Source organism: Vulpes lagopus, chromosome 10, assembly GCF_018345385.1.
Source record: "Vulpes lagopus strain Blue_001 chromosome 10, ASM1834538v1, whole genome shotgun sequence".
Lineage (NCBI taxonomy): Eukaryota > Metazoa > Chordata > Mammalia > Carnivora > Canidae > Vulpes > Vulpes lagopus.
The window spans coordinates 77,469,391-77,538,822 of record NC_054833.1 but is presented as its reverse complement, the minus strand read 5'-3'; the positions used below and the strand labels follow the sequence as shown (position 1 = coordinate 77,538,822).

The window sequence follows — 69,432 nt, the reverse complement described above, 5'->3', positions numbered from 1 at the left end:
GGGTTCCCCAGTGCTCAGTGGTCTGCAGAGCTAGTTAATTAAAAGCCATCTTGCAATTATAGAAAATGGCAAAGCAGCAGCTTGATCAGATATTCTCTGTGGAATTCTATTTCGTTCCCTACATTTTTGCCCAAAACGTCTGTTTTTGTACTCAAGCCCATTCTCTCTCCCCTGAAATCCTGATGCCTGAATCCAAAGGCTCAATCAGCACTTGGATGTCTACCATACATTTCAAAGTTAATGTGTCCAAAATGAACTCCTGATTTTCGACCCCATCCAAGCTCCTTTCCTAATCTTCTCCATCTAGCAACATGTTATTTCAAATCTCCAAATCATCTGTGACTATTTTTCTTATACCTCTCATCCATGCCACCAGTAAATCTCATCATCTGTATCTCTGCATCTCCAGAACCACCTGAGGTTCTCATCATCTTCAAAGTGACTACCTTTTCCCAAATACCATCATCTTTGCCTGGACTGTTTCAAAAGCTTTTAACTGATCTCTCTGCTCCCACTCCTGTCCACATATATTAATTAGTATGTGTGTGTATGTGTGTGTGTGTATATATATATATATATACACACACACATATACATGAAATTGTATATCTATGTGTGTGTATATACATACACACACACACACACACACACACATATGTTTGGTTACTCCGACTGAGACCCAAATAAACAGTGGCTTAAACAAGACAGGAGTTTCTCACTCATGTAGCAATCTAGGTGGAAGCAGTCCAGGACTGTGTGGCAGCCCCACAGCGTCAGGCTCTTTTTTTTTTTGTGGCCTCACCTTCTGTAGGGTATTTCCTTTGCTCATGTAACCCAACATTGCTCACTACCCTGTCTGCCTACTGCTCAGTTGGGAGGAAGAAATGGAGAAGAGCAAGGCACACTCGCCCCTTTTCTAACTGCAAGGACCACAAATTATGCCCACTTCCGTTTATACACATTGTTCAGAATATAGTCAAATAGCCACGCCAGCTACCTGGGCAGCAGGCACCAGAGACTGTTTTGCTCAGCCAGTTGTCCAGCTAAAAATCAGGCTCTGTTGCTACAGAAAGAAGGTTGATGGATCTTGGCATGTCTGTCATACACATACCCTTATGGTCTGCTTTCCCTATAGCAGCCAAAGTGAACACCATAAAGCAGCCATCAGGGCATGTCACTCAGTAAATGACATGATGCTACTCAATAAATATTTGTAGTGCCTCACTTATTAAATCCCAATAAGACCTGGGATCATAGTCGGTACTAGCTAGAAGGAATCTCAGATAATTTTCAGGACAATGGTTTTCAGAATTATTTTAGGCAAAACAAGGAAATTATAATATATATATATAATTATATATATTATATTATATTATATACATATATATATATATATATATAGTCTCCTAAGAAAGCTTGTATGTAAAATGGATAAATGTCAGCTTCCCTGATTGTAATCAAGGGCAGCCAGGGATCCCTTCACTTTCTCTTTCATATCTCAGCCCAAACCAGGGCCAGATCCAGACTGACATCCCCAAAGCTCTGTGGACCACAGTTCGAAAACTGATTCTAGCAGAGCGCCTTCATTCCCCAGGTGGGAAAACTGAGGCCCAGAGAACAGCAGGACTGCCTCTTACTGAGTGTCTTCTTCGTGTGTGGCCCTGGGGTAAGGGTCTCACACACCAGAGCCAACTTTCCCAAGGCCTCACTGCGAGTGAGTGACAGCTGAGGCTGGCCCCAGGGCTGCTGGTTTCCAGAGTGATGAGATCCGGCCTGCAGAGGAAAGCCTGCCTCAGGACTGGCTGCTGTCCCTGTGGCGAGGGGCACTTGTGCCGGCCAGAGAACATTCCAGAAGATTGATTCCTGCAGTAACCAAATGCCCTCACTTAAAACACCACGTACTGTGCCCATGTTTCAGTACCTCCAAATTGGCAATGAGGTTTTTTTTCTTTCTGTGGGGAGAGGTAGAGAGAAAGGAGCACTGAGGAGCCCTTCATTTGAACTAAACTAGCTCCGACAAGTCTTTTATCGACTTGGGTGATAATATCTACTCTGGACAGCTGCTGTAAAGATCAGGAGGAGATGAGGTCTGCAGACAGCAGTGGAGACGAGCAAGGAGCTGTTTCTGCAGTGTGGACAACACGCTATGCCGCACTCCTGTCCCCCAAGGAGCTCACCAGCTGGGCCGGAGATGGGAGAGAAAGGGAGCCAAGAATCCCAGGTGTATGGTGTACGTGCTACGGGGGGTCCAGAGCTAAGGCAGCCAGAGAGGTGACAGGGACAGGCCCACCAGCGACAGAAGAGTGAGAACCTGGAGGTTCAAAGGAAGCTCAGAAAAACCTGCACATGGTGTAGGACTGGACTTCTTAAATGTGAACAGATATTGGGATCACTTGGGGATCTTGCGAAGAAGCAAATTTTGTCTGGGAGGCTTGGAGCTGGGCCTGAGATCCCCTCTTTTTAAAAAGATGTCCAGGTGAGACGGAAGCTGCTGGTCCTGGCAACACTTTAACACAGGTATGGATGGTTAAAAGAGACCCCATTAGTGCAAGAGTCAGACCAGCTCAAATCCCAGGCTCTCCTCCACCATCTACCACCCGTGGACCTCGGGCAGGGCCTCCAGCTTTTTACCTTATACGTGGGCACAATATTACCAACTTTGTGCCCAGACCTCCCACATCCAGAATTCACTGCTCCTCCCCAAGTGGGACAGGAGACTGGGCACTCCTGGTGTGGAACAGGTCCCCTGAGAGGGAGGAAGTGATACTCTCACCCTCTCTCTGCTCCTTCTCCACCTGCCCCCGATGCCACTCTTTTCCTCCTACTGCTCGTTTCTTCTCTTTCATCACCCTCGGTTGACTTTTCTGAGAAACAGGGATAATACTTGCCTCTCGGGTTTGTTGAGAGGATTTAGTGAGCTATCCCGTCTTCTTAGGAGCAATTAATTAGACCCTGCCTCCAGCCACCCAACCGCCCTGCCCCTCTCCCAGCCTAGGGTTTGTCCTGTGCTATCACAGGATCCCAGAGTCACCCGCTAAAAGAGGGACCTTCTCATTCCTTCCTGTCTTAGAAGTGGGCAGCCTCATGGGATCCAAACAAACACCCGGAGAGGAGCCAATCCTCTGTAGGAGCAAGATACAGCCAGAGCCCGCTTCCTGCCTGCGAAGTGAGTGCTCACGTGTCTCAGATCCTTATCTCTGTGCCAGCTGGGTAGCACACTCCCCTCTCCAGTGTCTGTCCATCTCTGTGATGGGTGTCATCACTTCCCCTTGGCAGGTGCGGAAGAGGCTGACAAGTGGTGAGATTTAAACCCAGACCCTGGAGATCTTATCTGTTTTAGAGATGAACTTTTTGTCTCAGAGGATGCATTATGTCCTGTGATTTGGGGCTACTTACTGATGTGCTTACATGTTTTGCCCGAGACAGGAACAATGTAAAAGTCTGGAGACAAACTGGGGCTTCGGAGGACAGATTGTGCTTTGAATCTCAGTCCTGAACTGGGGACCTTGGTCTAAATGACCTCATCTATAAAAGAGAAAAACACAATTCCTACCTCCTAGGATTGCTGGGAGTATTAAATGTGTCCCTGTACCTATTCCACGGGCTAGCAGATAATAAGCACCTAAACAAATCTCAACCATTATTAATAATACAATTGACTCCACGGTCACTCTACTACTTCCTTGGTTTGTAATCTTGGATAAGTCACTTAGCCATTATGAACCTTGGCTTCCTCTCCTATAAAATGGGCATGATACCTACCTCTGTCTCCCTTTGTGAGGATTGAATTATCTAACCTGGGTGACAGGATCCAGCATGATGTTTGATGCAACGTAGCCGATCCGGGGAAACTTCCTTGCTGATGCCTGGTGCTTCCTTCCTGTGAAGGAAACAAGTGAATGTAGCCTCTAGACTCTGGGTCTCTCTCCCTTTTTGCAGTCCATCTGCATCTGGGGAGATGGGTGATTTCTCTCCTGATAAATTTGGGAGAGTAGCAGGGCATGCTCAGTTCAGCTCCGCCGGTCGTGGGGGCAAGTCTGCCCACAGAGAGTACACACTCTGCTGTGACTCTCCTTCCCCGCTCCCGACTGCCCCGATTGCCCCCTTACCTTGGTGGGCATCTGCCTACAGCCACGGTTCCCTGGCTGACTCATCTGGCACTCAAACCGAGCTACATCTTTCAACAGAGCATCTACCACTACTAAAGGTGTTATTTCATCTTAAGACAAAAAACAAATGTCCCCCAGCAGGTATCTTGCAGGCAGTTGGGTTCATTCATTCATTCATTCATTCATTTATACATTCATCTGGTCCAACCACCTGCTCCACATATAAGGTACCTGAAAGCCAAGGAGATGAGAGAATTTTCTTGGATTCATACACCAAGTTGCTTAAATTTGAGAGTTCTTTTTTTTTTTTTTCCATTTACCTCTGATAGTGGACTCGGTTTTCTGGATTTTGCCGTCACCCCAAATAGTTAAGTTTTCAAAAGATTGAGCATGTGAATGCCAGTTAAGAAACTGCCCAGAAGTCCCCCAATTCCTGGTTGCGGCCTTTCTCTGTGACTTCCCAGAGACTCCACCCTTGTCACGCCTGTGGAACTCAGGCCAAGCTTTCTTGTCTTGGCTTTGCTGCTGCTGCCAGAGCTTAGTCTCTTTCCCCACAGCAAATGGGCTAGTGCGGTTGTGGGTGTGTTACGATGTGTATCTAAATAATGACAGGCCGGAACTTTGGAAAAGCAAAAGGCTCGGTGAATTATTGTTATTAGCCCTTCTTCAGAAGTCCAAGGAAAGGGATGCTATCTCAACGGAGAAGTGTGGGCTGGGCCAGGAAGATGGTCAGAGATGGGGAGGCAAACCCTGAGGAAGAGTTATTCAACAAGTGCCAACTCTGACCTTTCTCTACTGTGTAGCTTGTGAAGTGATGTAACATCCACTGGGCACTGGACCCCCACAGCTATGCTTTGAAGCACATGAGCATGTGTTTTTATTCCTCAACTTTACAGAGCAAGATCCTGAAAATCAGAGATATTAACGACTTCCCCAAATGCCATACCCAACAATTCACAGAGCAGAATTCAAACCTACATCTTCTGATTTTTAATCTTGGGCACTTCTCTCTAGGGCAGTGGGTTCCAAACATCAGACCAAGGCTGTCTCAATAGGAATCTCTTGGGGAGTTTTAGAAATAGTGATTTCTCAAGTCCACCCTGAAAAGCTTCTGAATCAATAGATTTTTGAAGCCCCTGAATCCGTATATTTATCAAATACCTGTCTTAGTCGGATTGAGTCACTGTAACAAAATACCATCGAATGCTTGGCTTAAACAGACATGTGTTTCTTACAGTTCTTGAAGCTGAAAATCCAGGATCAAGGTGCCAGCAGATTCAGTTCCTGGAGTGGGCCTGCTTCCTGGCTTGCAGATATGGCCTTTCCTTGTGCATGGAGGGAGAGGGAGAGAGAGCTCTGTTTTCCTCCTTGTAAAGGGCACTAATCCCATCATGATGATCCCATCCTCATGACTTCATCTAAACCAAATTACCTCCCAAGGGCCTGACCTCCATAGACCACCACATTGCAGGGTAGGGTTTTAATATGAATTTGGGAGTTGGAGCACAAATAACCCGTTACAGTGCTCTATAAAGTCTCCTGTACCATGAGGGTGTTAAGTAAGCCCTTACTGCGAGTACATATGCATATATGCTGCACTTGATCTGAGAACTCTGCAAGGGGCAAAATTATAATGAGCAATTGTCTTGTCTATGTGTGGGGAGGTACCCACCTGTGCCCTTTCCAGAGAAGGTTTGTTGATACCGTTTGTAAAAGGCTTTTCCCATCAGCCACCATGGTTTTTGCCTTCCCTTTGTGAGAAGGCAGTTGTTTTCTGGTTCTGGTCCCCTGGGCAGCAGCACATTTGGTCTGCTGCTCCTGCAACACGTGTGTGATACTGAAAGTGCAGTCCTTGTGCAAGTCTGTGTCCAGCTGTGGGGAGCAGGAGAGGGTAAGGAGAGCCAGGTCTGGGTGTGGAAGCTAAGCAAGAACCCTGGCTGGCCAAAGAGATGTGTGGGCACAGTGATCAAGCCTGTGTGCACTCCAGCTCCAGTGCCCACTGGCGTGGCTAAAGCTCAGGGTTGGGATGGTACAATCAGAGACCCAGAGAGAGAAACCTTTAAGCCAAAGAAGTGCATGGAGGAGCAGGCAAGGGCAGGAGCCCAGGGTTTATTTCAGAGAAGGCAGTGTGTGTGTATACAGGGTCCAGTGTCGAAGGTGCAATGTGCAGGGGGCCTTTGGTAAGTGTGTGGCTATGTCTTCTTCCCTTTGGGGATCAGCTCACCTGAGTCCCTGTTCTCTTGAATCTGAGGGAACACACCGGGAATGGTGATCCATAGTGGGGGGAAATTGGGAAGAAGACTCAGCTGGAAGCGGTTTAGGCCTCAGGCCTTCTATGGGAGAAGCTGTCAAGGGGCCAGGCTGTCTGTCACCATCCTCAGAGCTGCTAGAGTGACAGTCCTTTTTTTTTTTTTTTAAGATTTTATTCATTTATTCATGAGATACACACAGAGAGAGTGGGAGACACAGGCAGAGGAAGAAGCAGGCTCCCTGTGGGGAGGCCAATGTAGGACTCAATCCTGGGACTCCAGGATCATGCCCTGAGCTGAAGGCAGACGCTTAACCGCTGAGCCACCCAGGCATCTCATAGAGTGACAGTCCTTTAGGGGCAGAGACAGTTGAGCCCTCCAGGAGAGAGCGTGGCCTGCAGGGCCAGAGGTGGGATCAGTCCTGCCAGATCCAGGATCAGGAAGCCGTGACTGAGTGCCACCCCCAAGCCTGCCATCCTCCTCCATCAGTACAGTAGGGAACAAAATTGCCAATTTCTACACTTTTAGTCTTTTAGGTAAGATAAACACATAATAATCATAAAAATAAATAAGATACTTTAAAATTTGATAAACGTAAGAAGGAATAAAAAATAGATTATTAGAAATTTAAGCTACTTGATCTAGATAAGGTCAACAGGGAAATTTCCCACAATAAATGACACTTAAGGAGAGACCCAAAAGAATGAAATGGGTTAGCCAGGTCGAGAGGGAGGTGAGGCTGATCAAGGCAGAGAGAAGAGCACATGCCCATAGCCTGAGGTAGAAAGAATTTAATGTGTTACAGAAATTGAAAGAAGACCAGTGTGGCTGAAGGCTGATGAGCAAAGGGAATGAGACGGAGGTAATCACAGTGGATGAAGGTGGGGTAATCCAAGGGACTTGTGGACCGTTGGAAGAGATTTACAGTTTTAAGTACAATTGAAAGCTGACTGAGGATTTCATGCAGGAAAACAATAAAATTTGCATTTTCAACAGATTTGGGTCAAGAATGAGGAAGAGGAGAAAGCCCGTTTATGTCACTGCCCATTTACTTATTTCCCCCAACAAAAATCCTCTTGAGAACAGAACCCCTGTTTTATTGAGTCAAATGCTTGGACAGAGCCTTGCTTCTGGTCCATGTTTGTTAGATAAATGGATTAATATCTAGCACCTTGGATATACCTGTTTAAATTCAGGGCTATGAAGTACTTTACCAGGAAGAAAGCCATCCGGCTATTGGCCAATCACAAAATATGGACTTCAGATGATATGAAGAGAAAACTTACACCCCTCTCTGCCAAGTTCCTTTTTTAAGGATGTGTCCCAGCAAAACTGGGGAGAGAGAAAGACATAAAATCCAGGCAATAGAGGATTCTATCCAGAAAAGCAACAAAGAGCATTCGCCTGAAGGCAGCTATGCAACAAGCCCAGAGAGCAGTCTAGTCTGGAGCTGGAGGACAGAAGCTTCTGGAAAGAGATCTCCAACTTGGAACAAAGAGAGGAGGTAATGAGATCAATGGACTACCCAGTATGAGAATGTTTGAAAACAGTAATCAAAGGGTAGGTAGATAGACGTTCTGATGAGGAGTTTGGAAAAAAAAATTAAAGAATTGTATTACATAGTCACTATAATGTAGACTCTGATTTTTTTTTTATTTTTTTTATTTAACTATGGGACAAGTGGGGCATGGGAGGCTGGTATAAGGAATACCAGATGTTTAGATCATAACTGATAATACATAATGTTTAAATGTGGTAGAATAGGAGATAGTAAAATAAACGTATTATTTAGAAATATACAGGTAACTGTCTGGTGAGACAGCTCCATGGGACAAATGATGTTGCCTTTGGAATATGGAACCAAGGGATGGTGAAGGGCTTGCTGTGTTTCATTAGAAGCCTACTAAAAAAAAAAAAAAAAAACCACACACAAAACTATGTGCCTGTATTAGTTTGATGAAATATTTTAAAAACCAAGTGAACCACTGATTTACGAGAAGACTTTCAGGCGAATCAACTTCTCATCTAGCTACCTGGAAGCATACTTGTTCATTTGGAGACCTGGCTTATCTTGGCGTGTTTATTTTGGCCCAGGGAAGTCATTTCTCTGACTCCTTGCTTCTTATTTAGAAGTGAAGGGAATGTCAAGTGACCACTTTTGGCTAATAACAGCAGCCCCTGTGAATGAGTGTCTGATTTACTTGTGTCTAATCTTGACAATAGCTCTTTAAAGTAGGTATTATCATTCCCATTTCACAGATGAAGGAACAGATTCAGAGATATTGCCTTGCCCAAGGTCAATAGGCTAGTTAGAGGTGGAGATGGGACTTGAACTCAGGTTTGCTGACTCCAGAACATAAGCAACTCTGGATAGCAAGCTATGTCTAAGGTCACATCCAGATTTGTCCTCTGCACTGCCGTATGCCCTATGACATCTGCCCCGACCCTTCTATGTCCATCTCCTCACATGAAAGCAAGGCCAATTCCAGCCCTAGCTCTGCTCCAGCGCTATCATGCCTACTGACTTCTGCCTTCACAGTCAACACTTGGATGTATATCCTTCTACTTACCTTCTCTTTAGATGCAAACACATGTCTTTTAAAATAGATGATATTACATGATACATATTATCATACCCTTTGCTATTTTTTCTCATATGTCTTGTCTCTCCACATCAGTTCAGGTTGGTCCAGATCATTTCTTTTCACAACCTATACTATTCCACAGTATAGATAACCTTCATTCATTTAATCTCCCTTTACATTTCACTTACCACCATTTTATTGTTTTGATCCTTATAGCAACCTTTTGGCAGAGATATTACTATCCTGGCTTGTAAAGATGAAGAACACAGGCTTAGGCAGTTAATTCTTTGGCATCAGCCACTGACATGACAAGAGAAGCTTGACAGGAAATACCACTATCCAGAAACAAACCCAACTCCAAAAAGTGCCCCTCACTGGGCATTGCCCTTGGCCACTGGGAGCTGCTTTACTCCTTCCCAGCAGTAGCCAAGGGCCAATGCCTGGCTGAGGCAGGGAACAAGGGTCCAGTCCTCTTTGCCTCCATTTGGACAACCCTGAAGAGTTGGCTCGAGTGCAAGTTCACTGTAGTATCTGCTGAGGGCTCAGATGTAATCACCCTCTGGTTCCGCCTCCTCTCTGCCCAATCCCACTGTCCTCATTTTCTTACAGTTGTATTTCCTGAGAGCACCTCCCAATCAACCTTGTGCATACAAACTCCTGCACGGAGGGTCTCTCCAGGGCTCTGAGACTAAGACACTACTGTTTTGGGAGTTAGGTGCCTCCTTTATTTTTTTTTCCTCCTTTCTTTAAATAGTCCTTTCTACACACTCTCTTTACATTTGTTCATACCATTTACCAATATCTGATATAATAGCCTGTATTTATTCATTATTTGCCTTTTTCTGTCCCCAGAGCATATGCTCCACGCAGGCAGAGGCTTTGTTTTGTTTTCTGTTGTATTTCTGGCACCTAAAACAGTCCTGGCACTCCTTAACAATAAAGGACTTCTGGGACACCTGGGTGGCTCAGTTGGTTAAGCAATCAACTCTTGATTTCAGCTCAGGTCAGGATCTCAGGGTCATAAGATGGAGCCCCATGCTGGGCTTCACGCCAAGCATGGAACTTGCTTCAGATTCTCTTCACTCCCTTTCTCTCTCTGTGCCTTGCCCAGCTCACATGTGTGCATGCCCCCCTAAAAAAATTAAAATAAAAAAATAAAGGATTTCTAAATTCCCTGAATAATTGATTCCTTTGGGAGTTTTTGAGACATCATAGAGAAGTGGGTGAGATCATGCTCTTCAGTATTAGACAGACTGCTCTATTTCAACCCTGTTACCAAAGGTAACTTTGGACAGGATTCTTAACCCATCTTAGGTTCAGTTTCCTCATCTATAAAATATGGTAAATAGGACCTACATCCCAGTGTTTTTGAGATAACCAAAGGAGATAATGTACACAAAGCCGATAGTGTCTAACTCGAAGAAAGCTCTGAAACATGTGAAGTGATAATTATAATTCTGAACAGATTTCTGAAGAAAAAGGGTAATTATAAAAAAATCACAATTCTAAATTATTTTTCTAGACCATTGTGTTAAAATACTGGGAGAAAATACAATTAGGCAGTAATTATCTCTCCAACCTGCTGCAGGAATATTTTCCCTAATTACAATGTAGATTTCATTAGCTGGTTCTGCAACATTCAGTCCAGGACACAAAAAGCTCATTGGACAAATTACCACCTTGTGCTCACTGGGCACAGGGCCCTTCATCTGAGCAACAAGAGCTCTCCAGCCGTATCATCATCATTTGTAGCAGCCTGCAATGATAGATGTAATTTGGGAAATCTGGAAGTTGGAGAACTGGTTTCAAAGCTGGGTAATACAGAATTAAGAACATAGAAAGAAGGTTTGACTTTGAGTCCTTGTTACTTCATCTGCTGGCCATGCCAACTTGAACAGGAGACCTACCCACCCATCCATCATCCACTCTCCCATCCATCCATCCATTCAACCTTTTCTCAGCACTTCTATGTAACAATCACTGTACTAGACCCAGGAGATAGGAATGAACAATTCCAGCCCCCAAGGAGCACACCCTCTAGTGGGAAAGAGAGAAAACAACTTCATGTCCAAGTAGGAAGCATTGGAGTTGTGTGGAAATGTGCCTAGATGGGGCCTAGTCCTGTGTTGGGACCAGCGAAATCAGGTGAGGGTTGCTGGAGAAATTGATTAAGTCAGTCAAAATTCCAGGCAGAGAGAATGACGCATGAGTAGAGATGGAGAAATGAGGCACATTAGCGAACTCTGAATAGTTGAGTAAGACCAGGATACGGAATGCCGGGCAGAGAATGAGGGCCATTAAATGCCTTCTTAACCTATGCTAGGTATTATATACTAGCATTGGGGATACATAGTTTAAAAAAGGCAGGATCCATACCATTCAGAAGCTCACAGTCCACTGAAGGCAGCAGAAAAGTAAAGAGGCAAGGAAAAACCAGTTCTACTGGGGCTTTGACAGAGGGCTCAGCTGAAGGGCTTTAATCCAGTCTAGAGAGTCAAGGCAGGCTTCTAGGTAGAAGGGATGTTTAAATTTTGAGTCACACAGAAGACATGGTTGGAACCAGGGGACATGTTCCATATGAAAGTAGAGGAGTATATAGGCCTGCTGGGTGGAGCTCTGTGTGTTAGGATTCACCAAATAGTTCAATATGATTAGAACAAAGAGTGCACGTGTGTGTGCATGTGCATATGTGTCTGTGTGTTGGGGGGGCAGAGAACTGGCAAGACATGAGACTAGAGAAGGGATAGGGGCACATCCTAAGAGTCTTCTAAGCATCTGTGTTGGACCTGGTGCAGAAAGCTTGGTGAGCCTTTGGAAAATCTTAAGCAAAGTACTTACATGCTCAGATTTGTGCTCCATCAAAACAAAACAAAAACAGAACAAAATGCATCTGGCTGTAGTGTAGAGGGTGGAGGGATACCTACGGGAAGCAGAGAGATTACTTTTGAAAATACAAGCTGTTCTTCTTATGAATTCACTTCTCCCAGGTTCGGCCATAATGGGGAAGACAGAGAACCATGTTGAAGCAAAATTTTTAACTGTAAGGTCCATTTCTTCTGTCGAGGTAATAGACTAATAATCCCATGGCTTTATCTACTGCTTTGGGGTGTATCATGGTGCAGGATCTATGAGCATGGGATTTTCTTAGTTTCCCAGAGAAGGCAGGGTTGCCCATGAGGTGTGATCCAGGAGCACTGGCAATGGGAAGCTCATCATCTCCCATCCCGGCCTTGACTGAGTCTGTGACTTGGACAAGTCACTTGTCATCTCTGGGTATCAGTTCTCTCACCCAAAAATTAGGAGATGGAACTAAATTTCTCCTTCGGTTCCTTCCAGGTCTGAAACCAATACCATGATAGTTTGGCAAGCTGATTTTAGAATCCTATGGATCTCGGTCTGAATTCTGTGTCTGCCACTTCTGGCTGCACGACCTCGGATAAGCTCCTTGAGCACTCGAAGGCTAAGTTTAAAGTGGGGATAATAGAACTTCCTGCATGGCCATGGTGGGGAACTAATGTGATATTGTACAAAAAGTGTTTAGCCCTACATCTATAAATGGATGGATGCTATTATTATAAAATGCCTTGATGAATGAAAATGGCTGGCCTGGAGAGACCATAAAAAACAACGAAACTCACCCCTAGATCACACAATGTCAAGGAACTGGACAACGAAATGTGTCACAGTGTTTATAAATGCATTGATCTGGGCAGTGTTTTCTGAGGATTGGGCTGGCGAACCTTGCAGGGCTGGGATCATCGTGCCCATCCACCGTGACAGAGCGCCCTCTGGCGGTCCTGGAGTCAACATTTTCATTAAGATGATTGAAGAGCAGATGTGGCTTTGTGGATTTATAAAGCAAACAGCAAGGATTTGTGTGTTCGTTAATCTTAGATCAAGCTAATATAGCTAATCTTAGATAAAGCTAGTAAAGTATCATTAATTATATCACCTCTAATAGTAATTCTTTAGTCAACTTTTCCATAAAAGTCATGTTCCAGGCATTTATTAGATCTTGCACTTCTAAAAGACAAAATTACATTTTAAATTAAAACATAAATTATATCGAACGTTTGAATTGCACATAAAATCTTCACAGTAGTTCTTTGTGCTATGAAATTGAAAATAATTTGGCATCACTCGGAAGGACGGTGCAGTAGCAGAACCGGGGTTTTCTCAAGGTGGCCTTGCTGCAGCAATGGGCTGTGTGACTTTAGGCAAGGTGTTTCATTTCTGGGGACCTGTTTCCTCATCTTAGGATAGAGGAGTCTAGGCCCGAACGTTTCCAATGTCTTTTCCAGCTCTCAGGGTCTTTGATTTGAGGGAGAAATGTTTTCCATTATCTTTTATCTTTTTATCTATTAGGACTCTGGCTTCAAAGAAATTTGATGTCCACTTTTCTTTATAAACCGGGGGTCTCAAGCACAGTATTTAAGGCCCATGTGAAGATGAATTTATAACATTTTATAAAATGAACTCCAGCTATCTGTAGCAGAAATCGCTGGTTATTAACAAAGATTCATGTTCTCCTTCCATCGGGTAAAATTTTGTGCAGAAGCAACACCCCAAAAGGACTCCGCTTAGAGTCCCTCTTTGCATCCGGGGGGGACCATATTAGTTCTTGACCAAAAAGTTATTAGCCATAAGTAATGTGTGTCCTCCAAGCCAAGGTAGGTAAGTATCAAGTGTGTTCCCCCCATTCCTTCTCATTCCCCTTGTCCTCAAATGGATGACACTTGGGATACGTGGAGTCACAAGATGACAGAGCCACACGGAAAAGTACGTGGGTGCCTGAATTACCTACTGGAGATGTGCTGCCCGGGAGAGCCACCCAATCAGAACACCTGCAACAGACTGTGTGAGTGAGAAATAAACTTTCACTGTGTTGAGGTGCTGATAGTTAAGGGTGGTTTGGCACAGGAGCTAACTTTAATTATCTCAACATATTCTCCAACTGCATGATGCTGAGATCTAACTTGAGGCATTGTATCAAAGCAAACTGATCTCATAAAAGCATGTTCTCGCACTCTCTCTAGGAGAGAGGTGGAACTAGCTTACTCAATGTTTGTTTTCTGGTTAGGAGAGCAGTACTGCTCTGAAAAACGTCTTACCAAGATTTCCTTTGAACTATTCAATTTTGTTACACAAAATGAGTCTGATGTAGACAATCTTCCGGTTATGGGTGGGCACAGGCGCTGCAATTACTGCTGAGTCATATCTGTCAGGTGTTTGGGAAAAAAACAAAGTTCAATCACCGCTGATCTAGAAAAAAATGACTAAGCAGTTAAACGGCATTCTGAAACTTTCCAGTTCTTCTGTATTTTGAAGTGACCTTGTTAATGGGGGATTGGTGGGGGAGGTGGGAAAGGAATCACTGATTACACCTAGTAACAGGTATTGGAGTTACTCATTGATAAGTCTTGTTTTTGATAACAGGAAAAATATGGGAAGACAAAAGCAAGGGTCTTTCTAAAAAAAACATTGTGTAATTTTTAAGTAGGCTCCATGCTCGAAACTACAACTGTGAGATCAGAACTGATCAAGAGTCAGATGTTCAACCGACTGAGCCGCCCAGGAGCCTGAAAAGCAAGTTTTTTACTTAGCTATATCTCTGCAAACACTGACAATATTTTATTTAAGCTAGCCTTCTAAAAAAAAAAAAAAGCTAGCCTTCTATGGGAAGATAATTGAGACTCAGTGATGTAGAAACACATCAGCGACACTAAGAAAAACCATTACAGTACAAATAGGATTGCAGGATGATGTTGATGTAGAGTTATTGGCTGAGTATGATGCGGGTCACAATCAGAAAATTACAGCAAATGTTTAATAAGCAAGCATCCACACAAGCTGCACAAAGGAATGAACTTCTAATGAAGTAAATGTCTTGTAGAATTAAAACTCTTAGGATTTTATTGTACTTTGCCACCTAAATTATATCATTTAGGAGCCTTGAGTTCAAATTGGTTCTGTAAACGAGATGATAAATGTGGCTGTACTACTCTGAGGAAAATTAGCTTATAGAAATGGAAGATTTTTCTGCAGATACTAACAACATTTAAAGGGTACATAGATCTTGATCTGGCATCTAAACTTCTAGGAATCTCTTCAGAGAAATACGAAGTGTGCAAAAAAAAGGAATAATTTTTCATAGAAAAATGGAAACCTCTAAATAAGGTTCATCAATAAAAAACTGATTGGATCAATGATGGCAAATCTGTACTGTAGAATGCTGTGTACCTCTTGCCAAGAATGAATAGATATTTATGTGCTGTTGTAGGAAGAAGTCCTCAATGAGAGGACAGAAACTGAAGATGTATAGTATGACCCAGTAGGTCCTTGTTATGTTTTAAATTGATAGTGAAACAGGGGCCCAAGGGTGCAAGAACACCTGACTCCAGGTTCCTCAAATAGATCAGGTTTGATTGGCCACTCGCCACTGAAAAAATCCAAAGGCAGAGAAGTGGGTGGTGGTGAAACAAGAGAGGAATTTATTTCTGTGAGGCCAATACCAGAAAGGTAGGCAGTGGACGAAAGTTACAAAGACTGTCTCCAAAGTGCTGGAAAGACTTCTAGATTTCTATCAGGAAAATATGAGACAAAGGCAGATGGGTACATGCAGCCCGGGGAAGTAAAGGTCAGGTTGATCTCTTCCCTAGGGTCAATCACATGAGTTCTTGCTGGTGTCAGGGCAGTCCCTGTTAGGTGAGGGGGTCGTTTTGGTCCCCATCAGGGGACACTTTGCCCCCAGGGTCCTTTGCCTGAGTTAGGAAATAAGCTGGAAAAAAAAGAACTTCATTAATTAGGAAGTGCAGACTGAGGTCAGAATGGAGGTAGTTGATATCTTCTTTTCAAATCCCTACCGTGAAATCTCCATTCCACTTCTACGGAAGGAGATGGGATGACAACCATATCTTCTCTAGCTACTTGCTGCTGCCTGGGATGACGTAGGGGTTTAGGAATGGAACACTTTGACAGGTAGAGGAACTTCATTTTAGGAGTTTCTCCAAAATAGGCACTAAGGGCATCTCTAGGCTTGTGTGAATAGCACAGGCTCCCACCTGACAAATACTAAAAGTCAAACAATCATCACAAGAAATATAGCAATGCTTAACAGCATATTTCCATTAGGAAAGAATCTAATTTAGCCAACTGCAAAAAGGATCTAGAGCTAGGGCATCTATAGTTTGTGTAAATCTTTCAAGGCTTCAGTTACATTTTTTGAGTAATTTGGAATATATATACAACATTCTGTTTTAATGAGAGCACAGCTTCCTCTTTGGGCCACAATCAAGATATTGAGGGCCATTTGGTGGGGAAGGACTATGGTTTTCGAATTTGTGTGGTTTCATCATTTAGAAGGGTGACTGTGTGCTGGGTTTGGTTAAAGGCGGCTGCTGTATGCTTGGGTTTACCAAGAATACTTGTAATTCTACACCAGTAGAGGTGGCTCCTCCAACAAATATGGTTAAGGGATAAGGCCATCAAGAAGCCTTCTTTGCCTCATGTCTAGCTAGCTTTTAACAATATCCCAGTTACAAGGAATCACTGGCAAGTGGGAGATGACTCATCTCAGGAGACATGTGCATCCCCAAGTACACCGTCCAATCCAATCTTCCATCCATTATTTTCATGAGTCCATAGTGAACCCCATAAAGTAGGGGTATGCACTGGCTTTTAAGGAGTGATTTTGCCATCCGAGCCACATAGAATTTGTCAAAGTTATAGCTGAGTTACACAGTCAATTGTTGGGGGAATCCATCCATCGTCCAGCTGTTGAAAAATCATATGCCTGTGGGGTCCTTATATTATCCCCACAGAATAAGGGGATTGTCTATACATGGGCTATTGTGGCAATTTCTCTGAGGTTTATTTACCTCTAGGTATCTAGCTTAAGCAAACAACAAACATTCAAAGACCATCAGAACTAGAATCTAACTTCCACAAGGGTGTGTGTTACTGAGACATCATTTTTCTCTCTAAAATCACCCTTATTTCCTCAAAGATAGTCAAATTACGACTAATTCGTTTGTAAAACAAGTCCAGTTTTACCAAACTTGGCCTAATTTTTTACATAAGCAGAGCAAGAATGATGATTTGTGATACTAGTTCTTTTTAAATCTGCCTTGCTGGAAATATAAAGAATTTCTGATTGAACTTTTAACAGCCTCTCAAAGCCAGAAGCCATACCAAATACTTGTCATCAGATTTGCCTGGAATACCTATAGATTTGGGTGAATTCCTCTTCTCAAGGTCCCCCAGAATATCCTTAGGTTCCTGCACCTGCCGGGAAGGGACATTCTTTACTCAGCAGGTAAGGCTGCTGGGAACTCTGTAAGCAAGGTGTCAGGCCAACATTTCAAGAGGGCTCTATTGGCTCCATAAAGTCAACCTTAGTTCCTTAAAGCTATCTGGTCATGTCTGCCTATGCACATCTCTGTCAAATATGACTTTCCAGTCAAAGTCTCAGTAATATAAGCAGTGTTTTCAGTGGTGTCCTGCTACAAGGAGAACAGATTCTTTTTTATTTTTTCACCTCATTAATTTTTATTTGTGTGTGTCTTACATAATAAGATGGGTTTTTAAAAATTTTTTGCACATTTTTTTATTGGAGTTTGATTTGCCAACATATAGCATATCACCCAGTGCTCATACCGTCAAGTGCCCCCCTCAGTGCCCGTCACCCAGTCACCCTAACCCCCTGCCCACCTCCCTTTCCACTACCCCTTGTTCGTTTCCCAGAGTTAGGAGTCTCTCATGTTCTGTCTCCCTTTCTGATATTTCCCACTCATTTTCTCTCCTTTCCCCTTTAATCTCTTTCACTATTTTTTATATTCCCCGAAGGAATGAGACCATATAATGTTTGTCCTCCTCTGACTGACTTACTTCACTCACCATAATACGCTCCAGTTCTACGTATGTTGAAGCAAATGGTGGGCATTCATCGTTTCTAATGGCTGAGGAATATTCCATTGTATACATAAACCACATCTTCTTTATCCATTCATCTTTCAATGGACACCGAGGCTCCTTCCACAGTTTGGCTACTGTGGACATTGCTGCCAGAAACATCGGGGTGCAGGTGTCCTGCCGTTTCACTGCATCTGTATCTTTGGGGTGAATCCCCAGCACTGCAATTGCTGGGTCGTAGGGTAGCTCTATTTCTAACTCTTTGAGGAACCTCCACACAGTTTTCCAGAGAGGCTGTACCAGCTCACATTCCCACCAACAGTGCAAGAGGGTTCCCCTTTCTCCACATCCTCCAAGGAGAACAGATTCTTATTGAACTTAGCAAATAATTATAATTGCCATGAAAGAAAGCATACTCGCTGAGAGTTTCTAAATTCTGAGGGTTGAGGTAGGGAGAAAAGTTAAATGTTTAAATTTGTTTACAAAGGAATATTTTATCATATTTTTTCTGTAAATCATAGATATCTTAAGAGAAAAAGTTTCCTTAAATCTGGAATCTGGGAGAGCAAACATTAGAGAATCAGCAATGTTTCAAGAGTCACAAAAACTATAATCATTTCCTCAATTCATTCAACCCATGTTACTAATTCCTGTTCTGTTTGAATGCAGCTTTCCCTCTAGTTCTCGAAACTCTTACTCAAAGGCAGTTCTCTTAGTTTAATAAAAGTATCAGAAAACTGTATTTGTCCAAAGTCATTTTTATGCATCTCCTTGATGAAACGCAGTTTGCAAGAGCATCAGAACAAGAGCTATAAATGACAAAAGACTCAACAATGGGCTTGGTTAGAGATCTGATGAGACTTCATTATAATGCAGTTGACAAGGTAATCCTCTTATCTCTATGACACACGTTTCAATAATCAGAATGTCAAGTGACCTTATATCAGGACATATTAAAACTTTAGGGATTTCATATAATTTCTAGAACAGTTACAGCATTTACTCATACAATATAACCCAGGAAGGTTTATCAACATTCGTTTAACATGCTTCCATGTAACTTAACATACCAAATAAACTAGCCTAATTAGTCAAAAAGACTACATTTAGAATTTGAATCTTGTGAAGTTTATTAAAAACCTCAGAAGGTTTTTAAGGACATGCTTAAATAGGATTCAGATAATTATAAAACTCAATATTTAATTATTTATTCAAGGTGGCATTAAGAGATTCTAAAGCCAGATACAGAAGGTCACACAGTTGTTCGCAAAACTTAGCTCTTTCAATGTGGAGAAGTTTTAACTTTAAAGGAATCAACAACGTGGTTTGATAAAGACAATGTGGTTTTCTGGGCAGATAAAGAAAAAAATTTGTTTACAATTTCTTAACAAGTGCAGACCTACAATCTAAGAGGGAACTTTGTCTTTTTAATAGAGAGAAAACCCAAATCCCAATCTTATACTAGAGTGTTTTTAAAAAAAATCACTCATTTCAAATCTTGGTCCTGGCAATACATACAATTCTTTTCCAAAGATTCCCCTTCACAAACCTACAAATTTTTCATTCATGAATTTTTCATGCATTTTGTCCTTAGCTTTCTCTCTCTAAATAATCAGTCTTGTTCTAGGACAAAATTACTTTCTTTTCAACAAAAATATATTCCTGTTCTTCATGCCTTTCTTATCAAAAACATAGCTTATTTTCCTTGCATACAAGGTTGCTTTCTTTATCATTTTTCTGGCAGTCCTGATTACATTTATCAGAATTTTTACTTAGAACCTTAGTTTCCAGTGCAAACTAGCTAGTGAATGAGTGTGTACTATTACACCAGAATTCTTTAACTCAGTTTATGAATATATTTCCTAATTTCTGGAAACATGTGCTTCTCCACAATAGAATCTTTCAATTATGCATAAGGCCTACTGCAGCGTCTGGGTTCTCTGTAACAAGAAGCCAAAGCCGATACAGTGATGTTTAGTAATTAATATTTAAGTATTTTATCTTTTTTTTTAATAGAAGATAGTATTTCTGGTTTTTTTTTTTTTAAGATTTTATTTATTTATTCATGTGAGACACCAAGAGAGAGACAGAGACACAAGCAGAGGGAGAAGCAGGCTCCATGCAGGGAGCCTGATGCGGGACTCGATTACGGGTCTCCAGGATCACACTCTGGGCCAAAGGCAGACGCTTAACCGCTGAGCAACCCAGGTGTCCCTATTTTGTCTTATTTGGAAATTATTTAGGTGATTAATGAGTTCAAACCCATTTGTTATTTAACCTAGTTCTTGGTTACCAAAGATGTTGAAAGCTATACACCTTTTTAGTCAACATACTTGCTCTTAACAATTACCCATGAAAGCTTTATGAGAGAGACAAAATTATCCATCATTTTACATCAAATTGCAACAGATTAAACATGAGTTTAATTCAGGTAGAAATTGATAACTGTATTATAATTGATGTTTGATAGCTCTGAAAGGCATGTCTATTTTAGTTAAACCAGCAAACTTAAATTAGCTTTAATGATGATATGTCACACCTGTGTCCAGTGTGCGTCAGTCTCTCTACTCCCCACTGTCAGTTTTACCTGGAGCTCCTGTGAGGAAATCTCACGTGGGCAGTTTGAGCCCGTGGGTCCCTTCATGCTGACTTGGGAGGTGCTCCAGTTTGAACCTCCAAAGGAGATGGCCTGACAGCTTGGGGTGCTTTCACTCAACAGTGATGGTAGGAGGAGCAGGAGGATGGTGTAGGAGGCCACTAAGAAGCACCGGGGGTGGTGCACACACAGAAGGAGAGGCCAGGGTGCCACTGTCGAGGCTGGAAGTGGACTCAAAGTTTGGACTAACACCCCTTCATCTATCTCTTGCCTTCCGTCTCTCTCGCCTTCAGAATAGGCTTTTACTCCAGATGATTTTCAGGTCTTTGCACCAAATTATTCAAAAATATATCCTAGTGCACTTTCTTGGGAAAACAAAAAGATTCCGTCTTCCTAGGCAAAAGCTCAGAAAGAACACAGAAGAAATACAATTATGGCTAAATGAAGCTCAGAGTACTGATGTTAGCATTCATTCTGCCCCAAAAGTCAGAGCTTCACTGACTGAACCAAACGGCTTTCCAGAACAAATTGGGAGAGCCAAACAACCCTCCCTGCCAGCCCTCACACCACCACCATCATTTGGAGGCAACCAGATGAGAGGAAGGAATACCAGAGAGCCATTCGGTGGCCGTCTTTCCTCTGAGCTTCGCATCCATGGGCCAGGCAGTCCTGGAATAAAAAGTCCTCTTCTTAGTCGTAGGGTTATAACTAAAGGTACACCAGCCAATATTCTCCCCAGAGGCCTTCGGGAGGGGTTAGCATCCCCTATCTTGTACACACACACACACACACACACACAAATTCCAACAGAGATCTCCCCAAGTGCATACCCCGGCTTCCCGTTTACCTCCCTCCCACCCATTCCTTTCCAAGGGCACCTTCACAAATTAGAACAGCCCCTGCCACAACTCAAGGAACGCGAGCCTGAATAAATGGGTTATGAAAACCTGAAATAAATGGTTCCAAAGAACCCAAGAGCAGGGAACCACGGAAGGATGGGTTCCAATGTACACCTGTGGAGGGAACTTACCAGGAGCCAAATTCCTAGGGCCTGCTTATTCTTCAACCTGTTTCTCTGCTTCATCAAATGCAGGTAAGGCAGTTGATGCAGTTCAGGGCAAAGTTGCAAGAAAATCTTTGCAACAAAACAAGTTTCAGCAGCTGCCCAGGACTTCCTGTCCTCTGCATTAGGGCGGGGGGGGGGGGGGGGGGGCGGGGAAGCGGGGCATTCACCACAGGAGGGGACTCTGACAACCACAGCCACCTGCTGGGTCAACAGCTGTGCCCTGGTGCACCGCCCACACCAACCACTCTGTGTGTGTGTGGGGGGGGAGACCCCAAGGAGGCTGGGCAAACTGAAAAGATAGTTCCACGCTGGCTTGCCAATAATTGCCAGGTCCCAAACAGGCCTGGTTCAGCCACTTGCCGACAAAACCCAAAGGCAGAGAGAGGAGTGGGGGTGAAACAAGAAAGAAGTTTATTTCAGCGGCCACCACCGGGAAGAGAGCCAACTAGTGGCTCAAAGTCTGTCTCCAAAGTGAGAAGAGACTTCTCCCAGGTGTATCAGGAAAACGTGGGGCTAAGTGGACGGGTACAAGCAGGTGGGCAGTAAAGGTCAGGTGGATCACTGTGTCGGGGCCAGTCACGCAGGCTCTTGCTGGCTCAAGGCAGGCCGTTAACCAAGGGGTGGTTTTGGTTCCTATTGAAGGATGCTTTGCTCACAGCATCTTTTTGCCCGAGTTGATAAGCTGGGAAGAACTTGGTCAATTAGAAAGTACAGACTGAGGTCAGAATGGAAGTAGGTAAAGTCCTCTTTCAAGAGGTTTTGTATATGATAGGAAAAAAGACTGGGGAGTTAAAGACCGGTGAGTTAATTCTGATCTTAAGATGAGATTTTCTTTCACTTTATAGCTTCTGTATCCTTAGTTGCCTCAATGTGAATTACCTAACGAACACCTCCATATACCCTACCCTCTGGCCAAAGACTCACCATTCTCGATTTCCCACTTATCTCCGAACCTGTGCTAAGGTCACCTCTCTGAAACATCTTTCCCCAAATGTCGCTTACCAAACCCTGCCAGGATGTCTAAAGATGAGGTCTTCCAAGAAATCGATCTCACTGCTCACATTCTAGAGAATTATTTGTCTAAACACCTATTGCCCTTGAAGTCTTTACAGGCATTTATAATCCATTCCAGTTTGTATCTTAGTGTCTTACTTGTCCATGTTGGGTTTTATGTGTTTCCCACTTACTAGGTAATAGGCTTCTTGTGGGACAAAAATCAAGATTTACTCATCTTTGTGTCCCCTACAAAGCTCAACATAATAAGACATTCAACCAATGTTTGAATTAATGGGGCATATTTGCAATTCAATGTGTATGCTGCTAAAACTTAGAAAGACATCAAATGATTCACCACCACTTTTTCTCAGAATTTTATTTATATAGAATCTTCAGAATGTTTCCCTTTACTTTTTATCACAAGCTAAAAATCTCAAAGCTTAAAATCAGATATTTTATAACATGTCATTGTTTAGTACAGGGAGAAGAGTCCAACCATTTTGAGAAGCTTTCATAACTGTATAAACAATATTTACAATATTATTTAATATAGATTTAGACAACGTGGCATCATATTTAAATGTACAAAATAGTTTATGTCATATCTTTTAATTATAGAACATTCCAAAATTCAAAGTAATAAAAGAAATCCATCAACACTAATAACATTTAGGGAACAATAGCAATAGGTTCATCGATAATCACAGTAAACTTATGATACATATACATAATACACAATTTACAATTTACACATCAAATACACAAATTCAAAGATCTATGACCAGTCTATTTAAATCATGCTGGATTCTAAATACTATTTTATAATTCATAGCTTGAAACAAATGTTCTGTGGTAACCTATGAAACAGGAGTACAAACTATGAAATCCTAGTTAAAATTCTTCTTAAATCCTAAGAGACTACTCTAGGAAACCTCAAAGACAGCACATAAGGCATTTTTCCCTGAAATTAAAATTCTTATGAATATATTCATAAATATATTCAAAGGAAGAAAATACAAACAACCCAGATATCATGAGTTAATTTTACCTTCTCCAATTTAGTTCAGTACAGAGCATCTGGTATAATCACAGCTTCTCTGGGAAGTTTTGATTTTCTCCTGATTTAGAGGGCTAACATATTTATTCTCTGCCTTTTTCCACAAAAAATTTAAGGTGGCTAAAAAGATTCAGAAAATGCCAGAAAGCACAAATTACAGGGCAAATGAAAAAAAACAGAGAAACAGAGTTTTGAGGAATAGAATACATAAAACCATTTAAGAAAAGGTCAGAAATTTAATTGAAGTATGTGACATTATTCTCCATAGTGATTTCCTGGAAATATTCCAAATTTTATATTGATTTGTAAGAAAACTATTTAAAATTGCTGGTAAACTAAGAATACTGATCAAATTTTGTATTAATCATGATAGAGATGATGATAAAAATGTGCTTTTTCCTTTGTGCTTGGATGAAGTAAGTTTTCCTAAATGCCATGATGTAGGACTCTAGACTTAAGTCTCTTACTGTTGGTAAAGGAGAGTGTCGATAAAAAAATATAAAGTTTGGGTGCCCTTATTTAATTTCTACTGAGAAATCCATCCACTGAATGCCTGTTGATGACCTGAGGATTGACAGCTGTATGTCAGGTGGTCAGATGTCCATAAGTCTCTTTATCCACAGGTAAAGCATCAATCCTGAAGCATCCTGCCATTACATCACTTCCTGCATGTCCTCCAGCTCACCTCGTTAGGACCCAGCAAGAAAAACATGACCAACTGAAGAGCAGGAGGCCTGCACAGATTGGCCTGTTGACACTGCAATCACCCTGTTGCCCAGACAATTGCAGAGGCTCTGACCCTGCTTACTTAACAGTCTGCACATCACAGACCTCACCTCTACTCCTGTGGGGGAGGAGAGTTTTGGAGAGAAGGCATGGAAGCATTAATCAGCTTCCATGAAATACGAATAGGTCTGTTCAACTCTATCCTTCTAGGCCCCACTTTCAACAAATGTTATATGAACCATTTGTACCTATGTGCCAAGAGGTAAGAAGTAGAGGAAGTGGGTATAAAGTGGGAGTGTGTTTGAAGGAAATGAAGAAATAAAAGGTGGTAGGATATGTGGCATTAGCTTCACAACTACAGATTAAGGATCAGAACAAAAATATCCACTTGAAAGCTAAAACTATTCACTGTGTATCTATTTTTTTTTTTTTTTAGGAGGATGATTTTTCCCAAGCAACACTCTTAAGTTTTGGTCATGTCAGTGAAGAACAAGGTTCAAGTCTATAGATTTAAAGCCCCAGGAACTGCAATATTCTTGGTGGTGATGGCAAAGCTACCCCAGGGTTTGTGAGATAAGTTTTACAGGCGACAGAATCATGACTGCTGTTTCTCCAGTGATATCCTTGAGAATATAGGAAGGGCCACCTTATCTTTCAGGCACCATGCCTCCAGCCCACAATACTTTTAAGGCCCATAAAAAATGTTTTCATCTTTTAAATTCAGAAGGAAAAAAAACCAATCTTTTAGATTGAGGACATGTTTATATATAGTATTAGACTCATTTTATATAAATAAAATTGTAGTGAATTAATTTTTAATTTTTTATGGAAGACAACATCCAAGAAGGCAAAAGTGTCTAAGTCCTACATAATGTGGGTTTGAAGACAGTTCAAAGATAAAATAATGGAGGGATGAGGAGAGTCTGATCTTGTTGATCTTATTCCACTGATTTTTCTTTTTTGCATGTTACTTTGGGATTAGATTTTTAATAGAGCTCAGTCTAATATTGCGAAGTACTAGTGTCTATTTCTACTAGTCAAGCAAGAAAAGAAAAAAAATTAAGTTCATTATTTTATTGCCATTGTGCAGTCTGAAGAATCAAATCAGAATGAAAAGATCTGGATGTTTTCAGGTCCTGTCTCCACTCCTGTAAGCATCACCTGAGGTAAGTTTCCCTTTGAGTCTCTGCCCCCTGAACTTCCTATGTTAGTTACACTGTCCCTCAGTTACAGACTTCCTCTGTGCTTCTCCAGCACCCTGGCTCTGACTACCCTAAGCAGCCTAAGTTGGCAGTGACAGGAACGTGGGTGGGCAATTGCAATTTCAAAAGTGTTTCAAGAATATGATAAGAGAAAAAAAGAAACAGGGAGAATGAACAATGAAGGAGAGAAGGAAAATATCACAGATTATAATGTTCTAAAATTACATGGTCCAGGAAAAAAAAAAGGGGTAAGAACTTATACTAAAATGTTAACCTGTGGTTTTTTAGATAATAGGATTTATATATTTTTATGTTTCTGTTTTTTAAAAAATATTTTGAGATAAATGTACTTTATCATCAAGAAAAAAAAAAAACACTCAGTATATATTATCTTAAAAATTGTGCTCTCCACACTCTAAACTCCAAGGATTACCGTCTTCAAGTTCTTCACAGTATGGCTTAGGTTAGAAAATATAGTTAGCTACTGGCACATAAGGGATCCAGATTTGAGAACAGAATTTTAAACAATTTCCATTATCTTTTATCACCCAAATTAATCAATATTATAGGGAAATGTCAATCAAGAGAGTTAATTCATACCAATTTCTAGGATATGTTCCCAATGTACACTGAGAAAAACTCATTAAAAGGAAGAAATACAAACGAATCAATTACTACGTATCACAGAATCAGACTTTCTGTGCTCGGAAGGAAAAACAAAGTCATAAAACTCAGACCCATGGATTACAGGTGAAGGGCATGAGGTCCAGACAGATTATGTGATGTTATCACTTCCAGAGAGTGAAACCAGTAACAGAATTAGGATGAGGACTCAGGTTTCCTGACGTTGGTCTACAGCTCTTAACACCTCTAGTCCCAAAGGTAATTGCTTTATAAATTATATTTCATTGTTTATCCTAACTACATATAAAGAAATGCATTTTAGACCTGGAAGGATGTTAAGAAGATAAGTTAGCTCTCAGTTATACAAGAACTTAGAATTAGAGAAGGTCAACTTATATCCACCCCTCCCTTTCCCCCAAGTCACAAGGTTGAGCCAAGACCTAGGCCATCTAGATCTAGCTCACTACTCCCTCAGACACTGTCATATTCTTCCGTGGCTAATGATTACAACCAAAAAAGGTAAAAATACAGAATCATATCCAGGTAAGATGTAATAAAACTATTATTAATACGAGTGCCTGAAGAACGGGTATAAATCAGTTCTATGGCTAACAAAATAAACTGAAATCCATTTGAATAAATCAGGCAGCATGATTGCTAATTTTACTTGAAAACGTACTTAAATGTAAATCACAATCTTAAGTTTTGTTGTTTGAAGATGATGTAAAAAAGACCTTTCAGTGTCTCAGATTCATATATCTGAAAGTAAATTACAAGTGTTATAATTCTCTAGAGCAGAGTTGGAAGATAATGGCCAGCAATCCATTTTCTGTGAGGCTCACGAGGTAATAAGAATGTTTTTTACATTTTTAAAGGACTATAAAAAAAGTATAAAGCAGAATATCTGATAGACACGGTATTTGACCTGCAAAGCCTAAGTTTTTGACTAACTGTCCCTTTACATAAAAAGTTTGCTCACTTCTGTTCTAGATTTAGAAAGTATTTGAAACTGGGCTAGATACGTAGTATGTCCTGGAAGGCTTTTTTGTTTTTAAAATTAAATCTCTGATTTAATATTTAAGTGTTACTATAATTTGCCACTTTCTCCTGATAACATTTAGTAGGGGAAAAAAAATCCAATACGAGAGTTATGATTATCTGTGTCCTAATTAAATGAGGTTTCATCACACATACGAATATAAGTGGACATATAGTTGAAGCTAATTATTTTATGTATCTGAAATCCATATAAAATGTTTCAGCTAGCTGAGAAAATGGCATATCCTGTAGTATTACTGCTATAAAATAAAATGGAAACAAATAGCTATTAACTGAAAAACTGGCAATTTGATTTTCTCCTTTGGGTTTCTTCTCTATGTTTAAGATTTTCTCCTTATGCCTCCCCTGGCCTCCTACAGCTTGTTGTTATATTTATTATATCGATAGTTCTCAACCATGTTAATTACCTTGGTGCCATCCATCCATAGCTCATTTGCAACCATAAGCAAATCTCACCAAAGCACATGGAAAAAAATGGAAGTACTCCTAATGAGACAGAGACATGAGGTACCAAAATTTGGGGAGAAATAAATATTAGAGATACATTCCATTTATCAACCTGAATACAACAGTAAAGCAGACAGCCCTTTGGTCTCCTGCACTGCTTCCTGGCCATGGCTGGTCTGCAGCACTGCAGCAGACCCTGCTTCACACAACACTCTGATAATCACTGTATGAAAGCCAGTCCGTATCTCTTTGTCACATCATTTATGTGGCAAAGTTTCGATTTTGTGAGCTAGAGAAAAAATATTAAAGTTGTGCCACTATTAGCAAAATTACAGTAATTTCAAGGATATTACTTTGAAAGCATGATCACTGTATCAAGATTAGAATGTCTTACTTTAAAATAATTACATTAACAGTTCCTTTGTACCCACAGCACAGTTCTCTTCAGCCACTCCATTCTCCTGCTTGCTTTTATAATTGGAAAGGAATAAATTTTCTATTTGAGTTAAGAATTCTTCAGCAATGAAGCAATTAGTCACTTTGCTCAGAGTTTTCCTCAGACACTCCAAAAGCTAGTTGGAAAGAAAAGTTTTATATTTAAAATACACAAAAAGTATAAGAGGGTTTGCATTACTATCATTATTGTATCCCTTTACAAATCTCAAATTTTCTAATGTGCAAATAAGAAACAGTCTCCTTAAACATGGCTGGAGATGTATTTGTGATGAATAATCATACAGCCAGATGCAGCAAGTCACTGTTGAGAAATGCTTAGGTTAGTTCCTTTATGATCTTATATGAGGAGACAAACCTAAGATTTTAAGTGTAATGTTTTCTACTTTGGACAAGTTTGTGACTTTCCTTCTTTTTTCTAAAGTTACATTTACAGAGCAAAATAGTCCTGTAGAATAAAAATCTGTGTACATATACAGGACTTGACAACTTCAAAATTAGGATGCTAGAGTTTGATTCCTGAAAAATATGCATATTAATCTTCCAACAGAACAAGGAGAAAGCAGCTTTAACAGAGGGAGTAAAAAAATCTAAAAAGAAACTTAGTATGTTTAAATTTTCTATTCTCAAACTGTTACCAAAAAAAAATAAAAAATAAAAAAGATGTTGCCAGTCTCATGGTCTTTAACTCTTTATACTCATAGAAACAAAACAAGAAGTGAAATCAAAGAATTCAGAACTCTTACTTTCTACCAGATAGTTAAATAAAATGACCACTCACATGTAATTATTATATTTATTCTACCATTCTTAAAAATGATCAATTGTTACGCCTAAATGGAAACATGGCACTTGAATTTAACAAAATGAGAAAAGAGTTCTCCACTACATACAATAATCTGCTAAGAAATTTATTGGCCAACACAAATTTATTCTAAAATAATACTATTTCTATATGCAAGTATGGGCAACAAAACATATTACTAATTATCTCTTAGAAATTAAATTTTTGAAAGGAAAAAGCAATCAAAAAAATACACAGAAAATGTATCTACAAAGCATTTGGCATCCTGGGAAAACACATGAATGAACAGCTTTAGAATCCATGAACAATAGAACCAATTAAAATGAAGGCAGCTTACTTTCTGCAAACAAGTCAGGTCAGAATCCCGGTGAAAGATTTTATCCATAGGGACACTGCTGTTGGAAGAAATATGAAGACAAACTGATGAAACAAATACCTTAAACTAATCAGTTTTGTAATAAACTGTCACTGATGTCATATATCATAGTTTTATATTTAACTTGGGTTTTCTCTAAAACATAATTTAATGAGAAACCCTGCAGATGTGCAACCATCTCCAACCATAGTACATACCTATGGGATAGCCGGTATTTTTCTATTATCCATCTTGTCTTTTCAAACACTAATCCCCACTGAGGTTCTTCCAGCATCTGTTGTACTTCAAATTTATAAGGTAAACCTAGAAGAGCATAAAGAGGCAGACAGACTATCACCAACTATTTCTTAAGTCTGCAATCTCCTTTCAATTACCTAAAATCCTCACCCTCTCGACTTGGCAGACCAGCTGAACAGCACTTTAAACATAGTGGGCATTCATTAAATATTTACTGCCTGGCTGAACCAGGTCCATCAAGCACATTAATGCCAAGCAATTAATAATAATAAAGAAAAGTAAAAGTACCATTTGCATGACAATTATACGTAAGGAACTGAGAGGCAGGATGATCACATAATTTATATCCAAACCAAGAGACTTTTTGAGTGAAAGGGGGCACTGTTAAAAATTGTCAGAAACACGGGCTTAAACTGACACTGAGCTAGGCAAAACAAGACAGTCCATTCCAGTGATTTTTATTTTTAAATAGGTTAAGCTTACAGCAATGCTATAAGGTAGGCAGCATTATTCCTATTATTTTACAAAGAAACAGGCTGAGACCAGTGAAACAACTTGTTTAGGCTGGGGAAATTGAAGAGCCTGGATTTTAAACACCAGCAAGTCTGCCTGGCTTCTGAGCCCACACTCACTTTACCTCCTTATAGGAGTTAACACCAGTCAGGAAATAGGATTAACTCTGGAGAAGCAGCAACTGCACTAGAGTCAAAACTGTCAGGCTAAACTCTGGAGGAAAGGAGCCCAAGGGGTGGATACCATGCACACAGCTAGAAAGGAAAAATACCAAGGATGAGCCTATTGGAAATTTCTCATATATCCTTCAAAATCTCCCTATAATTGTATTTGCAGTGTATTAAAAAGAAAAGCTCAGGTGATTCATTACCAAAGGTCAATACCATAAAAATAATAGTAAAACTTACATAATGCTTACTACATGGCTACCAGTATTATCCTCTATCCCTGCTTTTTGTTGGGGGGGGGGGAGGGAGATTAGGACACTGAGTCACAGAGAGGTTAAATAACCTGTTCATCAGCATATATATATAATTATGAAGAGGCAGAACCCAGGCAGTCTGGCTTAAGTTTGTTATTAACTTTACAATATACTGCCTCTCAACTGGGTTTTTGTCAATATAAGGCTTTTTAAGTAAATACAATGCCAGCAAATCAGAAGGCATGAAGAAAATGAAATGAAAAATACCATGACTAACTTCCTTACAAAACAAGCTTATTTTGTCAATATGTTCTAAAAAGCACCCCTATTTTTTTCATGTGGATCTTTTTTTTATTTCTCAATTCTCCTCCATTTCACTTTTTCCCTCCAAAAACTTGAGAAGAGTGTCACATTACAGCACACAAGCTATTAAGCAAACTCCTTTTGGTGATATTGATAATTTACTTGAAATGCTCTGATTACTTACTAAGCTCAGACAACAGTATAATCACAACTTCCTATTGAAGATCTATTATTTGCTAAGCACTTGATACACTAACAACAATTTTTACAACTTCCCTGAAAGCAAGGAAATAGTTTTTTTAAAGATTTTATTTTATGTATTTGAGAGAGAGAGAGCTCACACAAAGGTGGGGGGAGGCAGAGGGAGAGGGAGAGGGAGAAGCTGAATCCCTGCTGAGTGTGGTGTGGTGATGATGAACACAGAGCTTGATCCCAGGACCCTGAGATCATGACCTTAACCAAAGTCAGATGCCTGCCTGAGCCACCCAGGCGCCCCAGCAAGGTAGTAAGTTTTTCTCATTTTACAGATGTGGCAAAAGGGAATGAGAGACCAAGTAATCTGCCCAAGGTAAAATAACCAATAAATGTCAGAACTGGGATCTGAATCTAGGCAAGCAACTCCTACTCTTAATGAGAACCAAAAATAAGAATAAAGAATAAATTTTCAGTCTGTGCTGGTGAAAAGCCGTAAAAACACACACACACAAACTATACAGCTTTGTTTGGTATTAAGAGTATTTTTCTAAGTTAAAAAAAAGGCACTAAAATCAGTATAAATTTCTTTTTGTGCTGAATATTTTTAATACATTAAAATATCAGAAAAAACTAATCACTAAGTATATTTTTTGCCTATTCCAAGTACAGAAAATGCTTATCCATTAGAAACATTTAAAAGACAGAACATGGCTATATACCTAACAGGAAAAAAGAGAGAGTACAGGACAGGAAAGGCAAGGAAAAGAGAACCTAAGTTAAAAGTACTGTAACACAAGGTATCCCTTGTGTGGATGGCTTCTTGAAAATTCTTGAACCAGAATGTTTTCAAATAAGAGCAGAGTGAAGAACCTAGGATTAAGACCTAGTAAGCAGTGTTAAGAGGCATTTAAGAGACAACTTTGCCCAACAGAACTTTCTGCAATGATGAAAATATTGAATACTGTGTGCTGTCTAGTGGTACCTTATGAGAGCATCCAGTACAGTTCCCTCTCATCCTTTCAAGTGATTCCTGCCCCTGCCTGGGTACTTTCTTCCATGCATGCACTGGTCTATATTTTGCTTAATACTAAATCTGTCCCTTCCACAAATCTCTATAGAGTTTGGCTCCCCATGAAGCTTTCTGCTCTCGGGTACTCTGTCCTACAAATTTAGTTGGCTTTGTCTTCCCTCTTCCCTTGAGGCAGACCTCAATTCAGTCTGCCATTCCATAGGTAGGTTTCTCCTCATTGTGTCATACTGGGAAACTCTTGTTAGGTTGGTAAGCTAGGATAATTTGGGGCTCCCCTCATTTGTTTCCCATCTCTCAGCAATATCCCTTCACTGCCTGATGTTGTGACTTAAACACCATTGTCTTATACATTTGTCCAGTTTTATGGTTGTTTCAGATAGGTCTTTGTTACTTTCTTTGGGCCAGAAGCAGAATTCTAGGAACTGAATTTTAAATTTCATTTAATTCTTAGACTATTTAGTAAATAGTCTTATGTAGCTGGTAGCTACTGTATTCTCTGTATACTCTGATAGCATCAGAGTACAGGCTCATTTCCTAAATTTAGCAGACTGTAAGATTTTAAAAATGACTTAAATTGAGAATAAGTTAATTGTGATTACTCCTTTTGTAACTTTTTATAAAATTATATTGGGCTAAAGAATGTTATATACATGTCCTATGTTCAAACTGGGCATTTTGGACGGAAGCTAGTGTCAATACTCTTTGTTCAATAAAAACCAGTAGAGTGCTGACCACTCCTTAGGTGCAAGGCAACTATTAATTAGGTGCTGGTGGGGATACACAGACAAAGAAGACAGTTTGGGCTCTCTGAGGTTCAGATTTTAGTGTGAAATGTCAAATGGATAGATTATACTTAAAGGATAAAAGCACCCTGAAGGCAGGAAACAAGTGTTGCACATGCACAAAGAACAGAGCAACGAATGACATGGGGGTAAGCACTACTCTGCCAAAGAGATGGCATCATTAAAGTGACATCATTAAAAACAATGAAGTTAATTTGTTAAACAAACATTCACTCAATACCTACTTTATGCCAGGCCTTGTGCTAGAGACTGAGGATAGAGATAAGTCCAATATAACTCTACCTTCAAGGAGCTCATGAGCTAATGGGGAACAGTATAATGTTCAGTCAGTGACAATATCAAAAAAGGACAGTGAAGGAGAGCAGCTGTGGTAAGGATAGAGAAGAGAAAATAAATATTCCAGAAATGTCATTGTTTCTTCAAGTCTTTTCCTTTCTACACACTTGCCTCTTACATTCCCCTCTTTTCCCTAGTCTGCTACACTAATTCCCTGTCCAGCCAGAGTTGACTGGACTACAAGTAACGTAATTCCCAAAGAAATCAAATCATATGACTGGGCTAAGCCCAGCACATACCTTCTTGGGATAGAATGGAAACGAAGACTAGGAAACCAGTCAGGCACTATAAAGCCTAAACTGAGAGGCCATAGAGAACTGGTAACAAGGTGGTAATTTTTCCTTATTATTATTATTTTTTTCCCATTTGAATGCCACTGTAGAGAAAGCCAGTCTATATTCATACAAGATTTCCTGAGAATAGAGACTTTGTCTATTTCACTTACAGCAGTAACTCTAATAACTCTAGGACAGGCATACCTTGGGTTATTCGGCTTCATTTTACTGCACTTCATTTCACAGTTACTGTGTTTTTCACAAATTGAAGGTCTGTGGCAACCCTATAGTCAAGCAAGTCTATCAGCAACATTTTTCCAAAAGTATCTGCTTTGTGTCTGTGTCACGTTTTGGCAATTCTTGGAATATTTTAAAATTTTCATTATTATTATATTTGCTATGGTGATCTGTAATAAGTGATTATGACTCACTGAAAGCTCAGATGATGGTTAGCATTTTTTAGCAAAAGTACTTTTTAACTAAAATATGTATGCCAGGTAGCCTGGATGGCTCAGCGGTTTAGTGCCGCCTTCAGCCCAGGGTGTAATCCTGGAGACCCGGGATCGAGTCCCACGTCAGGTTCCCTGCATGGAGCCTGCTTCTCCCTCTGCCTGTGTCTCTGCTACTCTCTCTGTCTCTCATGAATAAATAAATAAAATCTTTACTTAAAAAAAAATAAAATATATATGTCACTTTTTAGATATGATGTTACTGCACACATAATAAACCACAGTAGAGTGTAAACATAACTTTTATATGCACTAGGAAACCAAAAAATTCATTATTGTGGCATTTAATTTATCATGGTGGTCTGGAACCAAACCTGCAGTATCTCTGAGGTATGCCTGTACCTAACATGGACACTGCTTGGCCCAAACTTTTCCCCACATTGTAATCCTCCTGCCCAGTGGCCATGGTTAACACCGTAGGGACTTCAATCTACAAGGGGATCACCAAAGGGAAGAGGATGGCTGCACTACATGGTATGCAAACAATTATTCCCTAGTTGATGGGACAAACTTCTCAATCACACAGCCTCACATATGTGAGATTTGAAGAAAGGAAGGCTGAGATAGGGTGAAGTTGTTGGGTGAAGCTGTTTTTGTTGAAAACTTACGATAAGAGCCATCTGAGCTAATTTCATCACTTATAACCAGGCAGGTAATCTGGGAATAAGGTAAAGGATTGTTTTGATTATAAGGACTAACAATCATTCCAATGAACTTTGCACCGCCTCTGGAGAAGTAACTCTACAGTGAAAAGAAAAGTATAATTAGTTTTGACTGCATAAATTTAAAAATCAGTATTTACCCATACCAACATCTTAAACAACTAATGGAAGAAAAAGGAATACAAAGGTGTGTTAAAGACTTTATAGCCAAACAGCAACTAATTGAAATATGTATCATTCCGCACTATTATTTTTCAGGCCAAAATGTGCTCAACCCAACCAGAAATGACCTTTAAAAATTAGATCATGTGGCCTCCAAAATCTGTATTTGCCATGAATATGTTTACAGATTATTTTCACTATAGGTATAATCTTTATCAATACGATAATAATTTATTAACAGCTACCTATAACAAAAACATTCACCTATCCAACATAAACTATCAGAATAAAACAAAACTTTGTTTTTACCAGAGATGTAAAATAGACTGGTACTGATTACTTCATTCATACCTAGACCCTGTCCTAGTTGTTCCCACCAATTATTTTTTAAAGATTTTATTTTTATTTATAGAGAGGGAACAGTAACGGGGGAGTAGTAGGGGAAGGGGGTGGGGAAGGAAGAGGGAAAGAATCCCAAGCAGACTCCACACTGAGTGTGCAACTTGATGCAGGACTTGATCTCATGACCCTGAGATCATGACCTCAGCTGAAATCAAGAGCCAGATGCTTAACCAACTGAGCCACCCAAGTGCCCCATTCCCATCAATTTGGTTTGTCTGTACTAAATAAAATAGCTGACGTCCTAAGTGTTTAAACACATATTACTCTTGTGATCAGAAAAAAATGCAGTTATTTCAAAGCTCCAGATGTAAATAGTATTAGAAATGCAATACTTGGCTAGAAATGCTATAAATACATTTATTTCATAGAAAACAACAAAGGAGGAGAAAAGGTGCAATTATTTACACATAAAACCTATAAGCCCACCTGGTATTTGGCTTGAGTGTCAATATCTCGTAAGGAAGGATTTGGATCAAAGGCAGGATGAGAATGATACCATCCAATAACACTATAGCCTCTCACAGCCAAGGTCTCTGAGGCCTGTGTTTGTGAGACAGGATCCATCTCACACTGCAGTCCTGTACTCAGACTATTACATGGCTCTGCTGCACAGACCTATAAAAGATTAATCCTTATATGGTTACACTGAAATCCTGTTAATTCTATTACTTTAATGTTTTAGTTCTTTCATACAGAGATACAGAAACTTTTTTAAGCCAGTGAAAGTATTTGGCAGCATCATAGGCAGCCTTTAACTGGCAAATAAATAACACTCCAAAAGTGTGATTTTATGTAGGAACTCAGAATCCATTTTTCTACTCAAACAAGGCCGTAATAATAATTATTATTTTTCTAAGTCAGCCCTTATCATATCTGTACATAGTCTTTCAATGACTCCTATTATTTATGATAATGATTACAACAGAGTGACGCATGCCAAGTTTCAATTTGGTGCATGCTTCCTGGCCTCTTAAAGTAGTTGTAGCTTTTTATTGGTGAAGGAAATGAGAAGGCAAGGCCTGGCTGGCAGCACTCCCTCTTTCTTGATGGCAAAAGGAACAGGTGCTCAATATGTGGAATGTTAGTTTGCTCCTGGGAATATCTAACACATTTGCATAGTCTCATTTATATCACAGGTAAAAGTCTGTATTTTAATTATATCCACTGAAATCTATAAAAATATTTGGTATGGCAGCAGGACTAAATAATTTTTAAAAATTATTTTAAAACAAGAGAGAACTTACTTCAACTACTTTATCAACTTCTGAGTATCTTCCTCCTAATAGACCAATCACTTCTGCCATAGAAACATGAGCATGCTAAAAAGAAATATAAAATAGATTTAGCTCAAACATACAAATCCATCTGACAAAAAATCAGAATAAAACTCACTTATCACAGAAGAGTCATCTATAAGTATGTTAACTATGCTTTTCTAAAATAAAGTAGCATAGTAGAGGAATTAGATGCTAGGCTCAGTGCAAAGAAATTTAGGATTTCAGATTTATCTTCACTGCCAGCTGGGAAGCTTTGAACCAAATATTCAAATACTCCAAGATACTATTTTTAAATTTAAAAAAGGAAGATACCATTTGTTTTCCTTACTCAGGAAAGGTATCAGAAGGATACAAAGTAAACTGTTCTGGGTCCTCCTACAGAAAAACACCCTAAACAAACACAACCATTGGAGGTCTTGGTAATTTAGTGCCAACAAGGAGCCTCCCAATTGTAGGAGTTGTGCTTTGTTGCAATTATCTAAAAGGCAGCAGACAAAGGATACCAGAAAATGAATATAGGGTTAATGATGATAAACAGTCTGCAAAACTCACATTAATTTATTTTCTCTAAAATATGGAAACATGCAATTGTTTGGCTTTTCTCCAAAAGAAAAGACTTATTTTTAGATTCCTTGTAAAAGAGGATAGTTAAGATCCAAAATACACGTCTTCCATACTCCCTCTTAAGCCTGCAATAAAAATACACAAGAATAGAAATCAGAGTAAGTAAACACAATAGATTATCCTTACCAAATCCATTATTAAAAGTGCTTCTGAAGCCACTTTCACCTGAAATGGCTCCTGAAATATAAAAAAAAAAAAAAAATGGGGGAGCATAAAAATAGAGATTTTGTTTTTCCTCACTGGAACGTCCACCCTTTTCTCCTTCACCTGTCACACCAAGTTCTCATCACCAACCAAGGCTCAGCACAAGCCAGAGAATTTTTAATAAACTATCATTCAAAATCCTAGCATGGAAAAATTCTTTAATTTCCCAAATGTATCACTCATTTGACCCTTAATGTACTTTGCCTTGTCCAATCTTTCACATATATATATGCCTCGCACACACAGAAAAAGAAGAAATACTTCATGCCTGACGGGGGCATTATTTATGGCCATTCACTAATGCATAAATAGTACCTGCTTTTCTTCACTGAAAAAATTACAAGGTATCAGCTGGAAGGGATCAAACGAGCTGGAAAAGAAAACAAAATCATTTCTAATATAATTCAATAAGAAGATCAAGAAAATAACATTCATTTAAATTAGAAAATATGTATCAATAATCTAAACCCAAATTTTCAGAAAGATACTAAACTAGGAGAATTTCTTAGGACATTCTATACAACCCTTTTGAGAGAAGCACTGGTTTTTTGGACTCAATAAAAATATGGGAAATAATAAGACCTTTGGGAGAAAGCAATTCTGTTGTCTTAATACCCACAGAAAAGAACATTATAATACACACAAGTGTATTTCAAAAAACTGGAAGAAAATGTAAACAACTCTCTAATATGACATGGGAAAGAAAGTTCAAGAAGGATGGAAGTTTCTCAAAAATACTTGTAAGTACAGTTAACAGCACAGAGTAGGGACTCAATAAATCTTTGCTGAATGAATAAACAACAAGCAGTTCTGTTAAAGAAATTAATATATATATATATATATAAAGTTATATGATAAACTCTAATTTTACAATGAAAGAGTAAAAAAAGACAAAAAGAGGAGAACACAAGTAAGGGTAGATACAAAAGCATGTGTAAATCTAAGAGAAATGTTACAAAAGCTTTAACTGGTAAAGAGCTGAGGTTTGAGAAAGATATTAGGAACGATTAATAAGGCTTTCTTTAGGCTATGTTCAGAGAAGAAAAAACACAAACAAACAAGGAATATGTTTATATTAACAGGACTGGAAAAGAGCAGGACTATTTAGTTCCCTTTCTACCAGAGATTGTTAGTGCTAGGAAATCAGACACTTTGTAATCCAAGTTCCTAGAACAGTGCCTGATACATAGCAAGCACTCACAAATATTTGTTGAATGAAGGGAAAAGATCCCCAAATAAAAAAATGCTTCATCAACATAAATAAAAAGAATAGACAGTATATACATCCCAGAGAACTGAAGCATGATGTGAAACCCCACTGATCTTGTTGGAGGGACTTTAAGGAATGGAAAAATTATTGGAGGGCTACAAATAGGCAATTATCGGGCTTGTTTTTATTTTATTTTTTTTAGAGAGAGAAAATGCATGTGTGTGTGAAATGGGAGGGGAAGAGGGATAAAAATCTCAACCAGGCTCCAAGCCCAACAGTGAGCCCAACGTGGGGTTCCAACATGGGGCTCGCTCTCACAATCTTGAGATCATGACCTGCTATCGGTGTCCCTGGACTTGTTTTCAAAACATGGGAAAAACAGACTTTAGAAGCAGAGAGTTGAATATTGAGAAATTCTGTAAAAGATTATTAAACAGCTGATTTTGAGCCTTTACCAAATGAAGAGGTGACTACTAAGAATAATAATAATGATCTATGAAAATAGAAGTAAATCTAAATTTTATTTTTGATAGGACTGATCTGCTAGAAACTAGCAGACTCATAAAGATTCAAATATATTTTACCTGAATATAAGCAAGACATCTGCTAAAATTTTTCTTCTGCATAAGATGAAAAGACACGGGTTAACCATGGCAACGTACAGCTGATTGAACAATGAAGTCTGAGCCTTACATTTATCTCAGTTAAACATTTTATTTAATCAGTGGCCAATGACAAGAGGTCAACTTACTGAAATGCTGATGATTCAAAGTTATGAAGGCAAATATGAGAAAAGTGGATCTGGATTCAGAAAGATCCTGACAAACTGGAACGGGGACTTGGGAGTCACAATAAGTAAGTCTCACATTTAGATTCAGAGAATCAAATGTCTAGATACTAGATGAGGAGTCTAGTATTTCATAAATTTATTTTTTATTGGTGTTCAACTCTAAGTTTTAATTTTTATTTTAGAGAGGTGATATATAAATAATATGATGGTCAGCAATGATTCCTTAAACTAACTGCCTAGATGTAAATCACAGCCTCATCACTGACAAGCACGGGCAAGTCACTCAACCTTTTTTGTGTCTCAGTTTCCTTATCTATAATGTGGAATGATATTAACTACTGCATAGGGTACTTATGAGTATTTAAGGAGTTCATATACACGAAGTGCTTAAAGAATAGATAACAGAGTTAGCTATCATAGCTACTATTTTATAAATGAGGACTGAAGGCTTAAAGCTTTATGTAACTTACACCTAGGGACACACTCCTGGTTAAGCATTAGGGCTCTTTCCATTGAAAATGACTTAGTAGCATTCCTAGATAATCTTGTTTTAAAAGGGACACTGACAAAACTATACCCTATTCAATGGGGCATCTGCAAAAAGTGAGCGTCTAGAAAATCAAGACATTTAACTTATTTGGTGACCTTTACTGTTACACGTTACAAATATTAGATTATTTAAGAAACAAAAAACCTTGTAACAATCAGCACCAACCAAAGAAAGAACTAATCATTTCATGAGGTTACCTGTTTAAAATATCTAAGGAGTTGAATGACCACTTGTCATAATTAAAGCCCCTTTACAACATATGTTGGATCCTACAGTCACTAAACCCACATAAATTTAAAACTTTTGCTCGAGATCTTCCCAAATTGATAATCAGTGAAAAAAAATATTTCAAAATGTTAGTTTTCAACTTAATATAATGTTATATGAGATATTTTTTCCCATGCATTTCCTAATCATTTGTGATAAGTTAAAAAAATTATATAATGGTATACCTTTTTGTTGGTCTTGGTACTTTTGAGGATTTGACAGGTTTACATTTTTCCTCTTTTCTTCTTGCCAATTCCTCAGCAGAAAGATGCTAAAATACAAAACACCAGTTGATCAGAGTCCATCAGCCACTGAGAGATAGAATTAATAAAAAACAAAAACAACTCTTAGACCATATTTAAGGGCATGTGAGAACGAGATTGACCATGTTCAAGTAGATGTTATGTCCTTCTTTCTACTACCAAATTGAAATGCTAGGAAACAGATAAAAAAATTGTTCCCCAATCTACAACCATACCAAACTTAAAACTTATTCCTTCTCTTGTTTTGCTCATTTCAATTAACGGCACCACCCAGGTTCAAAAACCTCAGAAATCACCTGAGTCCCTCCACTTACTTAATCACCAAGTCCTACTGTGTTGAGTTTTCTTCCCCAAGCAGGAGACATTGTAACATAATGGTAAAGAGCACAGATTCTGGAGATAAAAAGCCTGGCTCTGCTACCCACTGGGTGACCCTGGCCAAGTTACTGAAGTTTTCTGTGCTTTAATTTCCTTACCTTTTACACAGGAACACAAGTAGTAATAACAACAATGTTCTGGTGTTATAGAGATGATTTAATTAATGTTTATAAAATCCTGATAATAATGTGAAGTACAGAACACATCTTTTATCCCACTTCTACTACCACTCTTTACACTCCAGCCCAAATGAACTAGGCATTTTTTCCAGAATATGTCTGATATTTTTTCCCCATCTGTACCTTTATTTAGGCTGCTCCCTTAGCCTGGAATGCCTTCATGCACTAATCCTCCTGCTTATCCTTCATGTCACAGATAAAATGTCACATTTTCTGTGACACCACCTCTGATCACACTCTTTGGGGGAGATCTGATACTTCCCTTATTTTTTTCAAGATCTTATTTATTTATTCAGGAGACACAGAGAGAGAGGCAGAGACACAGGCAGAAGGAGAAGCCGGCTCTTCGAGGGGAGCCCGATGTGGGACTTGACCCCAAGACCCTGAGCTGAAGGCAGATGCTCAACAACTAAGCTACCCAGGCATCCCAAGACCTGACCTTTCTTAAGACCAATCTTATGGAACTTATCACAGATCATCTTTCCTACGAGAAATATAAGTTCCTTTTAGGCAGGAACCACGAATTACTAATGAGCCGATACTGGTGCTTTGGCGTGAGGTTGGGGGCAGGGAACAGGAAAGAGAGAAAGAGAACTTTTTTTTTTTTTTTGGCACTGAAACCCAGGAGAAGTAACATTTACTGAGTAACTGGTATATGCAAGGCTTATTAAGTGCCTAGTACTAGGACCTCCACACATTTTATCCTACTTCCTTCACTTAATTTTCACAACAGTTCTTTGAGAGATATTATCCACACTTTATAGATAAACCTGAACTTTAGTGGTTAAGAAACTGCTCAAGGTAACAAAGTCAGTAAGTACCCATTCACAAATTTTTTCCATTCTACTGCACTAGATGTTCACAAATAAATTATATAGATTTAGAATACACACACACACACACACACACACACACATTCATTGCCTGTGTTTCTCTTTAGGATCAGTTTTTATAGAAATACTTTAATATTTGTAATTTAAATTATGTCTAAAGTGTAGGACAAGATTTTAAATGCCGTATTAAAACATTATCCTACAAATGTTTACTAAAATGAATTAGGCATACTAACTTCCTGGCACCTTGGCAGGTATTTTTGAGCTAGAACTAGAATGCAGAGGTAGATAATTAAAATTCAGGAAATGAATCAAACGCCTAGTCTGTACCAATGCCTTCTATTTTGTTGTTTATTGGTGATTTTTAGACAAACAAATTAACATGGGTAACATGGGAAGGATACATACACATACAAATGAGTATAATAAATGTGGCATTAAGATATACAAATGTTAATTGGCAGGTTAACTTTTACTGATGAGCTATTTGCAAAGGTCAAAGTTACCTCAAAGGTTTGTCCTTCTAAGTCTTTTGCATCACACCAATTTCCCCATGGGTCTCGGACCCTACGTCTCCTTGTGCGCTGTGGTAAGATTAAAATAATGCAAAAGGTAACAAGATTAACTTGGAGAAATCACAGCACAGTAATATACAATACCAAAATGACATTTTTCTAAAAATCAGTTAATTTTTTCTTAAAATATTATAATCTCTGATTAGCAATGCATAACTAAATTTTTACTGACTTATTTTTAATAGCACTATGCTCAGAAATAAATCAGTAATGATCCTCTCAAGTTTACTTAGATTTCTTCTTGAATTTTCATTTTTCTTTAACTTTAGGAGCTAAAATACTAGGACAAAAGATATTTTTAAGACCAAAAGAACCATCAAGAAAATGACTTCCCTCTCAACCACTTGTGGTAGAAAGCTTCCAAGAACCCACAGCAAGAAGTAAAATACTGAAAACTAGAAGCAAAATAATTATTTCTCAGGCTTACAACGGGAAAGATTGCCTAATGGATACAAATAATAAAAAAGCACAAAGTTAACTGACTGGATTACTAATACCCAGTTGTGTAAACCTCAACACTGAAGCCTTTAAAATGCACTGGCTCACAAGCCAACGTACAAATAGCACTCCTTCCAGCAACTATATCTAAAAACATCCTTTCTTACTACAGTAAATCTAAGTAGAAATGGTTTATGGCCTAAATACTCTGAGAAAAATACCCACTTTATTATGGACACTTTTCTTCATTTGCCTCACTTATTACCAATTCAACCTATTTTATTAGTAAAACCAATGAGGTTTTTTAGAGGACTTGTAGGATCATTTATTTTAAAAATCAGATTCATGAATTTTAAGATATTTAAAACTCAATAACCTCAGGAATTAAAAAAGAAAGACTACAATAGTTTGGATAGCTATTTCAAAAAGCTGAAACCTAAAGTTCAAACTTTTAAACAAAGTAACTGGGCAGCTCGGGTGGCTCAGTGGTTTAGCGCCGCCTTCAGCCCAGGGCCTGATCCTGGAGACCTGGGATCGAGGCCCATGTCAGGTTCCCTGCATGGAGCCTGCTTCTCCCTCTGTGTCTCTGCCTCTGTGTGTGTGTGTGTCTCTCATGAATAAATAAATAAAATCTTAAAAAAAAAAGTAACTGAAAGAGAAAAAAAGAGCTTAACTGTATAGATGTAAAGACATGTTAGATAAAGAAACTAGAACAAAGCAGTCTAAGACCATGTCGCCAGCAAAGCACAAGGGTCTGTCAGTGAACTGAGGGCTTTTTTTTGTTTGTTTGTTTTTTGCCTTTTAACATGAAACTGAATAGGAACCAAGAAAGTGAATGGCTATGGTGAAATACACGAGAAAACATGTTCTTCTACTAAATGCCTATTTGTTAAATCATTGGTGAGAAGGAAGCACACCTTACTCAACAGGGCAAGGAGCAATTTGAAGAGGTCTCTTACCAAAGGGTGGCTGCTTACCATAGATTGCAGCCGCTGTGCAAGCTGGTATGCTTCAACTGTATCTTTTCGGTCTCTGACTCGTACTTTGTCAACTGGTTGCGGCCTGTTGTATACAGCCTGTTCTATTGGAATTCAGGAAAAACAATCAATTATTTTCTGAAACTCATTGGTTAACTAGGAAGACACATCTACACAGATGTAAGTTGTAAGCCAATTTCTAAGTTTTGTTATACCTGATCTTCTAAGCCTACTCTACAACCACTTGGAAGTCCTCATGTAAAAGTAATGCTCTTAAGGAAATCTCAATAAAACGGGGTTTTTGTGAGATGGGTAATTTAATTTCTAATTAAATGAGTGCTAAGCCCACTCTTCTGAATTCAGAGGTCTAATGCAGAAAACACGATTTTTCTTGTGTGACTGAGGAAGCTAGGAGATCTTAGTTCTCTTGACCAGCCAGCCAGTCCCATGTACAGTGCTTGGGGAAACAAAGACACTGAAATGAAGGACAGACCACAGGGTAGACTCTTAATTTTCTCTCTTTCTCTCTATGAAATAAAATAATCTCTGATAGGAAACTTTCCGGTTAATGGCTTCTCATAGATATATCATAGAATATACTCTTCTGAAACCATGGGTTACAAAGTTCTAATTACTTTATTACTTTGCAACTATGGTTATTATCTTTCTTCAAAATGTTCTGTGTCACGTTAATTCAATAAAAGTGAAGAATATATTTAAAATCATGCATATTCACTGACTTTAAATTTGAGAAAAACTAGGGTGAAAGAAACTTTCTTCCATGAAAAATATTTTAGCACTTTTATTACATTTAAGTGTAGAGGCTCATAAGTTGTTTTCTTTAAACACTGCTAGACAGTATTTCTAGCATTAATACAGATTTCACAAATTAAATGGGCTATTACTAGAATTTCTTGAAATTACTTTTACTTGACAAAAAGCTGCATTGTTATATTACTTCTACTACTTAAGTAGACTGAGTATTTTTCCTTATATACCAATTTCACTGTAGGTTATAGGAAAATATAGTTTAATCAACAGGAATGTCTTTAAAAAACTCAATAATAAATAATACATTTACTCCATAATGTTATAGCATCTTTCTGAATTCTCTATCTATACTAAATCTGCTTGAATTCTAATCATGAAAGAAGTTAATGGGTGCTCTAACGATAAAAAATGTTGAGTAAAAGATGTTGTTGGGTTTTTATTTTTACCACATCCAAAATTGATTGCTCCTATCAACTCGAGGTATGTATGAATCCGTCCAATACAATTAACATCCCCACAGTTCTTCAGGCCAGGACGTACTGAGGTCTTATTTAAGTATTTCGGTTTGCATATCTCCCTAATTAAGAGATGGAAGTACAGTTATTTTGGATAAATAAAAACATGAAAAAAAGATTTCTGGGGATTACTTTTAATATTTGAAATATCTTAAAAATTTACCCCTTCTCAATTGGTAAATGTGTAGGAAGAACAATGCTAATACATAACACCCAAGTGTACTTTTTCCTGAAATATCTTTAAAAGATAAAATAACATACGAGTATAATGTGACTTTTATTATACGAGTATAATGTGATTTTTATTATTACTTTTTTTCCATATGAAATGTAATAGACTCCAGGTATCCCAGGATTTTAAAATTAGAAGCTTTGTCTATAGATCCAAATTCAAGCCTCAGTCTTTGAATAAAAAGGGCACTCTGATGATATATCTAAAGTATTTAACATCAGGCTTTTCTAATTTTATATATTACTTAGGTTCATCTACTTTTACTTTGCCGGGCAGTATCTTTTAGTTATAAGCTACTTTATAATGCTTAAAAGTTTTATATTGGTTTTTAAACATTAGGCAAATAAATATCAAGTGCTTACTCTCTGTGGAAAACAGAAATACATTTACAGGATTTCCAACGAATCAAGAAATGCCCAAAGACTATGAAAAACTTAAAGTTTACATAATAAAAACAGAGATTTACTGAATATACTTATTGTACCATGGTATATAGAGTTTAAGAGTAACGAAGAACTTACTAACAGTAGCAAACAATTACTGAATGCTGTGTCAGTACTAATAATTATACAACTTTAATCCTCATAACTCTACAAAGTACATTTTACTATTCTTTAGAGATGAGGAAACAAAAAAGCAGAGGGATTAAAGTATTCATTTACAAAACTAAAGTCAAGATTTACGTACAGACATTATAAACCAAGTATTCTGATACATTATATAACAGGTATTTCTTATTTACTATGTTCTACAAAAATTTATTTTGCATCCTACACACCAGCCATTGTTGTAGGCAGTAAAGATACAAATATGAATATAAAGCTCCTAATTTTACATGCTAATAGGACAATATAATGAATAATATGTACTATATATTATATATTACTATATATTAATTATATATTACTATATAAATTATATATATTACTATATATTATTATATTATTATATATAAATAAAACAATGTCAGGTAGCAATAAGTGCTAGGAAGGAAAAAAAAAAGGATAGGGGATAGTCAGAGACAACTAGGGACCGACTATCTTAGACAGGATATTCAGTAAGGCCTGTCGAAGCAGAAGCCAAACTTAAAAATCATAAATTCTGGGGATCCCTGGGTGGCTCAGCAGTTTAGCGCCTGCCTTCAGCCCAGGGCGTAATCCTGGAGTCCCAGGATCCAGTCCCACGTCGGGCTCCCTGCATGGAGCCTGCTTTTCCCTGTGTCTTTGCCTCTCTTCTCTCTCTCTCTCTGTCTTCATGAATAAATAAATAAAATCTTTAAAAAAAAACATAAATTCTACAGACATTCAGGGAAGGCAAAGTTATTTGTGATGTGGGAGGGTATCAGAAATTTCATTGAGGGGCACTTGGGTGACTCAGTCAGCTAAGCACCTAACTATTGGTTTCCACTCAGGTCACCATGATCTCAGGATTGTGAGATTGAGTCTCGTGCACTGCCCTGATTCAGTAGGCAGTCTGCTTGGGATCCTCTCCCTCTGCCTTTGCTCTTTCCCTCACTTACATGCTCGCTGTAAAATAATAAAATCTTAGGGGGGAAAAAAGAAATTCCACTGAAAAGCTGAGGTTTCAGTGTGTTTTCACTTCACTTCAGTGTGAAAGAAAAGGAAACAAACTGCACAAATAAAGGCAAGAAAGCAGGAATGAACATGGTATAACTGGCTACCAAAAGTCTATAGGAATCTAAAAACTATTAATTTAATTAAGGATCACCCAACTCAAAAGTCTTTAAACCGAGCTCAGCACTAGTACAGTGCTGAACAAATGGTAAGGCCTCTAAAGATACCTGTTCATGATTCATTTGGGTCATCGTTTCCCATTTAACAAATAGAGTGCCTCTGTGTTTGCTTAGACAAGCATTGCCCTAAGCACTACGGGTGTTAACAATGAAAAAACAGAAAAATCTGCTCCTGTGAAGCCTGTATTATTATGAGGAGGAAAGGGGGAGAAAGGGGATACAATGTACAAATAAAAACATAATATTTTCAGTAGTAATAAGTCCTACGAAGATAAATAAAATACGGAGTAAGAGAGTGAGAGGCAGACATGTGAACTATTTTATTTTACATAGGGTGGGGGTAGTGAAGTTCTCTCATTTCCTTGGAGCAGATCTGAAGGAGACAATGAAGCACAATTCATCAAGATCTTGGGGGCCAGGTTGGGGGAGCATCCAAGGGAGAGTGAAAAGTCTGGGTCAAAGACCTGGATGAAGTGTGAAAATACAGAGTCAAGACTGCAGACCCTGAAATCACCTCCACCTAATGTGACCTTGAACAAGTTCCTTTTCCTCTTTGAACCTCACTTTTCTCATCTGTAAAATGAGGGCAAGGTTGTCAAGAGGACTGGGATTGATTTAAATACATTTACATGCATTCCATAGGCATTCAATAATAATGGTATTGGTTACCTTAATAAAACATACTTCTAAACAGGGAGTCAGTTGCATGTGATTTTATGGAAAGGATCTTTTAGCCACAAACAAATCTAGCAGGCCTTTTTATTTTAAAACTTTAACTCTTCTACTTTTTTTTTTTTAACACCACCTCCAGTCCCCTCTTCTATTTCCGAAAAGAATAGCTTTGAGTTCCTGTTCGAAACATTTTTCTTTCACTGTTCTGCTAAATCACCATACTGAAAACAACATTTAACTGGTTTTATGAACTAAGGCCAGATTAGGAAACTATTAGATTAGATTAGGAAACTACTGCCTTATCATTTATACTATCTATGTAAATTATTCTGCCTTATTGGGAATCCAAAATTCAAATAAATCAAATTGATTAAAGTACTATTAAGTCACTCATTGATGATTCATGTAGATAAAAAATTTTTGAGTTATTATTTTGAAGTTCTTCAACTTTGGCCATTCATCCTATTTCTGAAAACAAAATTCGATACCCATAGAGATCTAATTTGACTGATCGTCTTCAACAGTGTGAACAATGTGAAATAATGGAGAGTGATTGACAGAGCTGAGACCTGCACACAGGTCCTTCTGTCAGTAACTGGTTGTATGATCAAAGGCCCCTAAACTTTGCCAGACCACAAAATCGATTAGCCACACAAAAAAACACCACCTGCCTATTTTATAGGATTGTTGTGAGGAATCAAACACGGAAAAGCTTTCTGTAAACTGTAAAGCCTATGCAAATATCAGTTGTTCCTTGTAATTATTCTTTCATTTGATACCCCCTGTACCCAGAAATTTTACTTTAGCCATCCCAAGCATCAGCAAGACAATCACATGTCAAGAACAAGAACAAAAATCTTTCATTTAGAATAGAGCTATCTTTAAAAGCCAAATTAATATTGTGGGAGTAATGAAGAGTACTGATGTAACAAGCCTGGTTACATGTTTTCCTCTGGCAAATCTTCCTAGGTTACAGCACAAGTCCTCTGTAAAAATGGCCCTATGCAACTCAGTATCTCCTGAAGCAATAACAATTATGAATGTTTGATAACATCTTAATTAAACTATGGAAAATTCAAATTATTTGCAAAGCACTTAGGCTAAGAAGGTGGGAAATTCTTTGGTTTATGCCCTATCCAATGCTAAATAATTCAAATTTTGACAATTTAGAAGATAAATGTCCCATATCAGAAAAATTCCTGTATCCTGATGAAGGTGGATGAAGGGATTATTAACACATTATGTTACAAGTTCAAAGCTGAAAGCACCTATGGAGAATGGTTTCTGTAATCTAGCCACATTTAATGACTGAAATATATCTGTCAACAAAATTTTCTTTTTGTTCTTACAAATACGTGATAAACTAGGAAAGATGTTCTCCCCCTTTTTCTGGTATAGTAGTGTTTTCTGTTTCTTCCAAATACTGTCCTACGAAACTGCTTCTCAAAGCAAATTATCCCTGTTATCCAGGACCAATACTCTTAATGAACAGACAGATGGGTTGAGATAGCTAGAGATAACAATATTTACCAAAGCTTTCAAAGAAAATTTCACTATGAGAAATTTTAAGTCTTGCCTATTAAAATATATTCACATGTTCAAGCTCTCTGTATCACTAGCAATGTAAAATTCTGCATAGGCCTAATTAAAATATTCTAGAGCATGGTTAAGTTTTAAAACAGTATCTAAAATATAGTTCTTCCTTACCACTGATCCAAAATGTAATTCCTAATTTTCAAATAGCGTTCTGGTGTTTTAGCATGGCGTCCCTCAAAAAACTCAGGAATTGCTTGTTTTTCTTCTTCTTGAATGGTATTTCTATCTATTTCTACTTCTTGTTCTGGTGGCTTAAGCTCTTCTTCCTCATGGCTCTCGTCGTCCATTTGATAGGAAGAATGAAAAAGCAATTCATTATCACTCAAGTCTTTCTGAACTTCACAAGGCTCTGGAGAAGACAATGGCCTGGCATGATCCATTATTCCACTTCCATCATGTTTTTCAGAGTTTTTCATCATTTTATTACATTTCTGATCATTTAATTCAAGGGACTTTTTGTCACTAGTGTTCTGTGTTTCAGTCCAAAATTTACTTCCTGAGCTTGAGAGTGCTTCCATCTCTCCCTGCTTTATATTCTGAAAATATTCCTTGGAAGATTTAGATACAGAATCTTCTTGGTTGTAAGAAGCAATAAATTCCCCTTGGCTGGATTCATGACTTATACTACTAGGAATGTTTAATAAGACATCATTGCTAGAATTCTTTTGGGGAGCTTGAGAAGTCAACTCATCTGCCTCATCTGTGATGTCTATTTCTTCATCATCAGATAACTGCTCAATTTTTATAGCATTCAAGTTGGGATCAGCACGTCCCCTTAGATCTGATGGCGTCCATGCCTTTGTGCCTTCACCTTCATTTTTAATCTGAAGATCACTGCTGCTCTTTTGATTTGGTGTTTCCTTCTCTGGACCATCTAATTTTACCTTATTAAAAATCAAGATAAAAGCCCCATAATATTAATATTTTAAAATTTAACTACTGCCATATATATAATAAATACAGTATTATTAAACTGAGTACATGTCAATGGTATAATTATACCTTTATTGTGCTTTTCTTCTAAGGATTTACAACTGCATTTTGAATGTAAAATATCATTCCAAATTTCCATCAATATATTTTTGACTCATTCATGGCTGGGTGATTTTATTAATTAAATAATCATGACCTATTTACAACTACTATTTTGTTTTTTAATATTAAGTTTAAAACAGGAATCTGGCTCAGAACAACCACAGAGAATGAACAACTGTCATACTAAAGTATTCTTTAAGGTATTAAAATATTTTTAATGGCTAATTTCTTAGAGTATCAGATACCTCAGCTGATTATTTTTTATAATGCTAAACAGCATTATAACATATTAAAGGAATCTGTCACATATCTTTAATTTAGTAAATTAAATTCATCTTTTATTTAAATTCAGATATACAAGAAACAAATATTTTCAAAGGTTCATGTAATGTAGCTGCAGTATTACACAACTAACAATTTAAGGCATGAAATTATCTTCTTTATGTACTTTTATAACATAAATATCTAGTCATGGAAAAGAAAATGATTGTCAATGAATAAAAATGATTTAAAATAAAATCTTTACATACAGTTTTTGAAAAATCTTGTATATGTCTGGCATACCCAAGGGAGGATAGCTCCTAAAAGAGCTTACCTGCAGATCCTATATCACAACAGAATCCCAGAATCTACTATTTAGAAAACAAAAAGGTAGCAGGAAAGAAAAGGAGTTTTGGACACATGGCCTTGGAACACCCTTTAATGACCTTGCTATTTACTTGAAGTCTCCTGTTTTAACCTTAAAAATTCAGGTAAGATTTGTATTATATTTTGTATGAATGTCTCCTTTAGTATCATGATGTCTCCTTTCCTCAAGTCTTTAAGTAAAACTGACACCCCAATATGTTCTGCATGTTCCAATCTGAGTAGGAATAGGAGTAATAGGAATACGGAATAGGATTAACCAAGTTAAGCTTTATTCTCTTCCAGAATACCTTAACTTTGCCCGACTGCCTTGAAAATGCTTTTGCTTGGTTAAAGAGGGAGTAGATGACTGATATTACTTACTTCCTATGCTCAAATGACACTAAATTATCTAAATCTTGTATACAGAGAAAAATTCATTATTTGCATTAAAAGAAAACAGCAAATTTCACTTAAGACCCTTTCAAATTCGGGATCCCTGGGTGGCGCAGCGGTTTGGTGCCTGCCTTTGACCCAGGGTGCGATCCTGGAGACCCGGGATCGAATCCCACATCAGGCTCCCGGTGCATGGAGCCTGCTTATCCCTCTGCCCGTGTCTCTGCCTCTCTCTCTCTCTCTCTGTGACTATCATAAATAAATAAAAATTTAGGAAAAAAAAAAAAAAGACCCTTTCAAATTCTATATAATTCTGTTTCCAGAACTCAAGCAGGGAATATATTAAAAATTTCTAAATATCGAAACTACGTGGTTAAACATAGCACAGATTACTTGAAAGATTAAAGAACTAGACCAGGGGATCCCTGGGTGGCGCAGTGGTTTGGCACCTGCCTTTGGCCCAGGGCGCGATCCTGGAGACCTGGGATCGAATCCCACATCAGGCTCCCGGTGCATGGAGCCTGCTTCTCCCTCTGCCTCTCTCTCTCTCTCTCTGTGACTATCATAAATAAATTAAAAAAAAATAAAAAAAAAATAATAAAGAACTAGACCAAATATAATTATCCTTTTCTGAATCCTGCAACTTAATGAAGTTTTCAGATAATTCCTCATAAAAATTATAAAAGTTTCATCACCGCTATTAAATAGATTTTAACATCATGTTAGCATTTATGGCTCTAAGCTCTAATCATTCCTAAAAACTACAATGCAAATCTTTGGACAGAAGTTCTGAGGCTACTAGGATGGCCCGGGTGCCAAGAGATCATGGCCCAGCAGAGAAGTGAGCTGAAGCCACAGATCGTGGAGTCCTGAGAATGTAATGGAAGCTGCCGCCATGAAGATGGAGCAGGAACAAAATGTTCAGAGTAGGAGCCAGTCCAAGCTTTTGGAACATTCAGCATCAATTTTGTTTTGGAGCCGTTAACCTCCAAGTAAAGTCCAGAAATTTCCCCAGCCTGTCTTGAAGCCAGAACAGAGGTAAGCTCTGTGCCAACGTGGGGCTTGGACTCATGACTTCGAGAGCAGGAGTAGCACACTCTGCAGACTGAGCCAGCCAGGTGCCCCTAACAACTTGCATTTTCAAACAACATTCTGCAGCTTGTGGGCTTGTTTTTCTGGACTGGGTCTTGCACTCACATATTGAAAAGACTGGTTTTTAAGTCAGACTCTTTTCAGAATTTACAATATGTATCTTGCTAATAAAAGGAACAATAATAAAAACAAAAAAGCTATAAGGTGAATCTTTAAAACGAAAAGATATTTTTCTAGGAAACAATGCCTTCTAATAGCAGTCTATACTCAAAACACTGAAGATATGCTTTGAGATTTTTAAAGATAAACATGCATTGAGTACTTTATGAAAATAAAATTCTTTCACTACAAAAACTCTGAACATTGACTTTAATGCTTGAATTAAAGAACTACTTTTGCTTACTAATTTTATTTATTGCAAATATTATTATTAACTAGGACATTTATATCCTGCTTACCTTATTTTTAAAGTACTGCCTGGCATAACTCTTAACTTGTAAAACTGTGCGACTTCCAATTAGTTTTGCAATTTTGGTCCACCTTCGGCCAAATTTAGCCTATGTTATCAAAACGGAAAAGATATTGATCTTGATTAACATATTTATTAATATTCCAAGCAACTGCACATTTTTAAAAAGCTTAAAAAAAAAAAACCCAAACCCATCTTTATTTATTTTCTAAAGCACACAATGAAGCCTTATAGATAAGCTGAGACTCTTAAATCAAAGTCCATACTCTTTTGGAATCTCAACATCTGAAAAGTGACCAAAATGATTTAGAAATTAGTTTTCTTTTTCCAGCTATCTAAATGAAGATCCACCACTTTTATGTATTCCTAACAGTATATACTCATATTACACATTACAATGCTCCAAATCTGAAAACTGTCTGAAAAAGAGGCAGGTTATATTTTCTACTTCTAGAATCAACTGATTATATATCTGACACTAATTTCAAAATATCTTTTTTTACCCATATTCCACCTGGTACAATATTCAATACCTGTCCCATAGCAGATACTTTTACTCCACACAGGTATCACAGAAAATAGACTTGGAAGAATGAAGGAATTACAAATGAAGCAACCTGCAACCGACACCTCCCTATACACCTGTACTGTTAAAGGCTGTGTGCCTGCTAACAACGAAGCTGTGGTAGGGAAAAAACTGAGATCCTAAGGGAGCTCTGGTGTTTTCTGAAGCAAAGAAAGGAATGCAATATAATTTTAAAGCTAAAGGGAATTTTTAGGTATCAAGTCTAATATTTGATACCTAAATCTTCACATTATCTCCACAACTCAGGGAAGCGGATCCCAACGGCCAAATTTACAGAACAGATTATGATATCTACAGGTCATGACTTATGGTGGCAAATCATCTTCAAAACCTGACCCAAATGATAAACAAATATATATTTATTTCTGATATTCATGAGAAAATCTGACATGCAAACAATTTCTTAAAATTAAAAGTACTTCTAGGAAAATTCTAAGTATAAATTAATTACTTAAGATTGTTATTAATAAATACGTAGCTAAGATCAACTTACTGAAGAATTAGTTATACGTACTGTGGGATAAAGGCAAATCAATCACTTCCTAGGATGGAGCACTTTGAGACATGCCAAAGATCTATAACCAGTTGAGATTGTGGGGGCTTGGGCATTATGGAAATTGGAGAGGATACACCAACAAGAGGAACAAAGCAAACATTCACCAATTTTAAAAGAGAGCAAAGAGAGAGATCTATGCCCAAAAGGGAAGGAAAAAATCTTCCTTTACCATCTGGTACCACGTAATCCCCTTCTCTAAAGGCTGAGAGAACTCACTGTATAAGCAAACTGTATCAAAAGGTTAAAAAGGGTGGGGATACAACCAACAATTCCATGTATTTCTGTGGGAAAACATTCTAGGTTTAAAATATCCATTTATGTATATAAATATCTATCTATATAAATAAATGCCTATTGGCATAAATAGGGACAAAATATCTCTAGAAGGACATGCAAAGAACAGGTGACAATTGTTACCTGAGGCAAAGAGAACTAAAGGCACAGACAGGAGTGACTGGGAAACTTAACACCTCTAACTTCAAATACTTTTTGAAGTTTGATCCATGAAGATGTAGCCCCTATTGTTACCACCACTGTCAACAATAACCAAAAATTCACAATTCATTTTTGTGTGTGTGTATACAAACACACACACACACATATAATAGCCTTCGGTATGGGGCAAAACACCAAAGTAAGCAGCAATCTTAAATAAGTGATTGTTTAATTAAAGTTAGGTTATAAAAATGATAATCATGCAAAAAAATGAAAAACCAATATAAAAAATATCAACAGTACAGGAGAAAAACCTCAGGAGAGAAAACCTTAAGATAGTTTATTTATTCATATAAAGACATCACAGAATATATAGATGTCATGGCAAGGTCTATATAAATACAAATACATTTTATTTCCCATAATCTATAGAAATGTTAACAATGATATTTCAATTTGCATTCATAAATCCCACATATTACATAAATATCTTATAAATAATATATAAATATACATAATTTCAAAATTGATTGGTGTTGCTGGTAACATGTATCTTAAAGGAAAAGCTATAGCCTACTCTTAATACCATAAAAAATTTTTCTATTTTATTAAAAGTTTCTTCACATTAATAGAATTTTCAGAATTAGAAACCAGTGTACATTTTTTTTCTATTATGTAACTTGTGGATATTTAAATACATGTCAGTGAAACATTCACGCAACAGAAATGTTTCTGGTCTTTAACTACATCCACTAAAAAAATATCCAGACTGTGTGCAGAATGCCAAATATCTGAATAAAAAAGGATTCAGCTGATTATGCAGACAGTTCCAAATATACAAGGTTTTTTTGCCTTTGTAGTTATTTTTTTTTTTTCTAAGAGAAAACATTAGATAACTAAGTAATTTTGCCTTTTAATCCAGGTAGTTGATGTATACAGACAGAGCTCAGTATCTTGTGTTTTATTATTACCAAAAAACGGGGGGAGGGGGGGGGTTAAAACTATCTAAAATATTGATCCAAATCTATTTTAATAACTTAGGTCTGAGTTAAAGGGAATTCTCTCATACTATACTACAAATATCATCACAATAGAAAAACTAAAGATGTGATCATTAAAAGAAATTTCTAGTCTTCACAAATTAACCTTATAATTCTATCAATATTGGCTTCTAAAATTATTTTTCTATAAATTAAAAATTGCTCTATTTACCAGCCCTTGTTCAAACAGCTCTTTTTCTTCTATCGTCCACTTTACTGAGTAACTGGCTGATTTTGTAGGAGAGTGTGCCCTGAGGGGGAAAAAAAAGGAAATGCAAAAAAAAAGTCTGAAATGGAACATTCCATATTTATGCAGCTAAAGGTTATAGACAGCCATAGGCTAAATTCAATACTGTGAATCTAAGAGTTAAAAAAGAAGAAAAGGCTGCAGCCTCTACCTGGGGGATGGATTTACCCTGTCTTGTATACTTCTCTAGCTTAGGATGATAGGAGCCCCAAAAGAATAATTATTGGGTGTGAGTGAAGATAACACTAAAAGACATCAAAGGAAGTCAAAGTGATAACAAACAAATAGGCTTCCTTAGACTGGACACAAATCAGCAGACATTAAGACATTTCCAAATCCTAAAAGGCCTGTTAAGTGTTTAAGTTGGCTCCAGAAATATTATCTCTTTGATTCTTCAGTGTAAATCTATGTAAATATCAAGCCAAAAAAGAAGAAACTATATTTATTATTTTTGAAATGTAGTCCTTAAGAAATTAAAATTAAAAACAGAGATGAAGCTCATCAATTTAATTCAAACCATTAATCTCATTAACTTTGCTGTTATTTATTCACCAAAATGCAAAATCCAAAGTCTGCTCACTGCTCAAACCCTTTGCAATGGTAAATCTATAAGTCTACCCTTTGAGGGATCATAAACATGAAAGCTTATAAACACTAAGTAACATCAAATTTTCTTCAATTATAAGGAAAGGATATTTATAAAATAGTTAATACTTAATTTCTCTAGATAATTTTTGAAAACCACAAATTCAAATTAAATTTTTATTTGAAATGAGTGAAAATTAACTGAATAGAATAATAGAAATCAAGCCAATTCCTAATATATAGTATATGTGCTGCCGAAGTGAGCACAAGCCAATTCCTAATATATTAGATAGCAGTTTTTAAAAATTTCCCCACAAATCCCTAGGAAACCATCTTCCATAATCTAATGGAATTGCTTACATAGACAGGACCTTATATTCTGACATAGGAATAACACCATAAAATTATCTCATGGCATTCCAACATCGGTCTAAGAAATTTTGATTTTATAGTTTTGTACAACCCAAGGTCAAGAGTTTTTCTACAGGCCAACTACAATTTTTGTTTAATTCTCCTATAACTTTACAATATAAAACATAGAAGTACATACATGATTTTTGCTGTTTTCTGCAGGCTGCACCACATGAAAAAGAAAATAAGGAAGCTTTTCAACAGGTTTTTAAAAATATAGTTCAGACTTCTAAAAATATTAAAAATTGACTTACCTCTTCATGTATTTTTTATCATCTTCCTTTTGATCAAGCCAGAATTTTTCTGGAAGTGATTTTTTAGATAAGTAATACCTGTGTAATTATTAAAGAAACTTAAAAAATAATAATAAAATCATATCGTTTTTATGTGACTTCTATTAAATCATTAATGATTTAATGATCTGTGACTCATTCAAGAAAATCATACTTGAATCCTAGCTAAACTAATTTTTCTTAAAACCTTTTCCAGATATGCAAAAACTATGATAAAAATATTTATACCTCACAAGGCTGTTATATGGATTAAATACTACATGTGAAACCACACAAACATAGGACCTGCACAAAATGTGCTACATAAATGTTAGCTTCTCCTATATTCCTTACTAGAAGTGTCTAAGAGAAGAAATAGTCACAGTGTTTCACTTAAATTTTTCCTAAAATATGGAGAATGTAATAGATGAATTTGATTGGTTATCCAGAATTAACTAGGGAGTATATTTTCATAGTTCTAAAGGTAACAGAGTTTAGGGTATTCTCTACCTTAATAAAAATAATTCAAGTCAAATCTACCATGGACATTCCCCCTTGAACTTCTTAAAACTGGCCTACTGTAATACTCTTCAATTAGTCCGACATATGCTTCCCTTAACAAATATTGACTATATATCTTGTATGTCAGGCAATATGCTAAGTACAAGGAGCTGAGGATGAAGATCTAAGAAAAGATCTCTGTACTGCAAGAGCTCACTTAGTTCTTACTCTCATTTTTTCTGTTTCTAAATCTGGAAGTGAACCTGTGACTACTTAAGTGTTCATTCGTAACAGACTTACACTGTTCAATGTATCAGCCAATAGCTACATTTAAACAAAGAATGTAAAAACTTCAATAAATTTTTTCTGTTGATTAAATGTTGAAATATTATTTTAAATATACTGGGTTAAATAAAGTATCTTATTAAAATGGATTTCACCTGTTTTAAATGTGGCTATGAGAAAATTTTAAATGATATATGAGCCTTGCTCTATTTTTCTACTGAAAAGCAATGATCTAGGCTGTGATGTTTGGGGAAAGAAAGAGAATAAAAAAGCCTAAAAAGTGTAACATATGATAATTAAAGGTGTAGACACTCTGAAATCAATAATAGCAATAACTGGGAATAAAGGGAACAGAGAGATTCTGGCTTAAAAAGGAGGATATCCATAAAATACAGATGAGAGAGTTAAAAATAAACCAGTATTTATTAAACTATTATTAACAATTAAAAATCAAAATCAGAAATCAGCTCATTCAATCCTTTCATTTTGCATATAAGAAAATGGAGTCCCAAAGAAGTTAACTTTCCATTACCAAATAGATGAGAGAAACAAGGACAAGAAGCTAGTGGCTAAACTGTGGATAAAGATCTACAACTTCTGAAGGAAAAATCATCCTGCAGTATTTGTTTTGTGCTTTTTACTTAGATTCCTCCCACATAACACCTGTAAACTGGTAGAGTAAGAAGTGAGAACTTTTACATATTCTAATTGTGTCCCTGGATAAATTAACATCTCTGCGTTTTAGCTTCTAAAACTGAAGATGGAAGCTTGGACTAAATAAATGATCTTGGACATGGACTAAAGGTTCTAGCTGACTTTAAAATATTCTATAATTTCTACTCAACATTCAGATAGTACAGAGTTAGCTGACAATAGAAAAACATATTGGGTTACATATCAGATTCTGTAGTAAAACAGAGAAATAAACAGAGGAATAAAATGCTTTTTGCATAGGTAGGTACCACACTATGTAATTATAACCTGGGGCCAAATAAGGTTGATCTAGTAACAACAGTAGTCTCTTTTGTAAGTCTTGCATTTATAAACTTTTAATCCTGAAATCTTTATTTTCCTTATAATCATTAAAGGATACTCTTCTTCCAACAACATCTTCTCAATGACAGCTCTGTTCTCTTCACTGATGGTGCTATCCAGAGTCCAAGGCTATTAAAAAAAGAATATTTTTCTTTTTACTTAACTGGTTTTTGAAGTTATCTTCTATGTTTAAAATAATAAAGCTACCATTTACTATGCAGAAATATCTGACTCCCAGGATAACACTGTGAGATAGGAATTATTACTTCACTGATGCATCCATAGCAAGGCAAGTGTTTCAAGTGAAGGAGTAGAGATACGACACAGGACTGCTGGATTCCAAGGCTCAGGCTCCTACTCATGGTAAAGTTGTTTAACAGCTATCAATCAAGTATGAGAAGTATCAGGTAGTGAGCATGTTGCTAGAAATTTCACCCTATCTTCAAAACTCACAATTCTTTTTTTTCCCGTAAGCCACAATCTCTCCTTAAGTGGTCATACATGTTTTCAGCCCTCAAAACTTAAAAATTTTCAGCTCAGGTCTCTTCAAGCTCTATCTAGCTCTTCAAGCACTTCAAGCTCTTCTTTCTATCTAGACTGTTATGTCCAATTGACCATTCACAATGTCCACCTGGATATTTAGTAGGCTTCTCAAAGTTAACATATTCAAACCTCGCTAACACCTACCTTTAACTGTTTCTCCCTATGTCTCCAACTTTGTAAATAGCAGTATTAGTCACCTAGTTATTTCACCTAGAAACCTAGGAATCATCCTGGATTCTTCCCTTTTTTCTCAATCTTATATCCAATCTACCAAGCAGTTCTACCTCCAAAATAGAATTAAAATCTATCTATATCTGCAACAATCTCAGCCAAGCTACCACCAACTCTTGCTTAGATTACCACAGATGTTTCCTAACTGGTCTTTTGATTCTACTCTTGCTTCATACAAGCATGACAGAACTCTGGTCTGCCTCTCCAACCCTGTCACAGCTGCCACTCCCCCCTTTCCTACCATATTCTAGACACTGGCTTTCAAACAGAGCCTTTGTGCTGCTATTCCTTCTGCCTAGAATGTTTTTCCTCAACTCTTCACACATCTACTCCTATTATTTTTCAACTTAACTGTCACCTTCTGTTTCCCTCAATGACAACGTTATCTAAAATAGGTTCCCCACCCTGTTACTCTCAGCCAGCATCTCAGGTTTCTTTATGGTCTATAATTACTATGTCTACCAGTTTATCACCTAATTCCCTTTTAAGGTATAAGCAACTTGAGAGCAAGACTATGTCTCGATTATAGCTGTATCCCCCAAACCCAGTGTAGTGTCTGGCATATAGTAAGTATTCAATAAATAACTGCTAAATGAAAGAAATGAACCCTGCAATTATTGCCATCTTTTAAATGAAGAAAAGGAGGTTCACAAATCTAGTAAGTCGTAGAACAAGGATTTGTACCTAAATCTAGGTGGCTCCAAAGTTGTTTCCCAACAGGTCATTTCAAAGTCAAAAGAAATAAGACTAAGTTTATTTTTAAAGTAAGAAAAATGTTTTTGGCATATTACCCCTGGAACTGCTGAGAACTAGCACCAAGGAAAAAAGAGGTATTCTTTTTAAAAGCTTAGTGCACCTGTTATTTTCATAAAATACTTACAACAAGACCATTCTCAGTTCTCCACGATGAATCAAGATAGTGATCTTGTAAAACAGATGCTGTATTTCCATCACTTCTGTAATAATTAAGAAAATGGGTAAAAAAGTGCTATTATACCGATTAATAAGTACCATTTAAACAGCATGGTGACTGGCAGGGTACAGATGTTAAACAAATATTTCATTCCCTTCTTCTCCTAACAGACTTAACATTGCAGAAATGCCTCCTCTATTTCTTTAATTTGTGGAATATAAACTGTCTTTAAGCCACCCTATCTCAACTGCTAACCAGCAAAGTCTGTTCTCTTCTCTTGTTTCCTAAGAAATAACTTCATGAAAAAAATACCCCAAAGCAGCAACCACAACATGCTCTATGGCCATGAACCAACACTTCAGAGTTCTTTTGAGGAGCATCCATATGTACATAGGAATTCAAATTTACAATCAATTCTTTTAGTGATAGCTAAAGCATAAAAATCATCAATAACAGCGCTGCCCTCAAAAATGCCAAAAAAAAAGATGATCAAAGATCCAAAATATAAAAAAACAGGACAGTAAAAAGAAAATTTGATATTAATAAAAAAAATTAACTTGGGTTATTTGGGGCCTTTTTTATGTTCATGGGGGATTAAACTTTGTTAATAATTCTCACTCCTTTCACTGAACTAATAAAAAATTCTCTAAAGTCACCTTGTTCACTTCTTACAAAAAAGATGAAGTTTTAGAAGACCCAAACTATGATATAATTAAATTCAACATTTGTTTTTTTATATCTTGGTTATAAAGTTTCCCAGAAAATTACTGACTTTTCCCAGACCTAGTCTATAAGAATTTTGTACCTCTCAGACTGCAAAAAGCTTTATCTTTTTGAATCTTCAATTAATTCTAAAGTGGTTATAATAAGATGTGGAACTAATGGGCTTTCTACAATAAACTAAAAGCAATAACTTCCCTCAGTTGATGGCAAAAGGTTTTAATTCAGGTGTTAGCTCTGATTTGGTAGAGGCTGCCAGGAATGCTAAAGAAAGGATTCTGAGACTTGGATCAGCAGAAGGAAACCTTTGCTTAATGAGGTCTGCCAAGGATAAGGATGCAGAAAGTGGGACTAGTATCACTTCTGGTCTTTTCTTTTTTTAAAGATTTTATTTATTTGAGATAGAGAGCGAGCGAGATTGGAACACAGAAGGAGAGGAAGAAGCAGACTACCTGCTGAGCAGAGAGCCTGATGTGGGGGGCTTGATCCCAGGACCTCAAGATCATGATCTGAGCCAAAGGCAGATGCTTAATTGATGGAGCCACCCAGGCGCCCCTCACTTCAGGAGTGGCGCCCCTCACTTAATGCAGACATCTCTTTACACAGTGCTCCTCAATAAGGATTAGCAACTTCCATACCTCTGGTGTATACATCTGGACACCTACCTGAATCCCCATAGATAGCACAAATTAACAAGTTTAAACCTTCCCTGAGAAATTCCTGTCAAATCTGCTACTCTTCTATTGTTCCCTGTTTCAGACAAAGGCATATCCATTCTGCTAGTTGCCCAAGCCAGAAATCTGAGCCTGTCCATATTTTCCTCACAATGTACATTCAATTGGTTGCTAATTCTATGGCTTCTTCCCTTTTCAAATTCAGCCTACCACTGTATCCATGCTGACCTCTGAAGTCCTATAGTTCCAGAGCCACTTTTCCAGGGTAAGTATACATGATAAAGCTAACACACCAACCACTTTCCTTTCTCTATCTTTTTCCAGCTATCCCCATCTGGCCCACATGTAAGTTTTACTGTGTCTTACCCAATAAGAGTGTTAGTTCTATAAGCAAGGAGTTAGTTTTGGAACTGCTAGAGACTCAAGCCTTGGCATAGAAGAGGTGCTCAGTCAACATCTGTTGAATGACTAAATGAACAAGGTAGGTGGGACAGGATCATCCACGTCTGTAGGAGTTAAGGAAGGAAGGAGGATTTTCTCATAAAGCAAATCGAAGTTTGAAGGGAATAATATGATGAGATTTGGATGTAACAAAGACTGCTCTAATTTTAGGCAAGAATAGAAGGGGGTGGGACGCCTGGGTGGCTCAGCAGTTGGGCTCCTGCCTTCAGCTCAGGGAGTGATCCTGGAGTCCGGGGATCGGGATTGAGTTCCGCATCAGGCTCCATGCAGGGAGCCTCCCTCTGCCTGTGTCTCTGCCTCTCTCATGAGTAAATAAATAAAATCTTAAAAAAAAAAAAAAAAAGAATAGAAGGGAGCTAGAGAGACAAGGAGCAGTTAAAAGGAAGTGATTATATAAATACTAAAGAAGTGACAGTAACTTAGACCTACAGAATAAGCAGTGTGAACAGCAAAGTGAATACATTTGAGAGGACACTTCGAATTAACAGACCTTTAGCAACTAATAGAAGGGTGGAAGGAAAGAGGTACAGAAAAGGGATAAAGTGTAGGTCCGTGCCTTGAGTTACTGGGTGAATGGTGCCATTTATTGAACTAGAGAACTTGGAGAAGCAGATGGCAGGTATGGTGGAAAAAGTTTATAAGCTGAGATTGAGATGCTTGTGGAACATCCAAGAACAGATTCAGAGAATTAGATAAATGGATCTAAAGCTCAAGAGAGAGCTTTGGGTTGGTGAGATCTGGGAAACATCAGTATGTAACAGGTGGAACTTTAGGAAATCACCATTTTTTTTAGTGGTCAGAAATGGCTGAACAGTGACAAAACTTTATATGATCCAACCTAACGAAATTTAAGTCTTGAGAGATGATATAACCAGGGACTGTGTGGTGAGTGAGAAGTCTTATGACAAAACCCCTTGGAACACTGATTTAAAGGACAAATAGGAGAAAAGGAAGATGAGGAGGAAAGGCAGAAGTGAAAGGGAAATCAAGGTTTCAGTGCCACCTCTTAACTTTGGTACCTAGAATTTTGCAAGTACTTAAAAGCGTGTTTTCAATTAATCCTCAAGGGTTCCACAGATATTATCATTAGCTGTACCAACACATTTCAGAGGGCACCATTCACCAAAATATAATGTTAATGATGTTCCTTGGAGTTGGGTAAGGCAATGGCTCTCACCGTCAGAGACCAATACCCTTTGTAATCTGGCTTGCATGAGTCTAAGATGATCTTAAATGTCACCAGAAGATTTAAGGCTCAAGCATAATAGAAAGAGAAAGGAAAGAAAAAAGGAAGGCAGAAAAATTAAACATGATCAGAAAAACAAAGAACCCATGGAAAAGGGGCAGAGCCATGGCTCTCAGATGACCTTTTGTGATTCCAAGGCCAATTCACTTTTCTCTGGACTGCAGGTAAGTATCCCTGCCTACTTGTCAGACTTACTGTGAAAAGTAAATTAAATCATGCAAGCAAGAGCACTAAAATTAACCTGATAACTTGATCTACACAAATGTGAAAAATGATTGGATTTTTTTTTGTATATTTTTTATTGGAGTTCGATTTGTCGACATACAGCATAACACCCAGTGCTCATCCCGTCAAGTGTCCCCCTCAGTACCTGTCACCCAATCACCCCATCCCCCGCCCACTTTCCCTTCCACCACCCCTAGTTCACTTCCCAGAGTTAGATGTCTCTCATGTTCTGTCATCCTCACTGGTATTTTCACTCATTTTCTTTCCTTTCCCCTTTATTCCCTTTCTTTCACTATTTGAAAAATGGTTGTTAATAAAAGTTCCCTATTTATCAGTATAGCTTTGGACTGCTTTGCCTAAAGGTTTGGGAGAGAATGACCATATAAATTTAATTACTCCTCACATTTTTATACCGTTTCAGGGTTCAGCAGAACTTTACACCCGCTACTTTAGTCCCCCAGGGGCAGAGCCGGTACTGCTCTCCATAATTTATAGAGGCCCTACTATGAGGTTGGACTGAATGAAACTTTACCATTTATTTTAAAGCTAAAAATGGTCTAAGACTGGCGATTCCCCATGGTTCAGTCAACCTAACAGACTTCTAACGAGGTTGTTTTTTATTTTATTATTTTATTTATTTTATTTTATTTTATTTTTTTGGTTGCTCATATTTTATAAGCAACATAAACTGGCTGAGTTTAGAACTTGTGATTCCTGACCAGTCCAGGCCTCTTTCCAATCCTAAACGGTGGCTGGGCAAGCACATTTTGAAGACAGTATGCATCGATTTCTTACTTGGAAAGCAAGCAAAGGGCTGGACCTCTCAAGCTGGAGGATGCTGCTTGGAACCACACTGGCCTGTTCGGCAGGAAATCTGCATTAAATAAACCGTGGGCCCTCACTAGGTTCTCACGATACCCTTCACGCGAGGGTAAGGAGGTGGGGAAGAAGGGAAAACATTTACCTACAGGTCACAATGGCCCTGGGAGGCACACACCGGGACTGTCAGCTTCCCCAGGAGCGAGCTGTCTGAAGCTCCGGCAAGTTACCTGTCTGGCCCAAGGTCACGGGGCTAAGGGACGGGCAAGGCCGGCCCACGCTGGAGACCCCAGAGCCGTGCGGCCCTGCCTCCCTGGAAGTTCTTCACAACTAACCCCAGGTCGGGGAGGGAAAGGAACGGCACGCCCAAGGTCACCGGGCTTACAAGCGCTGGGAACAGGGATCCCGCGGCTCAGGTGCGGCGCAGAGGCTCCGCCCTAGGGCAGGTCGCCGTCCACGGGTGGGGGGGGCGGGGTGGACTCCGGCGTGGACATCACGGAAGTAGCAATCTAATCGCTGGTCAGAGTGCAATGGGCTGGGCGAGGTCGGCGCGCTCCGAATACCGCGGCCAGAGGTGGGAATGGCCGTCCGACACGAGCCTCGGGTCCCCGCCCGCCGGGCTCGGCGGCAGCTTACGGGCCAGGCCGTATGGGCGCGGCGCCGGTCCCGCCGCCGGGACACCCTGGCCCAGCGGATGGGCTTCCGCTCCCCGGGTCCCTGCCGGACGCCAAGCCTCTCTGGGGTACTCTCCTCGCGCCCGCGCTCCTCCCCATCCCTGCGAGACCCGGTCTCTACGCCTCACCCGGGCTGTGCCGCGGCCGGCACCACGTCCCCTTCGATATCCACATCCGCCTCTTCAGCCGCCATGATGGGACCTAACCCCATCCGTCCTCCCGAGAGATCCCGCGAGAGGTGGAGGCCTGGGGGGCGGGGCCGCGTGCGTCACGGGGCGGGGCTTAAGCCTCGTCCAGCCCCCTCCAAGGCGGGGGGCGGGGCCTCCAGAGAAAAGAGCGCAGCCTTCTCTGAGGCTTGGTCCTTTGGACGTTTGTGGGTGTGTATACACACCCTGGGCTTGGAAGAGGTTGTGCTCCGGGGCAAATTCTTGGCTCCTCACTTCTGTCATTGGTAAAATGGGGATAATAGTAAATGTCTACCTGGATTGCTAAAAAGATGAAGCTGGACCTGCTTGGGGTCCAATGAAGATGAAGCTGGACCTGCTTGGGGTCCAATGAAGGACCCTTACCTGTTGGTTTTCTTTCTTTCTTTTTTGTTTTCTTTAAGGAAAAGGATGATTCAGCGATTATGTGAAGTACTAAACAACTTACATTTTAAAATACAAAAAACAAAACAAAACCATTTAAGAATGTGACTTAGTTTATAGAGGTCTTTACAATTAATGAAAAATTCTCTCTCGTGACCAGTGATGTTTACAATAACCCAGGGAGGACTGGTATCAACTGGTATCAACACTTTACAGATGAGGAAACTGAGGCTCAGAAAACTGCAATGACTATCAAAGAATGCATAGCTAGTCAAAGACAGAGCTGGGACCAGAATATGGGTCTTTTGATCCTGTACTGAGTGCTCACCCTCTACAAATCATGTGGCAGGAACTGCAAAAGGTAAACCATTTCTCTCAAAGAATTTATGACTTCTCAAGAAATTAGATACTGGCCTTGAGTATGCACCTACTAGCATTTATCGCTCACATTATTGTAACTGTTCATTCACTTGTCTGGCTCCAGCGTGAGACTGTGAATCCTTAAAGTACAAAAGCTATATCTGCTATTCCTTGTACTAGTCCACATACTGGCAACATTCAGTATGGTGCTGACATGTCCTAGGTGCTCAATTAATGTTGAACTGATGAATAAATGAATGAAACAATTTAAGTGTGCTCAAGACAGCCTTCTGTCTCAGCCAGCCTTTCCACTGTTATACCTCCCCACATCACTTTTTGCTAACTTTGCACAGAGAACAGAGGACAAAATGATCAGATTTAACTGAGATATCTCTAGGTTTCATAGCATGTTTTCATAGTATGTTTCAAAGTATGTTCAAAGGAGTCTTCAAGTGATCGTATAAACATATGATTCTTCCCTTCACAATGAACTTTTATGATTATTCTTGGCCCTTTAAATTTAGTTATTTATAATACCTAACACAAACATTTTCATTCACTATGATGCCCTGCTTTCTGTAATCTGAAACTGAATGAATGTCAGATTAATTTTAGAGCAGAAAGGAAGGAAGATTAATTACAAATAGAGAGGGTGGGTCAGGGCTAATATGATCACTTGTCATATCCCCAATATTGTGTAAGGTATTATCACTTTTGGACCTCCCAAGAATCATGCAAAGTAAGTATTATCACCCTACCCCAGCCTCCATTTTAGAAGTGAGGAAACCAAAATTCAGAAAAATTACAGTTCTATAGCTGAGTACTAGAGGTGGGATCCCAACCCAAGTCTTTATCCTTCTATACTTAATCTATTGTATTTTAATTCACAACAAAAAAGAATAAGGTCTTTTGCAATACTACGTAAACTGGTATTTTCTCATCTGGCTTAAGAGTAAATCATAATCAGATAATTTTCAGACTTCTTTGAGGTGCTTAAATCTAGAAATGAGTGGAAACTGTATTTTGAAGGTTGGAAACTTACCTTGAGTTTACAAATTCCTTTTCTGTCCCACATTATTTTCTGTCCCTCTATTTCCCTCATTGATGCTGAAACAGAGTTTGTGAGAGGTGCCGTACCTGTAAGTCTTCACAAATGTTTTTATTTTATTTTTTTTTTCACAAATGTTTTTAGAGGAACATTTAGTCAAAGTATCTGACTCACATTTTAACTGCGTAGTGTTTGAATCCATTGAAGAGACAGTTTATTCGTTTCATTTCTCCCTATTTCTGGAGAAAAGGGATCACTGCATTTTTATTGAAAAAGCAAAGTATAATTGCAATATTAATCCATAAAAAGCTGGCATGTTAGCGTTCATGCTAATTAGCCCAGATTTGTAAAGTGCTTTAAAAGCAGGAACTGTCACACAACTGCTCACTAATGTTATTGTTACATTATGATCCAAACTGTCAGCTAAATGATTGCCAGGGATTTAAGAGTTCCCATTTTAAAAAGAAAATGGCCAGTGAGCGGGCAGGAAAACCACTTTATCTACACAGAGGTGAAATAATAGATGAATGCAGACGTAGACTTAGGAGCTACACTTGGCAGGCATTGGATATGGCTTGAATTGTTCCAGGAAAACAAGCTGCATTTTATTTTATTTTCCCTCCCCAGTTCCCTGAAATCGCATAAGGTAGCTACTGAAAAAGCTGTTCTCAATATGTTGTAAGGAACGTCTGCCAATGCACTTCTTACATTTTAATTACAGTAATGCTACATCCATCTGACATTATTCGGAAGGGAAAGTGAAGATGCCAACATTAATGAGCTCCTACTGTGTGCCAGGCATTTTACAGACATTATTTCTTTGCAGCCCTTTGATGTAAGGAATTATTTTCACTTACAGATGTGGTAACTGAGGTTCAGAATAGTTAAGCAATTTACCCAAGGATCTGGGCTTACCGGTTTTTTGTTTTGTTTTGTTTTGTTTTTTGTTTTTTTTCCCTTACATCATGGTTAGGTTCTAATAGCATCATTCAGAATTGCGTTGTTTCTTTCCAGCAGCTGCCATTGGTAGGATGATGCCTCTTTCTCAGTAGCTCCAGGAGGATGCGTGTGGTTGGCTGGGCTTGGGTCACATGCCATCTAAGAAGCCAGGTGGACTCAGTTCCACCAGCAGCACATGGAATGAGGAGTGGTGGCTCCTGGAGCAAAATAAGGGTACTGTTTCCAGAGGGAGGAAGAATGGATGCTGGGTAAGTAAAACAACAGATGCCCACTATACTGTTCTATGTTGCAATTCCCCTCTGTTCCCTCAGGCCTTAAGTACAATCTGTTAACAGCTATAGGCTCATGTTAGCACTGCATCGGGCAAATTACTCAACCCCTCTAGACTGCCGCTTCTTCATTTGTAAAATGACTTATGAAATAATCTCCAGAGGTAAAATTCTTTGATTGTGTTCATTTCACAGACATTTATGAACGCTGTCATGGGCAAGACGAGGATGGAATTGTCAAAGTCTGTGTGGGTTTGTATATGGTTGGATGCTTAGTTAAATATGGACCATAACCAAAATATTCTCTCTGCCTGGAATCTGCCACACTTCCCCAGTTCCCAGCCCATCCACATTCAGGGGCACTCTGCCTTCTGCCCTTACCTCCCCATCTCTCTCCCTCTGAATGGGCTGGTTCTGACTCAGCTTTAGTTAACTGTTGCCATTTTGGAACTCTGGCTCAGAGTTGCCAAGCCTTCTGATTTCTTCTTGTAAGTCAAGCCAGAAATCAAAATTAATTTGTGAAAAACGATTCAAATTTTTAAAAAACACTATTGGACCAAATGAACACGTATGTGGGCTACATCTGACCTGCACATTGTAACTATTGCCCTAAATCGATCTCTCCTACTAAATGTAGGACTTCAGTGTTCTCATTTTTCCACCAGTCTGCCTGTTGCACTACTAAAGTCTTAAGGGCAGGGAACATGTTTCTGTTCCTCTTTGTATCCATAGCACCCAGCACAATGCCTGATACATAATAACCACTTAACAATTCTTTCATTGAGGGGCACCTGGGTAGCTCAGTGGGTTAAGTGGTTGCCTTTGGCTCAGGTCATGATCGAGCCAGGTCCTGGGATCAAGCCCGGTGTAGGGCTCCCTGGTCAGCAGGGAGTCTGCTTCTCCCCCTGTCCTTCTCTCTG

General features: G+C 38.4%; 1 protein-coding gene and 1 long non-coding RNA gene across 9 annotated transcripts; both read right to left on the bottom strand.

The window, feature by feature from the left end:
- Positions 1-19,997: 19,997 nt before the first annotated feature.
- LOC121500636 lies at positions 19,998-21,608 on the bottom strand. The gene is made up of 3 exons (XR_005990428.1): positions 21,480-21,608; positions 21,060-21,118; positions 19,998-20,853 (listed from the first exon to the last, which is right to left on the bottom strand). It is a non-coding gene; the product is annotated as an uncharacterized LOC121500636 (long non-coding RNA).
- Positions 21,609-22,869: 1,261 nt separating this feature from the next.
- MYSM1 (Myb like, SWIRM and MPN domains 1) lies at positions 22,870-65,571 on the bottom strand. 8 transcript variants are annotated; one of them, XM_041770417.1, is made up of 20 exons: positions 65,417-65,571; positions 60,436-60,511; positions 58,840-58,910; positions 56,943-57,020; positions 56,828-56,851; positions 55,618-55,696; positions 52,818-52,916; positions 49,324-50,096; positions 44,891-45,021; positions 43,674-43,777; positions 42,190-42,267; positions 40,216-40,301; positions 37,529-37,583; positions 37,136-37,186; positions 36,353-36,427; positions 35,535-35,723; positions 34,491-34,623; positions 29,458-29,563; positions 29,222-29,276; positions 22,870-28,198 (listed from the first exon to the last, which is right to left on the bottom strand). In XM_041770417.1, the coding sequence occupies exons 1-20, from the start codon at positions 65,497-65,499 to the stop codon at positions 28,031-28,033; spliced, it is 2,514 nt and encodes an 837-aa protein (XP_041626351.1). In that variant the 5' UTR covers positions 65,500-65,571; the 3' UTR covers positions 22,870-28,030. The 8 variants fall into 8 exon arrangements, 4 of the variants coding, with proteins under 4 accessions (XP_041626351.1, XP_041626349.1, XP_041626352.1 ...); XM_041770415.1 differs by having other exon boundaries at positions 29,222-29,279; positions 65,417-65,570; XM_041770418.1 differs by having other exon boundaries at positions 29,222-29,279; positions 60,436-60,508; positions 65,417-65,503.
- Between the last annotated feature and the right edge of the window lie 3,861 nt (positions 65,572-69,432).

What these genes read in the sequence shown, in the direction of transcription:
- MYSM1 (XM_041770415.1), bottom strand. Translation starts at nt 65,499, where the DNA reads ATGGGGTTAGGTCCCATCATGGCGGCTGAAGAGGCGGATGTGGATATC. An exon ending in CCGGCCGCGGCACAGCCCGG is followed by an intron (nt 60,512 to 65,416) that starts GTGAGGCGTAGA and finishes TAATTATTACAG; the next exon opens with AAGTGATGGAAATACAGCAT. An exon ending in AAATACCGGCTATCCCATAG is followed by an intron (nt 29,280 to 29,457) that starts GTATGTACTATG and finishes TTCTTCCAACAG; the next exon opens with CAGTGTCCCTATGGATAAAA.